This window comes from Homarus americanus, unplaced genomic scaffold, assembly GCF_018991925.1.
Source record: "Homarus americanus isolate GMGI-L3 unplaced genomic scaffold, GMGI_Hamer_2.0 scaffold37032, whole genome shotgun sequence".
NCBI classification, from domain to species: domain Eukaryota; kingdom Metazoa; phylum Arthropoda; class Malacostraca; order Decapoda; family Nephropidae; genus Homarus; species Homarus americanus.
In genome coordinates, this window is record NW_024731852.1 from 3268418 (window position 1) to 3340506 (window position 72089).

Consider the following 72089-nt stretch of genomic DNA (forward strand, 5'->3'; position numbering starts at 1 on the left):
TTTTCAAGATGACCTCCAAATTCACTTATCAAAATAAAATTTTTACATTGGGATTTGGCCACTTGGTGTCGACTTATATATTTTCTAACATGCTCACATTGACTTTACTAGTTTTAACACTCTCAGATACCTCTTTTTTTTATTTCAGACAGCTGAGGTGAAGTTGGCAATGCTGCATGACCTTGTCAATGTCACTTGTAATGTTTAGCACTTGCTAATGCGTGGGGTGTAGGGGTTTAATGGTTTTGTTTCAGCAGTCAACCTCATCCTTTGAAGGGCTTTTGTCACTGGTCTTCATTGCTCACCTCAACTCTCACCTATGGCTCCAGGAAGTTGTCAGTACACGACAACTGGCCATCTATAATGACCATAGACCAAGCCCATAAACAAAACAATGCAGTTATCAAAGGTGACTGGGTGGCAATTTGCTTGACAGAGGACCCGACAGCACTTAAGCGGTGGATGGTGGCTGGTCCTGGAGGGAATCGTCTAGTTGGTGGATAAGACGCAGTGTTAGGTGCAAAAGATGCAGCAGCCATCAGCAGACATCATGAGCTTTGAGTAAACCTTGAGTGCTCAAAAATCTTCCTTTGAGAAAATGTGTATTAGTCCCTGTCTAATAGATACTAATACTTGTATACATGTGGACTATATACAGTATATTATATTTATATAATTGCATCACACAATAATTAAAACTATGAGCAAGTGTGTAATAGTATCACGAAGCCTCAATATCTTTCAAATGACCTCTACACACTAGTGCCCAGCATAGGTCAACAATTTATAACCAGTAGATCAAGGTATCTGACACCATCAAATAGTGTGTATTCAGAAACTCCCATATTAACTTCGAATATTTTCCGAAGTTACACGCTCATTCTGTAGTTACTGTGATATGACACTTTAATTGTTTAGAGAATATATTTTTGTACAATAAACTAGAAAATGCTATTTGGGGTTGCAATTCTACCAAAATATAACTATTTGTGTGCTGCTGTGACTAACCAGCTCTACTGACAGGTAGTAGCGTGTGACCCCTCTAGGCCATTGACTCAAAGTTACACTGGAACAAGTGAAAGACTTTTCACCGTACTACAGATGGGCAGTCCTTTCTTAAAATATTCAGCCGAACCTGCGGGTGTTGGACACAAACGATATTGTCGATCACGCCCTTCCTAAAATGATTGGCACACACCATCAGAGAGGCAAAGAGCAGTTCCAGTTTTTTATGGAAGGGCTTGAGAAGGATGACAAATGCTCATTCTATCAGCCAACCATGAACAAGTCTCCAGTAGTTACAAGGAGAAGGTGTTAACGGATGACTGCCAGCTGTTCTCACGACAACTCATCTCATGCCAGACCAGGCAGTGTTATTTGCAAAGAGTTCTTCAAGTATTATAACTAGTCTGACTCTATCTCCCTTAGTGACAATGGTTGCCTTCATACTTGTCAGAAGTCACAACTAGTTGAAATATTTGGAGTAAAAGTGACTAAGTCAGACAGAACCAAAGGCAGATACTATTGTACAATCATAGATGGGTCAATCCTACTGCGTGGTGTTTGAAGTGTGCTAGAAGCCTGAGTCAAGGGGATCAGAAAAAAAGGTAACATATTGGAGAAGCTTCTTGCGAGAAGACAAAAACAAGAATTAACTGTTCCATTTCCGTGCAGACAAAATATGTAAAGCATGTACGACCAGCAGAATCATTGTAACAAAATGAGAAGGCATCATTAGCAACCAGAAAAGGTTTTTAGTTAATCCTGGCCCGTGCTCCCAAGAAGAGCAAGTGTAGCTCGACTTTGGATAAGGACCCAATACTCGACAGATCAAGGACAAACAACGATTTATCGTGTATATAAAAAAATGGTTATAGGTCTTCCTGCTAACGGTACAAACGTTGTTCATACAAAAATCAGGAGACAGGTGCCTCCTACAAAAAAGTATGCCCATGTGTGCATTATTTTTTGTAAAAGGCACCTGTGTCCTGATTTTCGCATGAACAATCATTTTTTTTATACACGATAAATGACCTTCGAAGTTATATCATGGGCTGTGTCCTGTGATTGATGGGAAAAGCTATTTAATACTGAAGTGTTCTACCACTTGAAAAGAGTCCTAAAGAGTCCTAGGGAGTAGTATAAGGACTGTCACAGGATCGTGCTATACTGTGTGTTTATATATATATATATATATATATATATATATATATATATATATATATATATATATATATATATATATATATATATATATATATATATATATATATATATATATATATGGCGACCTGTGGCATAATAGTGTATCAACTCATGTTAGTCTTTATATAAATGTCAGGGCAATACATTGTTTTTATATAGTCATATCACCCTCTGTAACATTCCATTGGCTATGAGGTGACATGATCATATCACGTGATGGGCAGGTTCATTGAGGTGCGGCTCAGTGACTGTTTAGGTCAGCATTAAAAGGCCGGCGACCTCACACACAAAGATCGGACGTATTTTGAAGGTCTATTTAAATAGCCACCGTCCTTCTCTTAACACTCATAGTTACATTGATAAGTTACGGTGATCTACATTTTGGAACTATATCCTCAATAGTTCCTAAATAAAAGGATAACAGACAATTGGGTTTCGTTACCAAAAACCCTCTATAATATAAATGTTCAAGCCCCATTAACCTAGACAGACTCAGCAGTTAAATGGCCTAGAACATTTAGGTGGCAGCAAGTGGTTACGAATTTAGGCTAAATCAGTACAGACATAACACTTCATCAGTGTTTTACGAAACAAGAAAAACAAAAAACAGTGACGTGTTAAATGAAATATCCAAGTGTAGTGACATCCCGTAGTGAGACTTTATAAGTTGAGTGACCTTTATTTTGTCGTCTAAAGAGGTGTACAGAATTATTTCCAATAACCGATTCTGAGTTATTGTTGACTTTATATCATACGGGAGGTTGGTAATACCCCTGTTTGGCAACGAGAGGTAGCGGTCAGGAATTTGCGTGTTCAGCATTGGGTGTCCTGTGTACCGGCGCTTACAGTGTTGTCACATACCTACGAGGTTTGACATATGGGACCTTCCACAATTGTTTAAGAAGACTGTTTTGGCTGTCGTGACTGAAGATTGTACAATCTCCCAGTGCCCCCAGCGAGTCATATATATAATGGACTTCAGAAGGTTTGGCACACAGAAGGAGCGACATGTCGTCAGTGAGCAGGTGACCAGAGAATTCGATACCAGCAGGCAGCAGTGTTAGTGGATAGTGGACTCCCCATCATGAAGTTGACTCGCCCGTCGTCATCTTTCAGCGACTTTCTTTTGCTACGCAACTGAGGGAGTGGAGGAAACACACACTTGCCCTGACCTTGGGACGACTGAAGCAACCCACCCACCCTACCCCTGCTTGAGACCAGCTGTGCTACGACTGGAAAGGACGAGACCAGCTGTGTCGTTTTCTTTGAAGACGACAAACTACGTACATAGGTATATAGGCATGCATTTTATATATACACACATTTACATGTTCCTGCCATAACTTCACACTGAAAGACATCGTTTGGGTTATATCAGTTTTACAAGTGTCTTGCTTATTCTTTGTATACTGACGTAATATATTTCCCAGTATATAGTTCTCATCAGTTCTGCTAATGATACTTTAATTATTTTAACTGTAATTAATATCAGTTTTCTGTAATTGAGAGACATGAGTAAGGTTATTTGTGTAATTCTTTGTGCGACCCATTAAGCACTTAATGGATAGTTTTCAAAGTCATCATCTTGGGACATTGCAGAATTGACGGAGCGTTATGTTAGCGAGTCATGCGTATAGAGGATAAGGTTAAGGTTTCTACTGCCGAGATTAGTTTAGAAGATGAGCCCAAAACACAGGCGCAAGTGCAGTTCGACATTTCTGTCAAGAGTAGTGAGGATATTATAGACCAATCATTTGACGAGTTAAACCATCGAACCCTACGATCAGGTAAGCAGTATAGTACCTCGCCTGATTATACACAGGTTATTCCTCCTCCTCCTCCAGGTTACAGTGTGTCAGATACATTACCATTACCTCCCCCATTAAAAGATCGTTCAGTTAGGAGTAAGTTTGTTGGCATGGCTGCTTCTAACAACAACATCCTGCGAATGTTGTTCACATGATACCGTGTGGGGATCAGGTTCGTGATTTTACGGGACACGACGATTACAGGATAACGCAATTCTTGAGGGCATGTGAAGATACTATGAGCAATGTCCACATTACTGAAGATTATGATAAGAAAGCGTTCGTTCGTTCTCATATCCCACAGGATAGCATTGCAAGTCTGCATCAAAATGCGAGTGGACTGGTGGACCCTAAATATGATAATTTCAAACGGACTCTCATTGGTATTTTTGAGTCTGGGTCCCACTTAGGCCAGTTACATTGGGTTTTTCGGTGGCTTGATATTTTAGCACCTGTTGTTCATGCAGAATTGCAGATGCAGGCTGTCTCTATTGCTGGTGAGGTCAAAGAGGATATGCTAGCAACTTTCCGAGGATCACCATGGTATGATGACGATGGCAAGATGTCCCAGGGCAATGTGGAAAACTTGATAGAGCTCATTAGTTTTCTGATGGTTGTTCGTGACCCAATATATTGTCGTGCTCAGGAAGTGGAGTATGTACCGTGCGGCTGTGTGGATCATCGCAAGGTGAATGCTGTCACTGAATCAGACGGTTATCCCTTGCCACGCATCAACGACGTGATCAACGATCTTGGACAGGCAAGGTACGTGACCAAGTTGGATCTCCTCCAGGGCTACTACCAGATAAGACTTACTGAATGCTCTAGGGTCATCTCTGCTTTTGTCACTCCTGAGGGGTTGTACCAATTCACAGTCCTTCCGTTTGGTATGTGGAACGCCCTGCAACCTTTCAACGCCTCATGAATTACATCACGTATGGTCTGGAAGGTGTCCACTGTTACCTAGACGACCTCATCGTCTTCAGCAGTTCCTGGGAAGATCACATGAGTCGTCTACAAGCCCTCTTCTCCGTACTGGCTGCAAACAAGCTGACGGTGAACCTAGTCAAAAGTGAGTTCGGCCATGCCCACGTCACTTTCTTGGGGCACGTGGTCTGACAAGGGGAAGTCCAGCCTATAGCAGCCAAAATTGAGGCAATTCAACAGTATCCAGTGCCAGGCGATAAGAAGAGTGTGATGAGGTTGCTGGGTATGGCGGGGTACTACCGCCAGAAACAGTTCACTCTCCATGTCGACGCCAGTGAAACTGGCGCCGGTGCTGTGCTTCTGCAAGAGGGTGAGAGTGATCAAGTGCTTCATCCACTGTGTGATTTTTCTAGAAAATTAACAAATATCAAAAAAACTATGCCACCATTGAAAAGGAGGCTTTATCACTGATCATGGCAGCACTGCTTATCCCGTTCAAGTGTTCACTGATCATAGCCCACTTACTTTTGTTGACAGGATGAAACATACCAACCAAAGCCTTTTGAGGTGGGCTCTATCACTTCACCCCTATAACTTGAACATTTCCCATATCCGCCGAAAAGAGAACGTGTTGGCTGATGCACTTTCTCGAGTCTGATTATCTAGAAACTATGTTTGTGTGTAAATTTTTTCCTTGTTTTATTGTCACTGAGTACCTTGTGTTTATATTATGAATTATTTTGCTTCATATTGATTTAAATTGATTGTGTTACTTATTACTTTCAATTTGTAGCTGTATATCCATTTTTGCTTCCAGTTAGTTGTAAGCTCACTTTTTGGGGGGAGGTGTCACGTACCTGTAACTCTTAGAAGCACGCATGTCGTGTGGTATCTGTTTATGCCTCCACTCCACACAAGCTATTAATAACTTGTTATTTTTACTATTATCTTAATGTTGTTCTTAGTTACTTAGGTTAATTGTATATCTATGTATGTCATTAATATGCATCATTTGTGCTACTCTGTTAAGTCAAACCAAGAGTAGTATTAATTAGTTATAAGACTATTTGGCAACTGTCCTGGGTCACTTGAGCTAAGACGCTCCTCACTCACATGCTGTGTGGCCAGAGACTCTCTCTCTCTCTAGTAAAAACCGTGGTATAGGCAGGACGTGTCCACACCGACTCTAGCCTCGACACTTGCCCAGTACAGATGTGCCTTGTTCAGTCATCCACAATACCCTAGTGGTATCTGGTAATTAGTGGCACATTAACTTAGGCCTAGGAAGGGATCCTGGTGTTAAGGAATCTCCTATTTGGTAGGAAATAACCAGTTGGTTGTGATTGCTGTGTATATATTGTAATGTCTGTGTTTAATATAGTTAATGTTAAGTAGTATTCATTTGAATTAACTCCTTAACGGTATATTTTCACCCTTCCGGCATCACTCTTATTTTAATATAAAATCACTTATTCCCTTAAATACCATGGTTTCTAGACAGCACTCCTTTAAGAACATAAATTGAATTATTTAATTATCTTCCCATTTGTGACTCACTTACTCCAACTTATTCTTATTTATTCAAGTACATTCAGCTGAGTTGGTTTTTGTGGGGATAATTATTGCCGTGTTCCCTGTTTGTTCCTTTATTTGATGATAACTTGGGGTAGGTCTCACTCCCCAGGTATAAAGGATATTGGGATCACGACAGTTACAACAGGGACAACCTGTGAGATGTAGCGACGTGAATCGGCTGGAACCTTATCTAGACACGGACGGTTTGATCAGGGTAGGCGGCTGACTGAAACATGCCTCTCTCCACCCAGACCAAAAGAATCCCATACTGTTACCGAGGGACAACAGAATCACACAACAGAATCACGGGGCTCATCGTGAGAGAGGTACACTTGACTAGAGCTGGACACAATCTTGCCGCAATACTGGATACCTAAGTGCCGCAAATTATTCGACTGCACAATATGGACGTGTGTGACTTGTTGGAGGAGCAACTGGAGGCCTACCCATTAACGCCAAGCCGACCTGCTAGAAGATCGAGTGCGCCCATGAGGCCAGCCGTTCACCTACAGTGGAACTGATTGCTTTGGCCCTTTTGTGGTTAAACAAGGCCGAGCCCGGGCGAAGAGATGGGGATGCTTGTTCACCTGTCTGACCACCAGAGCCATACACCTAGAAGTCCTCACCTCACTAGACACCGACTTGTTCGTCAACACCCTGACAAGATTCACCTGCCACAGGGGACCTCCCAAGCGTATTCGGTCTGACAGGGGAAGAAACATGATTGGAGCAAGCCGAGAGTTACGAGAGGCGGTGAGCGTTAGGAACAACAGTGACAAGGTCGGGAATGCCCTTCTACAGAAAAAAATAGAATGGCAGTTCAATCTCCTGACAGCCTCTCATATGGGCGGAGTGTAGGAGCGACAAATCCGCACTGTAAGGAAGGTCCTCCAGGGAGTGGTGGGTACCCAGACGCTAGACGATGAACGACTCAATACTTTGTTCTGCTCCGTAGAAGAGATCGTCAATGGAAGGCCCATCACCCCAGTGTCTGACGACCCAAAGGATCTAGAGGCACTGACGCCGCTTCAAATACTACGGATGAACCTGGAGACACTGCTCACCGGAGGCGATCAGTCCATGGCAGAAGCATACCGACGAAGTTGAAGCATGCCCAATTCATTGCGGACCAATTTTGGAAGAGGTGGGTAAAGGAGTATCTCCCGACACTACAATAGCGACAGAAATTCTTCAAAACTCGCCGCTAGGGAGAGTACTGGAGGCACTACCGAGCGAAGATGGCCTGGTGCAAAGTGTTAAAGTAAAGACAAAGGACTCGGTATTAATACGCCCAGCGACGAGACTCTGCCTGTTGGAAGGGGTCGGAGCAAGTGAATCTAATGGTAGGCCGTGATTTCGAGCGAAGCCCAACAGGAGGAGTGTTATCGCCACGCACAACTGCTTGCCGGCCACTTTTAACTGAAGAGACTGTTTACAACTCAGAATAGCTTACTAAGCGAGATGAAGCTGGTAGCAGCTGTGTGACCGCCTAAGGTGCAGACTCTCGCCTTCTACTGTAGAGGCAACAATTTGATTCTCGTCAGCCAACATCTTCCTGCAGGAGTGTGATTGTGAACTGTTGAACCTTTTGAGAACTCTAAATAACTTTAATAAGTTTATTTATGTACTGTATATCGATCATATTATTCAAACTGTGTGTCCTAATGTATCAGCAGTTGTTATATGTGAGTTATATTTAGCAGGTTATGTACTATATATTGATCGTATTATTCAAACTATGTGTCTTGATGTATCAGCAGTTGTTATATGTGAAATGTATTCAACGAGTTTTGACCGAATTATACTCATCGCGTCAACGACGAGGGTCATATTGTCTTGCACAACCACAATTGCTCCTACACCCACATGGTAGCTGGTTTTGATTGCATGCGCATCTTCCTGAGATGCATTTTCCAGTCTTACAGTCTTACAGCAAATTGTTGGTACTGGATCAAAATGCATCAGTGTGGGCACGAAAGCGTTGCTCTGACCCACTTCCCACCCAGATTCTTCTGGGTTTGTGATATCTGGCTTGGCAGTTACTGAATTTTTACAGATTACAACTTGGTGTTGACATCGTCTCAAGTGTAGTTCTAAAGAATCAAATGTTGGAAGAAGTTTCTCTGGGTTATTCGCACGATGAAACATTTCAACTCGAAGTTCATTCACTGTAGATGCATGTGAGGTTGGATCATACAGTTTTATCACAAATACAGTAGCTCAGCATCCTTTGTTAATTTTTCAGAATTATCACCAATGGAGGTATTTTATAAGTTGGTTTGAACGAGTTACGAGGTGTACAGGCATGACGGTACCAGTATGCTTTTGTGTATTCTTTCTTCCTTTAGAAACATTATAGACAATGGTCTAGCATTCGCTGGTGTATCTTGATAATAATTCCTGTTTGTTCATATCCAGGTTCATCAGTGAAGCTTTCACAGTCTGTCATGATCCACTTAATCAATAAATAGAGGCTGTCAGGGATGCATCTTGCAGCAGATTCTCTACTCTAATCATCATACCCTGGGTGTCCTGGTGTAGCCTTTAAATCAGCTTTAATCTTGGTTGCCACATGGTGTAGAACATATGGGAACTACTTTCAGGTTGTATATCAACATAGTACTGATCTGTGTCTTTTCCATTTTAATATTTTCAGTTGCTGTTGCCTCCACAGCCTCACCCGGGGACCCTGCTGGAAACAGTATGAGTGATTAATTAATTTTTCTCTGTCGCCTGACTTGTATTTTCGAACCATAGTGCTTTATCAGTTTTTCTTTCAGTTTGTGAGACCTATAGGAAGCTTCTTGTAGTCCAGAGTTTGTTAGCAACATGCAGTATTTTTTCGGTGCATCTTCCATGCTATAAATACAGCCATTATGGAACCATTTGTCGAAAATATCTACAAGTCTTTGAAATGCTGTATTATGTGTTTGTTCTGATAATAGAGTGCATACTATGTCAGTCTTATATCTGCAGGATTTATGGCAGTGTGCTTCATTGGCTATGAGATAATTTTCACCAATTCTACACTTGAGTTTATAGTCCTTCATATCATAATTTTTGACTGAATCAATTACTTCCATTGCTTAAATTTGGTGCAGTGATTCTCTCTTACGTGTTTTACAAGATATACGCTTTTTCTTGTGCACATTCTATACAATCTGTCTGGTTATTGGTGTACTACCATTACTATCATGCCGTTGACCTGATGGACCTGGCTGAGGTCCTTCTGATTTCCTTCTCTCATATCGAATCTTAGCTGTCTTTACAGTGTATTGACTTTTCTGGTAAATGCAGCATAACAGGATCTGTGCCATTTTGGTTTAAGTTCTGCAAGTTTGTGTAGGATTCATCACGATACTGTTTTCTAGTTTCACGGGATTTTTTTATCTTTTCAATGCCCTGTTGGGTACCTTGAGAGATCCCGCTGTCTCTACAAGTTTGGCAGATAATACATAGTTCTCCTCTATTTGGCAGGTAGAAATTGCAACAGGTTCAGTGTCATCATCCATGTTAGTGAGTTTAGATGTTCAAGTTTATTTAATGTTATCTTCTAATCAACTACTTCGACAAGCTATGGGTTGTACATTTTATTTCCACCACCACTACTTGATAGACGTGATTGTACATCTACCACCACTACTTGTTAGACTTAATTGTACATCCACCACCACTACTTGCTAAACTTAATTGTACATCCACCATCACTTTTGTTAAACTTGATTGTACTTCCATCACCGCTACTTGTTAGATTTAATTGTACATCCACCACCGCTACTTCTTAAGCTTGATCACTTAAGCCTGCAATTAAAAAAATTCATATTAGTAACCAGCATTATACACAGACGCAGGCACACTCAAGCCAAATAAGACAAGAATGTAGTGTTCAATGAAACACTGATACTACGGAACATCTTGACTCTGAAAAAGTAGGTCAAAATTAAATCAAGGTCACCCATGTTCGAACTCGCTCAAGACATTTCTAAACTGCACCTACAGTATATACCAAATAAAAAACATCTGCATCAATTAGGTGGCAATATGTGAAGGGCATTAGTTTTTATCTTACTGCGAAAATTCTGCAAAATGAAATCATACAAAACAAAATATTGTGATTGTGAAGGCAGGCACATACTTATTCATACTTAGGGATCTACTGTACAACCGGGCAATAAAAAAAAAAATCACGAGACACCCCTCTAAAAAGAAAATATGGTTGTAGCTTTATGCCTCTCGGGGTGAACCAACTCCAAGAAAAGGCATCCTTTGAATTTAGGGCGCCAGTCTATATCTCTGACGTCAGGTTATTAACTCTACTGGCTGAGCACTACAGTACAATGATACCGAGACCTAATGGATGACTCGCTGTAAGTCGTCTGTCCTCCACCAGTCTACTCCCAGGTTCTGATTAAATCTCTCTCTCTCTCTCTCTCTCTCTCTCTCTCTCTCTCTCTCTCTTTCTCGTCCCCAAAGAGCAAGCAAATATACTGTCCTGATTTTCTTTTCCAATCAAGAATGTCACATTGTTTTAGATAAACTACTTGCGAATTTACTTAATTATTGTGTTTGTTTATTTGCACTTGTTTCCTCGTGTACTGTACAGTACACATTCAAGGAATAATAGGGTTGGAAGGCTATTGTTTGTAGTAGTACTTGTAAACTTTACCTTCTACAGTCTCCATTCCAACCACTAAATCTTCTCTGTATATTTAATGTTTTACAAATATAGATCATGGAGGAACCCAAGGTTATTTTGGCCTATCATGACCATTAATGAATTTATCACATTTAACCAATTTTTGTAATAATCTTAGGGAAGAAAAGTATGTATTTTTACAATAGTTAGAGTGGGTTCTAGTAAGCTGGGTCCTTGTGTTGATAGACGAGTAGGTGACGTCATCGATGACACACCGTGTAAACAACCTACGACGAGGCTGATGGTCGCAAGCATAGATAACGACGCGAGTTACGAAATAACCCTCAACGATTCTCTGAACTTCCTTTATGAAAATATTCTTGATCATGCCGTAATCATTATTTTCCATTATTTAGAATAAAAAAAAGGAAAACACAATCATTTACATCAAAAGAGGTTCTTGCTCTTCAAAGACTATGTTGGTGGACAGCGGTCCGAATTTTTAGTGCGGACGCTAACATCTCCCTCTCTCTCTCCTTCTACCCTTTCCTCCCTCACCGTGAAAAATAATATAAGTTTCCTTTTAAATTGCGTCTGTAATTAGTAGTACTGTCTTAATTCTCTCTTGTTTTCAAATATTTTATTTAAAATAATTTCTCTTTTGGAAGACAGCTGCTTCCTGCTAACTCAGAATCCACTCATCTGCACATAGTAACATTGCATATCCCCACAATGTTTGGCTCCACCTACTGCTCTCCGTCTGCTTTTTCCATTATGAATTTATTGAAGAATAAATACGGCTTCAACCTCACCAATGGACACCATTATTGTCTTAGACAAGTTATCACATTATTTGTACCAAAGTTCAGAGAATGGACGAGTTGTAGGTTGGAATGTTTTCGGAAGATGGCAGGTCAATGGTTAAAGAAAGCACTTAAATTCACTATGGTAATGATATTTTTTAATAAATCGTGCCAAAAAGTAAAAAATAAGGGTTAAATTTGCTTGAAAGTCACGTGACTGCGAAAAGCTCTGTGACTGGTTGTGACGTCACAGACTGGCTCGAGCCGCCGAGAGGGAGCCTGAAGGCAGCCAGCTGTGGTGTATGTGTTGTTACCAGCAGAAATACAGGACTTGAGGCCATATACAGTGTTCAAGGAAAGGACAAAGGGTCGTTGGTGCTTCGTGCCAATGTGCAAGAGTACCTACAAATCCTCACCAGGCAAAATATTCATCACAGTACCGAAAGATAAGAAGATAAGAAAGAGATGGTGGCTTGCTGCTCGACGACAGTTCCTCATATCAGAACCCATCACCTACTGTTGTGAAGATCATTTTGATGTATTACAATAATGGTTGCCCCTCCTGTAACGAGGATGGCCGCCCAAGGGTCACCTAGGCGTGAATTTGTTTAAGGTATAGAAGCTGTCGCCAACACAACAACCACATCCTAAGTTAACGAGTTGCATGACCCTGTGTCCAAGAATAGTCCGAGAAGACCTGACAACTGGCCAACTGCACTGGCTAACCATTCCCCAAGAATACGATCCGCAAATCGATTAACATCCAGGTCCTCAATTAATGCTGGGTAGATAGAGGCAAAAGGCGTAAAGAAACTTGCCCATAGTTTCAACCTGCTTGGGGATCGAACCCAGGTCTGCTTCTAGCGAAGCAAGCATGCTGACCATTACACCACAGGTCGCAAACGTTAGTATTAAGAGGATATACACAGGCATATGTTATTTTTAGGTTAAAATAAATTACTGCTCAAGTATTATCGTGTGTATTTACTTGCTGGGTGCCAAAATGATGCGAAAGACCGATAACTCCAACATGGAAGTTTTTATCACTGTTCTCTATTTCATGTCTGGAAAATATAAGTTTTCGATACTGATGTCTATATTTAATGTTGTGGTAGGACTAGGGGATGGGCTTGATATGATCAGATGACAGATGTGATTTAACGTGCTTCATAGCTGGATGGCGGAATTCTTGATAATACTCTATAATCATAAAGACATCAACTTTTGGTAAGTTTCTTCCAACTACCTTGATGAACCCTGGATGTAGTTGTCCAACCTTCTCGGCTGATCGGCTCTGTAAATAAATATTATTAGATAATTAATTGTGCTTTACTGTGCAACATAGTAATACTATTTTGAAGTATATAAATATTACTAAGCACATTAACTAATTCAATGAATATTAGCTGCCCCTACTACAAATTTCACTGTATAAACATTACAAACAATATTGGTATTATTTTCGTTTTGGTCATCTGGGGAACCTTAAGATTCTAACTATGGGATTAAGTTCTTTAAACAATAAGACACATTATCACTACGGGATTTCTGCAGCCTTTTTTTTCGATCGCATAAGAAAATACAGGTCATATGTTAGGTTAGGTTAGGGTATGATAAGTTATAGTATAAGTTATAAGATTAGCTTAACATACAACGGTAAGGTAGTAACTCAAAACTAGTGATTTCCGATAGAAATGAAGGTCTAAATCGTTCACAATACATCGCAAACCATCAGAAAAACATAATCTGCATGTCTAAGTACAAGGATGACCAAAACTTAAAATTTACCCACTACAGCCTGTCTCGAATCTAAGCAATCAAATACTTATGGTAGTTAAAGTAAAATTTTACCCATTAATTAACATAAATGATGATTATATCCCAGTGGCTCATTAGTGAATCATCAAAACAATAATACCATAATGTTGTCATGTTTAACTAGCACCAGGCATTCTCAAAACAAAGTCCAGACAATGTCATTACTGTACTTTTAAATTGACTCATAGCTCCATCCCTGCGTCGTCTGCAGAGAAGGTGGTGACGTCATTGCAAATGGCAGCCCTGTTTCTAGATAAATAAAATTATCTCGACTATTATAGTAGGACTTTATACTTGTATTACAAATTATATATACCGTATCACCCTACGAACGTGTCAGAGTGTATTTCTTGTGTTTACCCAGAACCGACAACTCGTCCATTGGTAAGAACCCCTAGAATCCACTGGCAGGACAGAAGTGCTCGCCAGTTCCTCCTCCCCATCCCCTACTCACTTCGACATGTTTCCAGAGACCTCAGCTGACGCTTCTACAGGTCACTGTTTGGCAGTGTAGAATATTAATATTGATAGTGATATTGAAACTGTTTATTTCGCCAGAAAAATACAAATACAGAGTGGATAATAAAACAATATAACATGGCTGAATGGCTGAGCCAGTTAAGAGCCTGAACTCTCTTGAAGGCACCTAATATACAGTATACTGTACATTTATTTCAAGGAAGTATTATGTAACATTTAGTATCATCTGGACTAGTACTTGTAACATGCTGGTAGTAAGAACATACAGATCTACACTAGTTTGAGAATTAGGGGGAAGGGAAAATGTGAAGAAGAGTGAAGAGTAGAATCATCAGCGTAAGAATGGTAGAATTAGTCGTAGTGTGAAGCAAATCATTGATAAAAAGAAGGAAGAGAGTAGGTGAAAGAACAAAACCCTGTGGGACACCACTATTGGTAGAGAAAGAGCGAGAGATTGATCATTCGACAAGAACTGCCATGGATCGGTTCTCAAGGAAGCTAGAAATTAGAGAATAAAGTGGGGGAGAGAAACCATAAGAGGGAAGTTTAGAAAACAAAGAGTTAAATGCTTTGGAAATGTCGAGGGCCACGACGAAAGTTTCCCCATAATCCCTAAGAGAGCATGACCAAAGATGGGTGCAGTAGGAGAGCAGATCTCCAGTAGATCTTGCCTGGCGAGAGCCTTACTGATGATCCGACAAAAGAGAAAGGCGTTCAAGGTAACGGAGAAAATGAGAATTTAAGATAGTTTCGAAAATCTTAGAGAGGGATGAAGTTAGGGCAATAGGGCGATAGTTAGAGGGATTGGAATAGTCACCCTTCTTCGGGATGGGCTGAACCAAGGCATGCTTCCAAGAAGAAGGAAAAATTTGGGTTCTGATGAAAACACGAAAGACGCGAGCAAGCACAGGGGCTAGAATTTCAGCACGCTCCCTCAGAACACGACGGGGTATCCCGCACGGTCCAGGCGCCTTACTCACATCCAACCTAGATAACATACCAGCAACCCTACGAGTGGAGATTATAGGAAAGTGCATAGGTTCAGTAGGAGGAGCAGGAGTAAGTAAAATTATCTCTATTAAATTGACTTACAATTTCTCGCTTATAATTAGTCATTATGTGTTTATCAGAGAAAAAATTATAAATAGATCTGAGATAATACAATTACAGTATATTGGAGTTGTTAAAAAATTACATTTAATAAGTAAAGTAATCCTATTACCAAGTTGCGAGAAACAAGAATACGAGAAAAGCTTATACTCTCTCTCTCTCTCTCTCTCTCTATATATATATATATATAAATAATCAACACCTCAACCCTCCAGGATTCGAACCGACGACCCACTAGCCCATGACTGTGACAGGGGAATGCTAACCGCTGGACCACCGGGATACAAAAGCAGTCCTGGACTTTGTTATATTTCACACAAAGCCTGTTCAACGAGCTTATGGCGCCTTTGATACGGGTAGTCCCTATGAGAGGTTCACGGTGCCATAAGCTCGTTGAACAGGCTTTGTGTGAAATTTAGCAAAGTCTAGGACTGCTTTTTGTATCCTGGTGGTCCAGCGGTTAGCGTTCCCCGGTCACAGTCATGGGCTAGTGGGCCGTCGGTTCGAATCCTGGCGGGTTGAGGTGTTGATTGTATGTAGAAGTCCGCCTGCTATTGGGCTAATGAAATATATATGGATCCTCGTGTTTCGAAGCCGGATTTGGTAAAACGTTACTCTGACAACCTACGTGATACGGGCAGTCCCCATTAGAGGTTCACGGCGCCATAAGCTCGTTGAACAGGCTTTGTGTGAAATATAACAAAGTCTAGGACTGCTTTTGTATCCTGGTGGTCCAGCGGTTCTCGTTCCCAGGTCACAGTCATGGGCTAGTGGGCCGTGGGTTCGAATCCTGTCGGGTTGAGGTGTTGATTGTATGTAGAAGTCCGCCTGCTATTGGGCTAATGAAATATATATGGATCCTCGTGTTTCGAAGCCGGATTTGGTAAAACGTTACTCTGACCACCTACGTGATACGGGCAGTCCTCATTAGAGGTTCACGGCGCCATTAGCTCGTTGAACAGGCTTTGTGTGAAATATAACAAAGTCTAGGGTTGCTTTTGTATCCTGGTGGTCCAGCGGTTCTCGTTCCCAGGTCACAGTCATGGGCTAGTGGGCCGTGGGTTCGAATCCTGTGGGGTTGAGGTGTTGATTGTATGTAGAAGTCCGCCTGCTATTGGGCTAATGAAATATATATGGATCCTCGTGTTTCGAAGCCGGTTTTGGTAAAACGTTACTCTGACCACCTACGTGATACGGGCAGTCCCCATTAGAGGTTCACGGCGCCATAAGCTCGTTGAACAGGCTTTGTGTGAAATATAACAAAGTCTAGGGTTGCTTTTGTATCCTGGTGGTCCAGCGGTTAGCGTTCCCCGGTCACAGTCATGGGCTAGTGGGGCGTGGGTTCGAATCCTGGCGGTTGAGGTGTTGATTGTATGTAGAAGTCCGTGTGCTATTGGGCTAATGAAATATATATATATATATATATGTATATATATAGAAATATATATACATATATATATTTTTTTTACGAGAATAACAACATATTTGATGTAAATAACTTTTTTCAAAATATCGAAAGATTGTGAAATGGGATAAAATTTACTGTTTTATTTGATGCAAAAGTTTATAAAAAGCCAAATTAAGGTGAATATCACTTTTAGCCAGACTGAGAGAGTACTTTAACTATTATGTACAGTTATACACTGTATAGTTACGTTTCTAATCAACAATGAAAAATACTGAACGTGAAATAAAGTCTCTATCTATCAAACTGTGCTTAGAATGTAAAAAAATACTTACAAAATTACCTTTCTAATCAATTTCGAAAACAAAAGCTCGATTACACTATACAGGTCTAGTCTTCTTTAGTAAATAACCTGTGACCTTGACTTCTGTAATATGAAATAAATTCTAACCCGACTCTCTCCCTCACTAATTTTCATAAATCATGTTTTATCGATTTTGAAATATTTTGTTTAGACTCACCTTTTTGGTTTTTCCGTGATGTGTGACCTAAATTGTTGCCTTACTTCTCCAGTATTTTAGTAGTTTTTCCTTGGACTACTTTCACCCTATTTGCCAGGATTTTTGAAAATGGGTAAACTCATTTTTTTTTTAGAAATTTTGCTTTATAATATTTCAAAGTTAGAGCTACAAGACCTAATTCTGTGACCTGGTTTTACTTACAGTACAGAGTTACTTTACTGACCAACATCCTACTTCCAGCTGTCATTGAAATCCCTGAATTTGCTTAATCCTAATTACTGCAGTATTGGGTAATCGTATCGGTATAAAGTAGTGAATTTAACCTCCAAATTACTTTATCTTGTTTAGTTGTATCTTGGTCAGTGTAAGACATAGGTGCAAAATTTCACAGAAGCCGATAATCCCCTTCCTTTGCTGGGGGGTGGGGAGAGGTAGGTATGGTGGAGGGTTATAAAATGCTACATGAAACATTGGTGTAATGGTTAAGAAGGTAACCCGCGCACAGGTGGGAATACAGGTGTTGTAAAGATTAATGATTTTTACAGACCTTGTTATACATATCAATGCGGAAACTATGTTCAGTATTATATATCACTATTTTAATATTATAAGTTAATACAGGTGTTTACAATAAAAATTATCAAATTATTCCCTTAACACTCACCAGAATCATGAATTACAATATTATTTTTGTCAAAGAAATATACAGGTAATCAGAAGTTTTCACTCTGAGCGGCTCTGAACTTCTGCTGACGTGTGGGTGATCACCTGGCGAGAGCCGAGTCAGTAGTGCACAGAGTGCTGCTGCCTTAGTGTGGAGTTTACAGTTGAACCCGTAGTGAATCTCTTGTCTGAAACTGCATTCAAAATTTTCTTTTAATTACAAATCAGTATTTTCGTTGCTTACTCCTGAAATCTAACTAAAGCAAAATAAACCTGGTGATGCACCTGTTAGTTTGCTGACTTACAGCAGATTCTTGCTAATATTAGATAGTATGGACAATAATTTTATGATTCATGGTATATTGAGTCAGATTGAAAAATTATCGACGACTATTATTTAAGAATAGAAAAGTAGAATATCAGAAATTCGTGCATCACTCAAAATACAGTATGCCTACGGTGAATTATCGCTATCTGCTCATCATACTGGTATACTCTATAGTAGCAGTGATCTGCATGTTGAGCTTCATTATTAGGGGCGGCGATACAGGTCCTCAGCAGTGGATCAGGAACACAGTCAGGAAGTCGGACGATAAGAAGAGAGACGCTGACATACGCATGGATGTGGATCTTCACAAGGACAATTACATGGACAGGGACCTGATGCTGTTCCCACAAAACAACATAACTAACAGAAACAAAGAACTCTTCGGGATGTATCAAAATGGAAATCCTAATTCTGGATATGAGAAATATGTCAATAAGACCGTCTATAAAACATCGAATGTTCTACAGAATACCAAAAATACATTAATAGATAATTCAGGTAACCGACACTACATAACAAAAAGTAAGTCGATGAACTTCGAAGATGTGGGTAGACGTTTAAGTGAAGAACGAGCCCATGTACAGGCAGCTTGTAGCAAAGTGAGAACAGAATGCTCCCTCGAGAATAGAATTAAGTACAGAAACTTCTTCTTCCATGACTACAACACTACTGTGTGTACCATAGCCAAGGTAGGTGGGGTGAAAGGGAAGGTGACTGGTACAGTATGTGTACAGCTCAACAATGGTCATCCATTCTTATACGTGCAACCACACACAGACACACACACACACAGTGGTACATATGATCACAATAAAATGGATACAATTTCACCTTAAGTAGTATATTGTTTAAGTCCGAAAGATCTGTGCGAACAACGCTGAGGTGATTATAACTAAAATTGCAATGATTGTTTTATATTGAAAAACCGATAATAAAACGTTGCTCTAAAAGTGATCTATCAAAATTATATAATCTCGTTAAAAATTTGACTGAAGACCTTTTGGTTCACCGGTTGTCCCTCTGTGTGAAAGAATAATATTTTTGGCTATGCACATTGCACAGGAAGCTGATAAAATGATAACTTAATTACGAGCTACAGAGATCTTATTGTATAATCTACATTAAAATATTTAAGCTGTGTTGATGTTTAGCTCAACTTAGGGTTACGATTGTTTGACTTTAGGTTCACGTTATGTTAATTTGACATTGATGGTAACTTAACTTTGTTTGACGATACTCGAAAGTTCTGTTGGTGATGCCTCAATGTTGCGTGGACAATATTAATGTTGTCTTGATAATGCCTTGCATTAAGAATATATTGGATTTCCTTAAACAATGTTTTTTTGTTAACAAAATATTCTGTATGTTGACAATATGTCATACGATATCTTAACGTTATATTAAGGATAAATTATTACACCTGTGTCTCAACTGTGTTATAATGAATAAAGGCAGTGAGTAATGAGCTTGTCTGCACCGCCAGTCGGGATCGTCCACCTGGAGGGCTCACCTGCGGAAAGTCAATGGAGGACCTCCACCTCACCTGCCTGTCTCTATTGATGCCCGCAGGGATCAGTTCCTCGCTCGACCCTACGACCTCGTCGTCCGAGACATCAACGCCTCGGTCAAGATCATCACTGTCAGGTAACGACCAAGGTAGAAGGAATATAATCATGGAGCAACACTTCACGTAGAGGCAGTGTGCTATTGATGCCTACTGTGAGCTAGTAGTAGTAATATTACCACTTGTGTAAGGACTTACCTTAATACCCAAGTGACTCAGCACTCCCTCAGCGTAAGCAGTTACCGTCATGTTTGTGGAACCAATAACAGAAAAGACACAAGTCTTCATAAAACTTTTGAACCCTTTTGACAATGATGTGTCTGTTTCTTTCACTTGATAAACTGAAATGTATTAGTCTCTCTCTCAGAAGCCTCTGCTTGGCCGTCTCTTGAGACACTTCATTAATGATTTAAAGTTTCGACTTAGGTTTTTAGTTTATTTCAGTTATTTCGTAATTCACTTCTATAGTTTGTTTCCCCGCAGCTAAAGTGGCATCTTCTTCCACACATACAGTATTTACTACATCTTATATAACGTCATTTAAATTAAAAATCTTAGTTACACAGGATATATCGGAATTTATACCTTCAATGGAATTTTTAACTCCGCCATTCTTGAGCCTTTTTTCAACTACTTTCACCTACTTTTCACCTTGTAAAAATACAAGGCACCCTCTCACTCATCTAGTATCACCCAAAAGGCACCCCCTCACCCATCTAGTGTCATCCATCAGCAACTTCTCACCCGTTAAGTGTAATCCACCAGGTACTGTACCTCTCACCCATCTAGTTGTTATAGTGTCTTTTATATCACAAATTATTGTAGTTAAGTTCTGGAACTCTTAAGTTGCAGGTTTTTGAGGTAAACACTTCAGAAGTAATTTCTGTAGTTTATTCAATTTACATACTAGGAACACTTGATGCAATCTGAAAGGAGATCTAGGAATCCTCTCCAGAGAAGACTCAGAATAACACGTGGAGGCTAACTTAAGTTAAGTGGGGCACTTCCCTGTTTAATGGTTATAACTATAAGCTATCTGTCTCACCTAGGAAGTGTCACTTCGAGAGGAGAGCTGTTAGTCAACCGGTAGTAGGTAGTAGGCAGCTACCAAACAGGGAGGTACTACTGCCTGGGAAGATATTGGAAGCATAATGTGTTGTCAATGGTAGACCCTGCTGCCATATGGCATCATGAAAATTGTGACCAAGTCCCAGGTTGCTGATCTGACTTTCTGCTTCATTTACACACAATTGCAGGGTCTCAATTGTTTCGCTTACCATTGACAACACAACATACATATATCGTTTCTCACTTTTGATCTTTTTTCATTTTTGTATTTATAGTTCTTTATTATTAAAATTATTATTATTATTACAGTTACTGTATTATTATCATCATTATTTTATTATTTTATTTTTGTTTTTGTTTTTCATGAATTTTATTTATTATGAATTATTATGACTATTATTTATTATTATTATTATTATTATTATTATTATTATTATTATCATTATTATTATTATTATTATTATTATTATTATTATTATTATTATTATTATTATTATTATTATTTATTATTATTATTATTATTATTATTATTATTATTATTGTTATTACATTTTCGCCCCCTAGGTCCCTATGTGGGTCAGTGACCTGTGTCCGGGTGGGCTAATCCCCGTTAAAAAAAAAAAAAAAGATACTCTAACCTCGTGAATTATATATAGTACTAGGGTGCTGATACATAGTGTCATCCACCAGGCACCTCTCACCCGTGAAGCGTCATCCACCAAGCACCTCTTACCCGATTAGTGTCATCCACCAGCCACAACTCACCCATTAAGTATCATCCATCAGGCGCCTTTCATTCTTTAAGTGTCATCATCCAGGCACCTCTCACCCTTTCAGTGTCATCCACAAGGCACCTCTCACACTTAAGTATCATCCACCACGCACCTCTCACTTTTAAAGTGTCATCCACCACGCACCTCACCCTTCAAGTGTTATTCACCGGGCATCTCTCACCCATCTAGTGTCATCCATCAGGCACCATCCAACCCTTTAAGTGTCATCCACTAGGTACCTCACTCTTTAAGTGTCATCCACCAGGCAGCCCACCCTTTAAGTTTTATCCATCAGGCAAGTCTCACCCATCTAGTGTCATCCACCAGGCACCCTCTCACCCGTTTGGTTTCCGCCTACCGAGAAAAGTACAAGGGAGGAAGGATAATGCCACCCAACAAGCCTGAGCGGGAGAGACGGTTTCACAAGGTAAGCCTGACACTCCCAAGTTGTACCTGGTATTTTTCTTCTTGTGACACTCAAAAATATTGTTACCCGATTTGAGAATATCGTAGAATTTCCTAAATGTATTACATATTGGTAAATAATAAACACTGCATAAATCAATATATATCAACTGTATATATATATTGTAAATGTAGATGGAAAACCTTCTGTATTGGCCTGCCTTCATGCATGTACTGTATAATCAAGCAGTTAGATCTCAATAGGCTCAAAATTTTAAGTTAGTTTACCCCGGAAGCTGGATCATTTGTAATGGTACAGTCTCATCCAAAAGTTCATTAACTCTCCCAGCCAGCTATTGTTGCACTGCCTGCTTCAGATGTATGAACTTGAGTCTGTTACTTCGAACCTTTAGATTCATTCGTATCGGTTTCATGTTCTGGTTGGTACTGAGACAGTTTCAAACTCCTGAAGCAGGCAGTGCAGCAATAGCTGGTTGGGAAAGTTTACGAACTTTTGGGTTAGACTGCACCATGCATTTCTATGTTCCTTGTTAGCAACCCCCAGGGTGTAATATATGTTATTCCCTAAAGTGGTACAATTTCTAGTTCAGAGGGTTTGTGAAGTGACCCAGATTGAAAATTTGATCACCTATGGCCAAGGCATTTCTGCAGGTTATTTTGTTTACTGTTTAATGAGTAGGAACATCAGCTCATTCAGCTTGGCTATATTACACAAGAAATGTTCACTTATGCCCCTTTTATCTGTTTTTTTTCTTCAATAATTTAAGCCTAAATTTCCTTAAAATATAATAAGACAGTAATGATACACACAGGATGATTAACCAGTTATCTCTCTCTATAAAACAGTATGCTGCTTGAGATTAGGTCAGTATTGTTGGATGTCCAGATTATAAATTTCTACATTATACGGTGAAATATTTATCTTTACCTGGTGCTGATTTCTCACTGGTGAACATATGAAGTGGTATGTGAAACTGCAGTAAAATTAAAATATTAAGCATTATCTAAATGTATGCATAAAATAGGAAAGTATTCACTTGTAACACGTATTTATTAGATTATTGCTGAATTATTGGGTTAATTCATGTTCATAATTTATAATTTTGATAGCTGAAGTTTACTGGGAATACATCTACGTATTCAAGATGACTATTTTTACTGGGAGTTTTAAACCCTTTGTTGTACATTCTGATATCTGTATAAGCAAATATTCAAGCACACTTACCTTTAAATTAACACAATAAATAATTTGCTTAATGTATCAACAAAAAAAGTGAATATATACATTTACCATTAGCAGCACGTCCATCACCACTATCAACACTTCCCATAGGATTTAAAGCATCTGATGGACCTTCTGCTTCTGTTAAGGAACACTGATACTTGAGCAGTGATTGCCCACTATGCATAAAGTTGAATATGCTTAAACTGTGCTTGGATCCCATACTTATACCCAGAGGTAAAAGTCGGGTAAAAAAAAAAAAAAATGTATGAAAACATTACAGCAGCCATTTCCCATGATGAAGAAAACGAGATAAAATAAATACTGTATAGCAATAAAGTTAAGAGAAAGATAACATCAACTAGCCACTTATTGGAAGTGATGTAGAAACAAGGTGACCAGCAGCTGAAGTGGTTGTCACAGACAACATGAGATGTATTTAGTTGATTTAGCGTTTTAGTCTTCAGAAAAGCTATATTGGGGTTTCTCAGCCAAGTTATACATCTGGAATTATGAACTTACACGTAATAGTCATCAATTATCTAAAGAAATTAAGTTGGACATGAGAATGATTATTTTATTATTATTATTATTATTATTATTATTATTATTATTATTATTATTATTATTATTATTATTATTATTGTTATTATTATTATTATTATTATTAATTATATTTTCATCCCAGGCTTTGCTGTGGGTCAGTGACCTGTTTACCCCCCGCCCGGGTGGGTTAATCCCCGTTAAAAAAAAGTTGTGCTGGGATATTTAGACGATATACTTAATAATGCTACAACATTAGTTTTTTTGCCTTTAATCAAAGTTCCAGGTGTAGTATATAGCTAACACCTGACGCAGTATACAGCTAACACCTGATATAGTATATAGCTAACACCTGACGTAGTATACAGCTAGCACCTGAAGGACCTTATTGATTTTGTTAATTTCTGCACAATTGTTTTAATGATGATAATAGAAATGTGTGCCGCCATTAACTGAACCAAACCTTACCTAACGAAAACTAATCCTAACCTAACCTAAACCAGTTTTATTTCCCATTTACAAATACAGTATGAAAATAAACTTGTCAGAAACAAATAGGAAAAATGTTACAGCGATTTTAATTTTGTTCAAGGTCTGTGTTGGGTTTGTTTAATTTTTCACAGGTTGGGTAGGTTAGGTAAGGTTAGGTCAGACTCTAATAAGTTCTGTACATTGCCATAGAGTCCTTCTGGTGCTAACCGTCTCCTATAACATTACCAGATGGTGTACTTTTGAAAATGAGTCTTGGTTCGTGAGTTTTACTCTCATCTTCTCTGCTTGCTTTTCAAAATATGCTTTTCACTTTTGTCACAATTACGAAATATATCTCTTTCTTTTTCTTGCCCGTTATAAAAAGTAATGAAACCTCAGGTCTTTATTGCACTTTTTTTTTATCTGTGCTGCACACAAAACATTGGTTAAGCCCGTTCCTTCTCGCCACATTTGTGTCACCGTCGCGTTAGTCAGCATGCCCAGCGGTCGAGTCAAGACAAACAGCCAACACAACTTTTCCCGCCATTTAATCAGTGTCATCTAGTGACCAGGGGCGCACACTATAGGAATCTACATTAAGTAGCTTTAAGACGCGCTTCCTCCTTTATACTTTCCTTGGTTTAAGTGAGAGGTGTGTGAGCGTTGCTTGCATGACTCGTCACTAATGCCACGTGAGTCACAAAGCAGGTCAGCAGCTGCGGTTGAGGCAGCATCGTGTATGGAGGGAGAGTGTTCCCGCTATATTTGGTCTGGTAACGTTACTAAACAGGTATGTCTCCAGTGTGGTATTTAAGTTGTGGACTTCGTATTATTTGTGTAGGTTATGTATCTAAGCTACTTTGCCGAGTAGCAACCTTATATATAAGCTACTATGCCGAGTAGCATTTCTATATGTAATTACGTGGCATCACTGCACGTGTTATGTGGCAACATTGCCCCGAGGCTGCCATATGGCAATGCAACCTCTGTCTGCTTCTGTGGGTCGTGCAAGGCACACGCTAGTCACTACTTGTATTTTTCCTATTCGTTAATAAATGGACTTCAGTGTTACCCGGTGTTTCCCTACCCACCACTGCCTTCTTCAGGGAACACTTGGAGCCTTCAGTTTGGAATCAAGAGGGCATACTAAGTAGGGTTGACTGGTTTTTGCAGTTAACGAAAGTGCTGGAACAGAGGTGGTTGCCCTGGAGACCGGTGTTGTGGCCTGGCATGGTAGCTGTCTCTTGTTGTGTTGTGTCGCCGGTATACACCCAGTGTCATTCCAAGAATTGGTAATCAATCTGCAGTTACTAATTTCGTTCACGAGTGATAAGAACGGATATAATACGTCAGTCTGTGAACTAAGATTCCTACGTGTGCAAATAGAACAGCTCCAACTATCGAACGAAGCAAGCGGTAGTTTAGGTCTTATTGTCTGGTAAAACTTGCTTGTTTGTTTATATACCAATTTATATTATATACATGTATATTGTTATTGTTGTATAGTAAATTAAGTTTAATTTCTTTGGTTTTTGTTTATCCATACGGTAACACGCCGTATCTGTAGCCTTTATTATTTTATTACACTTCCTTGAAGTATAATGGTCCTATCTAGTGTGTGAGTAAGTCGCACACTGAATAACACCCTCGCAAACTCCAGTCAACTAATTTAAAAACTGGTTTTCGTATTGTACTTCTGGACTTGTCGTCATCCATATTCCAAAAATCACTGTTCTTCAACTTTATTTTAAGTTTGCCCGCCCTAAGTTTTACGTTGATTAACTAAGAATAATACTTATACTTTTCTGGGCATCCATTGGGTGTAAATGATGCGGGAAGGTATGGCCGCAATCTCTCACTCACATATGGTACTGTATTCTTGCCTGACAGAACCATGCAGGGTCTTACTGGGGGGACAGATTCAAGCAGTTCTGGCTACCAGCGCTCTACACTAATGGCCTAATCCCCGCTGACATCCACATCGCTCTTGGCCTCCACCAGCCCATCGACCCAGCTGCCAGGTGACTGAGTCTCACTATCTTGTAACATTTTTTACCTTTAAGTCCCCCACAGTGTTATAGGTGTATTGTGCTGTGTATTAGTCAAAGATCCATTTTTTTATGCTTTTACAATACAAAATACATTACGCTTGTGCTTATACTTAAAGTTTGTTGTTACTGGATTTTGAGCACGGTGTCTGAGTATGAACATTATGTATACTCTGCTCACTTACGGTAAGTATCTGGGACAAACGAAAGGACGTTCACGATTAGCGGACACAACCCATCTAGTGTGGAGACGTAGGAGTCAATTCGTCGACCGCACATCGCTAGTGAAATACTGTCTTAGGCTTGACTATCTTTCTTCACTCTCGTCCTCCTACTCTATTTTAATTCCCTGTGGTTTAAGTCACTTACAGTACGATCAGAATTTACTGGAAATATAATTCAGGTAAAATCATTTCAGTTTATTTACAAACCCAAATTTACAAGGCGAGAGGATGTGAGTGTTTCTTTGTGTGCTTGTGTTAGTGTGGTTCACCCAAGTTTAATCTCAAAACACCTCTGGCCGACGGTTGGTAGGACTTATTTTTTTGTTCTGTTCAATTAACCTGAGGCACAGTACTTGTTCCTTGCCACCACTATGTCATCTGTCTCCATTAAAGTGCCCTACCACTTAATACTTTCTTATATCCAAACCAAAGTCCCCAAACAACTTTCCAATGTCGTCCTCCCACCTTCAAACTTCACTAGATTTTCCTTCACTTTCTCGAGGAGTGCATTTAAGGTCGAGAGCTTCCCTCTGTAGTAGAACGATAGAATTTTTTTTATACCTTCCTTGTCAAAATCGTCCAGCTTACTCAGTAGTGTACATGTACTTCCTTGAGGTTGTGTGCGGGTAATGATATAGGGTGAGGATCGTTTTCTGACGCCTGTCGCTGTACTCTCTGCACCAAGGATGATAGAGGGAGGAAATTTAATTTACCTTATTGAAACCCATTATTTTCTTCATGGCCTCCGATTAACACACCATCTATTGAGGCTGAAACATCATCGAACATTTTTTGATATTACTTGGGTATCTATTTTAAGTGTACGACATCTTAGAAACTCGCGCGGCATAAAGGAATGAGGAGCATTAAATAAAATAATACAATCGATATATTTTCTTCGTTTAATTTATATATTTTTCTTATAATTTATGCTTAATCTTGTATATGATTATTTAAATTCATATCTAATTTGCATTTTCTTTGCTATTCATTGCTCGGGATTAAATCTAAAGTATGTAATGTTAGAAATGTATAATAAGTTGGAATATGTATATAGTATTAAACACTCAGACAGTAGTTTTGAACACCTTTGTCTTCTTTCTTTGATTTCCTGGCAGTCAATTGAGTATTTGTACTTGTGCTTCAACAACGAAGGTCAAAGCGCGTAGTAATGCTAGTAATACAATATTTCAACAACGATAAAATTTTATGAAAGATAAAATTCTGTGTTGAGCACTCATTTAAGGACATCACTGTATTTGATTATACAACTTAATAACCACGAACCACATATTACCTTTGATAAAACAATGGAATTTCAGATGATTATAATTCCTTTTATTTTTGCAACACAAGACAGTCATGGGTACCTGTCGTTAGATTCAGTTTTACACATTTGACAGGTTGAACATGCCGCAGTCTTCTTCTGAAATGTAAACAAACATCCTACAAGCAGCATACATCTCAGTTGGATCAGCGCCATCTACATTTGGTGCGACATACTTCAAGGCATCTACACTGATATGCGTGAGCAATACTGTAGTTCCTTCCACTTGCCGTTTGCATAGCCTCGGCGATTTTCTGGGCGACCTCAGTGCACGAATCGGCTCTTCGTGTCGAGTGAAGTAGCGACAAACATTAATGATGAACATTGTGAGTCTGACTTCGTATTTGTGTCCACCAACTATACGCCTACCAGAGCCAATTTCTCTCGACATGCTGACGTGGATGCCAGTACTCTGAAAACCGTTAAATTCCATACAGTCTTCTGCTGCTTTACACGGCATTTTGTGCAACAGTTGTGAACGTTGGCCGTTTTTGCTTCGGAATGGGGTCATGGAATTTCACCATAACACCCTGCAAGCTTGATGGGATGAAGTCGTTCATTGCTCTTTCCCTGGTTTCCCTTCCAGGAATTCCTTGGTTACATCGGCGGGGACAAGAACACATGAGGGTGTAAAAGTAAACTTCAGAAGACTCCAAAATCCCAAACTTTAAAAAAACCTAAAAAATGTTTTACCCCTTCACATCTGAACAAAAGTAAACAAGTAAATTGTTACTCTCTGTAATGAGCGTGTTGATAAAGCCCTTGAACACGTTCACCATCTGCAGCTTTACCTCCTCTCACTAATGCATCTCGGCTGCCCTCAGGTACTTGCGCTTGGATTCACCCCCTTCTCTCATATCAGCAATGTTAAACACAGTCTGCAAGGATGAATTATACGACTTACCCTTTGAGCAACCGTGTCCACACTCATACGGCATGCCTCCCTACACACGCCGTCAGGTCGGTCATTCCTATGTGCTTCGGTTCTTCATTTCGTAACTCCAGTGTGTGGTGCTTTCCCTCACGGCCAATGGTTGAACAAGAATTTTTACGGTTTGCATTAAAATGCAATATTACAGTATAATAATATAGATTTTCCTCCATGTATTGATACTATGACTCGTTACGAAGATACAGAGCACGAAGAACATAGCATGATAATGATAGTGAAGCCTGGAAGGGTTCATATCATAACTTGTGTGTTCGTGAGTATGTTGCCCCATGAGAGTTACCGTGGGCCTCCATGTGCCCAGGTGGGATGGTCAATGTATTACACTATAAGTGTGTCAAATGAGGAGTGACTGATCCACATGTAATTTAAGGTTTTGAAATATGTGGTTTAATTATACACGATTTTTCATATAGTTACGCGAATGATGGGAAAATAAAAGATATAGATGGGGTGTGGTGGAAGCATCGTGGTCTGGCACACACACACACAAGCGCTGTAAACTTTGTGTAGAATTACTGGGTGGTTTGGAAGTGTTTATTTCCATTCATACTTTCGTAACTACAACCTATGGTAAGTTTTCTTCCTGTTCATGTATAATGAAGATAATGCACAGTATAAAATGCCATATACAATACTTATACATAATGTCATCTATACAACCGTACTATGACTGTGTGTTCGTGAGTATGTTGCCTCGTGATAGTTAGAGTGGCCCCCGTCCAGAAAGGAAGCTGTACTAACCTCCAGCACCGACCCAGGTGGACTAGAGATTATGGTTTCCGAGTGTACTTATGACTGTAAATAATTTTCTATACTAAGTATTAAAATATTATGTAGTATGTAATCTTATAACCCTAGTTATTTCAATGAGAAAATCAAGTAAATTCGTAAAGTGTATTTGTTTAAATACTGGAGACAATTTTATTAATGAATCGGCAACTCAACTACAATCAAAGCTGCCACAAGAGTCTCACATCAAATTTTCTTCATTATTTAAGCATATATACGAACATTTGGAAACTTCTCATGATCTGAATTAATGATGATTAGCTTATTATATTAAAAATGCTACCTTTTGCATGTTTAATATTTATCCTGACAGTGATACAGCCGAAAATAGATCCACCAATCACAATCACTATTACCAAGTATTGCCAGGTAAAATTGCCAGTACGAGACCCAGGGTGGGGTCTGTACACCAGTGTTGCCAACTTGGCGGAAAATCCGCTCAATCTAGCGGATTGTCCTTTTAAAACTCGGATGGGTTAGACCTTTTGCGGATAGCAGATTTTCTGGTGCATTTTCACTGGATTTGGCGGAAGTTGTAGCGGATTTCGTGTATATGATGATTATTAGTAATTAAAACCTTTTCTGTCCTCCCTCTGAAATTATATATATATATATTTTTTAAGTAAATTGAATACAGAGTAATCAGCAACCCAACCTCGTCCCTCTGCTGACCATGTCCATTACACGTTCGAATTTCGAACTTCGTACAGGTACAGTACAGGACCTGTCCGCCTTGTAGAAAAACGATAAAACTAAGGCATATTGCTTGTTCTGTAAATGCAAGATTAATGAAAAACTTTGTGATCTGAGAAGGCATGCAGTTTGAGTAAAACATGTCAAATCATCAAATCCATTTTATAGTGCAAGAAAAATCAAAGCTACCTTTCTCTAAATTTGGTGACATTCAACAACAAGGCACAAGGGACTGCTATCGACGGTAATTGCTGAACATTCTGCATTTTTAACTGTGGATCATGTGTCGGAAGCTAGCAAAAAGGCGTTCAGTGCCAGTAATGCAGTGACGAATATGAAATTGCATAGAACCAAGTGCAAAAAAATTATCGTAAATGTGTTGGCACCACACTTTAATGAGAGTCTACGAAATGATATTGGTGATGCACAGTACAGCATTTTGATTGATGAGTCAACTGACATAGCTCTCTCTTGAAGTTCCTTTGTGTTATTGTACGTTATTTCGGTTAAAGAAAATTGTGTCAACGTATCTTGGACTTATTGAACTAGAAGATGGAACAGCGCAATCTATAGTAAATGCCATCAAGAACCTTTTACAGGATATACAGCTGGACCCACAGAAGTTACGAGGAGTTGGAATTGATAATGCGAATGTCAATACAAAATATTGTTAAATCAAAGCTCAGAAATCGGTTGAATACAAGTTCAGTCTGTGCGATTATTGCAGTGAAAAATGGACTCAGAAGAGTTGGAAAATGTTGTCATTCGTATGAACTGTCAAAACAAGTGGTAAAGCAAATAGGTACAGTGGTAGTATACAGTTCATCGACATCAAAAGCACCAGAAGCTCGTCCCAGCTCTTCTTCAGTAACCATGTCTATAGAGACTGTAGAGGAAGAAGAGGACGGCATAATCTTTTCGCTGAACTAAGTGATGAGTATTTAGCATTTGTATATTTACTTAACATATGCACATTGTTTAGAATACACGTGTAATGTTGTGCTTAGGGGATTTCTAGTGGATTCTACAGGTCAATCTAGCCGATTTTCACCAACCACATTTGGCAACACTGCTGTACACTGGTAGTGTGCTGACTGCATATTTTCGAAGTGAAAAGTCCAGCTGTAAAAACATACCCTGTGGACAGTTTGTGTGAAGACCTGGTGATTATTACAGCAAACTACAGTTCACATGTGTGTTTCTGTGGCCTGTTGTTTTGTCTGTACACTGATACTGATCGTCGGGAAATTACCAGAGACTGGCGGGACACCTAATGTTAATTCGACGCCTCTTGTGATATACAGTATCTACTGCTTCTATATATACGACCTAGCCGCTGGTAACCAGCTGTGGCCTCTGGATAAGCAGCGGAAAGGATGGTCTGAACAAAACCTGTACATCAGACGCAGTGACTGGTCAGTCATAAGGTGAAATTTTATAATCCTTTTGTTTAACACTTATATCCAGAATATTCGCAGTGCACAGACTATTCCATTTAATTTTGACTGAAGAGTAATTTTAAAATAATTCGTTCCGCTATTTTTTTTATTTATTTAGTTTTATTTTTTAGTTTAAGTTGGGGAAAGGGTGGAAGGCATGCTGGGGCTCAAGGCACAGCCAGACATGAAGTATAGAGAGGTCACGACAGATATTCGTGGGAAAAAGGTTGGAAAAGAAGTTTAATGAGTTAAACAGAGGGGGACGACACCCCTTGTTTTACATATTGCAGAGTTTGTTGGCTGAGTTAACCTAGGATTTAGGATGAGGTTGCACAATGGTTACTTTGGTGGACAATGACTAGTTTGATTTTACAATTACATGTTGTATTACGTTATGGACTCACTAGATTGTGACTTGTTAAATGTGAACTTATATCATCTAAATTTTAATATAAGGTGGATCACTGTGGCGGACATAGATTGGTCGAGGGTTGGGTTGTTGTAGTGCGGGCAGACTCCGTGGCCACCAGGCGTGGGGTCGCCCTCCGTGGATGTCTTCCCCACGTAGGTGCTCTGGGCTGTGAGGGTCGTCCAGGAGCTTGTCCCAAACCTTCTTCCCTAGGCGATGGAACCTGACGTTGAGGGCCTCTGTTTTATTTCTCAGGTGGATGGTTTCCACTGTCTCCTGGTAGGGTGGCGATTGGCCACTGGCTGACCTCAGACACTTGTTTAGGAAGCTCTGTAGTTGTTGTAGTCTGGTCTTACCGAGAGTGACGAATGGTATATGTGGGTACTCCAACACAGCCCTCACCAGCGCCTTGTACAGGTGGACTTGTATCTTCTCAGGCATCAGTTTAAAACGTGTTAATTTGTTGCGGCGACTTTGGTTTTCTTTAGTGTGTCCTTCATGTGGGAAATGATGTCTGTCCGAGAGATAATGAGGCCGAACAACCTGTCTTGTTTGGAGTACTCAATCTCTTCTTCGTCGATCATCAATGGCGCCGGCTTGATTTTGGCGATGGGTAGTGCCTCGAATTTCGTTTTGTTTGTTTTTATTTTCCATTTATTTTCATACTTCGAGATATCCTCTATTGCTCGAGCAGTGAGTCGCGCCATCCTTGCCTTGGACCTTCCTGGGCAGGTGACGATCTGTGTTACATCGTAGGCATACATGACGTACTCGCTGCCGACGATTGGGAGTGGCAGGTCAGTCGTGTAGAGCGTGTAAAGGGTTGGTGAGAGACAAGAGCCTTGAGACACGCCGCTCGAGAGTGAGAATTCTTCTCCACAATGTTCTTGCATCTTGATTTTGGCTCTGCGGTCCGTAATGAGGGTGCACAGTCGGCGCGTCAGGTTTTCGGGTAGCCCCAGTTGTATGATCTTATACTGCAGCCCCGCGTGCCAAACTTTGCCCAACAACTAGCTGACGTCCCTCAGTATTACGTTGCACTGCAAGCGGCCAATCATGGCGTTGGCGATCTGCTCCTAGGCCTGGGCTATGGCGGTGGATATGCCTCGGTACTGGCGGAAGCCTCTAGTAATTAATAGCGTAGTCAAGTTATTCATTCATTTGCTACTACGGAGTAGGGTCTCGTATTTTCACGCACTAAGTGTTACCACGGGACTAACAATTCTACCACCAATGTGAATGCATAAATCACTATTCCAAATTCCTGACATAGTTTGTTTAGGATTACTTAAGCATTTTACGTTTCTCTTTAGTTTTATATTAATTGTACTGTATATACTGTATATATATATTTTTTGCTGAGAATTGGTGAATAATGTTTATAATGGTAAAATAATAAAATTTAAATATATGAACGCGTGATATCAGAAATTTTGTAAATTTTAAGCAAATTATAGTTACCAACGTGTAATGTAAATTGCAAGAAATGGCTTACACAGACACTATATAATATGAAATGATGTGTAGTTAAGTTTGATTCAGTTTAAGGTATTAGACATCATACCATATTCCACAACGTATTCAGGTTTAGGTACAGTATAAGCATATGATCTCCTAGAGTGAGCCAATCAGAGGGAGGGGAATCAAGAGAAAGACAAGTTAAGGTAGCAACGTAGGTGAGAATAACAAAGGAAACAACGAACTGAGAGTGAAGGACGCTGATCACAGTAAAACATGGGAGAAAACGATTTCAGGAAACAACCTTTGTGAATGACAGAAGGAAGAAGGAAAAATGAAGCCAAAATTATAAAAGTGAAGAAAAAGAAAGCAGAAAGAAATAGATTAAGACAAAAGAAAGAAATTATAAAGAGTGAAATAAAAGGAAATAGAAGAATAAAACAAGAAAACAAGAAAACAAGAACAATAATAAAATAATGCAACAACAGTTACAACAACAATGACAAAAATAACAACAACAACAACAACAACAAAGGCGGCTCCAAAAAAGAAAACAAATACTGTATAGACGTTTGAAATAGGATCACTTGAAGATTATTAGCATTCTGATTACTTCACGTTAAGATTGAACAACCTAACCTATTGTAACTCTTAATAATCAGGTGAAACTAACTAATTCTAATATAGAGTATATTTTGATGGTGATAGTTTGTGAATCTTCAGGATTGTTTGCAAATTTATAGACAAAGGTACACAGCTTCAAGGACGAGATCAGATCCAAAGAAAGTTGCTAGAATAAAGGTATAGAAGTTTTCGATGGTAACATAATCCTTAACTTAGATATACTAACACCCTTAATAATTAACTTTAGTCATTTACTAATTGTAAAAAAGAATTACTGTATTTACGTTACTGTATAATCATTTCTAATGCCATTTCTAGCCACCACATTCTCGATCTCGCACAGTACTTTTATTAGTGTTCCCAAAATATAAGAGTGATAAGAAGTTCACCATCCACCCTCAACAGATACGAGACGAAGGTGTACGAGCAGCTGCACAACCTATTAAAGCCTCGCCTGACCTTCCTGCAGTTCCTCCGCCACGTAGTCTACACCTTCAACAACAGCCAGGAAGACGCCCATTGGTAAGCCAACTCTCTCTCTCTCTCTCTCCCCTCCAGTACTCCGGCAAACTCATATGATATCCTTAACCCTACAGTCTTATTCATTTAAGTGAGGTTAATAGTAATAATCAATCTATTAACGTCTTCATCAACTAATTCATAAACCAAAAAATAAAATAGAAAATGAAGTCAAATGAAATAAAATAAAATTGCATATATATATTTTTGAGGGAATAATTTCTGTTTGTTTTTTATTGTTTTTATTTTTTTTTTGTCTGAGTCAAGCATTTTTGATTTGCTGTTTTTGTCCGAGTTAAGCATTTCTGTTTTTCTCTTGTTGCTTTTAATTTACGGGTTTCTGTTTTTTTTTTTCGAAGTTAAAAGTTTATGAACGCGTGCATCAGGTGCGTGTTAAAGAACTTCAAAGGGTTGTACAAGTTGTGTGAAATACAGTCGAGGAATGACTGTGTTAAAAGTGTGAAGAGATAAGCAGTTTTATATTGACAGAGAGGATGAGGCGTGTGTATGTGTGTGTGTGTGTGTGTGTACGCGCAGGGTGGCGACCTGCGGTGTAATGGTCAGCATGCTCGATTTGCAAGCGAGCGGACCCGGGTTCGATTCCGGGCAGGGTAAAACTATGGGCAACTTTCTTTACGCCATTTGCCTGTGTCTACCCAGCAGTAATTGGGAACCTGGATGTTAATCGATTTGGGGATCGTATTCCGGAGTAATGGTTAGCAGCTCGTTAACTCAGGGTGTGGGTGTTGTGTTGGCGACAGCTTCTACTCCTTAAACAAATTCACGCCTAGGTAGCCCTTGGGCCAGCCATCCTCGTTACACTAGAGGCAGCCATCATTATTATTATATAATGCATCTAGTGTGGCACCATTATGTTAGTGATAAGGTGCAGGCACTGCTTTCTTCCTCTAGCTTTCAGATACCGTTGCTGGCTAGCCCTTTTGGTGAACAGGGAAGCAGCCTTGCATAAGTCTTCCCCTGCCAGTATATAGCCTCTTCACCACCAAGATTCCTGCTCTGCCTCCTCATGGCATCACCCTTCTCACCAATAAGATTGATGAGGCACTGCTTGTTTTGTGAGTTGGCTAGAAATGCCTTCTTGGTAATGGTGACCTCCATTTCTGGCAAGAAATCCAAGTCGGCACAGACCTCTCTGCCACCTCTCCTCTGGTGCTGCTCATCCTTGGTAGTAGGGCCATGATAACCGTCGAACACCACCAAAGGATCTCTGTAGTTTTCCTGGACGAACACAACATCCTTCTTTATGAAGGAGCTATATGTAATATGCTTAGCCATGGTAGTTTTTGGAGAAGGCTTCCACCATCCATAACACATACCGCATCCAACTCAAGGCATCAAGGGGCAATGCATGACGGCACTTTCTTGACGCGCACATGAGTAATTTGGTGGTGAACAAAACTGGGGGATATGATCACAGGTCGTATTGAAACAGAGAGGGAAGGTCACCTTTGCTGACCCCTGCAACTATCAAGCGCTAGTATAGACACTGAAGGTCAATCTCTATCTTCTCTGATCCAATGCTTACATACACTGCAGAGGCAAGTGACTTAACCTGATTTTTCTGTGAGAATTTGAACTATTCCACCGATTTTCCAACCATGGATTCTATGGTGGCCTTACCCACATTCTCAGCATCGTCAGGACTGACTCTCCTCTCTGCTAGAAGACCTGAGGACAGACTGCGGAGTTCAAGTGAAGATGAGAATAGTGTTCTCTCGTGGAAGAATGCTATTAACTTTTGGATGTCAGCCAGGGTCACGAGTGATTTAATCATTAGAGAGATCATCGGGCTCAAATTGAGCACTCGAGTGTGTGGCAAGGTTGGTTAATCACATAACAGCCTTGCTGACTTCACCACACATTGGAATTGAAAGGAGAAAGAAAAGACGGGTGATATCGGCAAACCCACGGCCATGTTAGGGCCTTTGACGCTAAGCACCATGATATTGCTGAACTGATACCCGTACTCCTTGGGATACCTTTGAGAGTTCTTCTTATCTACATAGCAGCCACACAGGAAACCATCAGAATTGAGGGAAAATTTTGGTGTTTCTGAAAGCAATTGTTTTTGTGAACAAGACTCATGAGTTTCAGATTTCCGCTTTCTCTGTGCGATGCGGCGATAATTTACATGATGTTTTCTACATTTAACAGGTACATACTGTGAGGTCTCCGGAGTGTAAACTATCAGACGAGGATTATTTGGATATATATCTATACTGGCATTATTTATTCCGTCGATGCCCTTTTTTTATCAGAGTTGAATAATTATACCATTTGAGACAAGCTGATATCAGCATCACAAAGTTCACATTTCCCGGTTTATTCCATTTTTGATTACTTGATGATTATAAAAAAACCTGAAACAATAGAGTAAAAAACAAGCAAATTTCATTCTGATAATGTTGTAAGTCACAAATGTAAGAGAAACAGGGCAATATGTGTATTGGCTTAATTATCAAGCCTGGTATTTTAATACTGAACATAAGGAAAGCTAGGGTAGCATAACTGCACAACCAAAGTATGCTATTGAAATACATTAATTAAAAAAAGTTGTTTGTTTTGATATGCACTCAGCCTTCAGATAATGAGTTTGGTAATGGAAAATTACTAAATAAAAAAATTTCTTTATAAAAAGATGCTTAGACCTTGGCACTTTCTGTGACCTTGATCTCTAATCATCTCGAAACCATTTACAATGGACCGGACACCCTCAAATTATCCAAAAAAGCCCCCATTTGTCTATCTAAGTCAATTGTGTAAAAAGTTATGTTACTTTAACTTTTGCATGGAGCTGCACTTCAGCCATCTCGGATTTGGCCGAAATGGAGCAGTTGCCATGGGTGGAATCGGGTGGGATTTGACTAGTGGTCATAAGAGGTGGCAAACAACCAATTCCAGGTGAAAAACCTTTAATTGTTATTTTGTCCAACCTTCACTAATGAAAATTTTCTTAATTTACCCGACTAATAGGCTAACTGAAATGCCTGCTGGAGTCAACGAGCGCCTCGTGACGCTCCGAGACCCACTGAATCACTCACATCATTAGTGCATACGCCCCAATCCTGAATGCAGAGTGCTTACCTCTATCTCCAGAGAAGATAAGGTGTAGTGCTCCGAGGTGACTTTAATGCCAGAGATCGCAGAGATGCTGACTTATGGCAGGGAATTATAGGAAGAAACATAGTGGGCAAGTGTAATCTCATCAGCCTACTACTCCTCAACAAATGTGCTGAACACAGCCTCCCACTATCACCAACACCTTGTTTGGGAAGGCAGTCAAGTTCAAGAGTTCTTGGCAACATCCACGATCCAAACATTGGCATCTCATTGACTACTTTATTTCCAGAGAGAGAGATCATTAAATTCTCCTCATCACCCGAGCCAAGTGTAGCTTATTCCACTGTGACACAGATCAACGGCTCGTCAGAGTCAAACTCTCCCTTCACGTCGCTAGCACATGCTTTCAGAGAGAAGCTGGAGGATGGGCTGATAAGCAACCCAGCAACAAACAATCCAAAACCCAGTGTCGAATGTGGTATTCTCGACGCTGTCATGACAAAAATCTGCAGAGAGACCATTGGCCAAATCGAAAGAAAGAACAACAACAGATTTGATGATAATCACCCAGATAACAATGTCCTCACCATTGGTAAACTAACTGGTAAAACAACACTCAGTCTCGGACCACAGCTGATACCTTCCACAAGAAGAAAGCAGTGGCCCAGCGAAAAATTCGAAATCTAATGAACGAAACGAATGGTGGAAAAATAAAGTGTGTGAAATGCAAAAATTTGTAGATCAACACAAGATGCGCGAATTTTTCAGTTCCCCCAAAACATCGTATGGTCCAGTTACTCATGGTGCGGCCCCCCTCCGCTCATTGGACGGGAACTCCCAAATTTAAGACGAAGAAGGCATCCGTCTGTGCTGGAAAAAGCACTACCATTCGCTGTGCATCCGAAGCGCCAATGTGGATGCCCTGACTACCCAGCAGGTCCCTTAGCACCCACGGCTGACCCACCTCAGCGATTTTCCATACCTGGATGAGGTAGCTACTGCCATCAAGCAGATGAAAAATAACGACACAGGACCCGATGGCATCTCAGCTAAAGTATGTAATGCAGGAGGACTTCTGCTTACCAGCCATCTCCACTCTTTCCTGGAGAATATATGAGAGAAAGAGGAAATCCTCCAATATTTATAAGAACAGAGGAGATTGGTCAGACTGTGACAACTACCTTGGGATTTCGCTGCTGTCTGTAACTGGAAAAATTATCGCCCGAGTTTTCCTAAACAGGCTTCTTCCTGAGGCGGAAAATATCCTACCAAAATCTCAATGTGGCTGTAGACCATCATGTGGCACCACTGACATGATCTTTGCTGCCCGTCAGATGCAGGAAATGTACAGAGAACATCATGGTGACTTGTATGTGGCCTGTATCAATTTTTCTAAGGCCTTTAACTAGGTCAATATGGAAGCTCTCTGGTGGACCCTCAGTTATTTTGGCTGCCCGACAATATTCATCGTCATTGTTAGGCAACTCCACGATGTCATGAACGGCAGTGTCCTGCACAATGGCACCCAGTCTCAGTTCTTCTCCAACCAAATGGGGGTAAAAGGAGGATGTGTCCTGGCACCAAATCTCTTTTCCATTTTCTTGTCTGCCTTCCATACTCGTGCCAGTGCCAATTTTGCCGGCTAGGTGGACATCCATTACCGGAAGAAGGGACGTTTCAACATAAAACGACTACAAGTGGGAGACTCCGTACCCGTGTTTTCAGTCCTAGGGAGCTGAAATTATCTACAAATTGCAGTGGTCCTCCCCACCCTGCTATATGGCAACGAGACATGGGTCACATACAGGAGGCACCTCAAGGCATTTGAAAACTTCACCCACGTAGTCTAACTTTCCATCCTCCGAGTTCGCTGGGAAGACAAGAGAACAAATGCTAGTATTCTCGCTGACACTAACTGTAGGAACATCGAGGCTACCATTATCCATGAACAACTACATTGGACAGGTTACGTTACCTGCATGGACGAGAGCAGACTACCAAAGCAGATACTACTTTACAGTCACCTAACGAATGGTAAACGTAATGCTGGCAGGCAACGGCAAAGGATTTTTTTTTTTTACGGGAATTAGCCCACCCAGGCACAGGTCACTGACCCACATTGGGGCCTGGGCGGCGAAAATTTAATAATGATAATAATAATAATAATAATAATAATAATAATAATAATAATTATAATAATAATAAAAATAATAATAATCATAATAATAATAATAATAAAGAACCACAAATAAATACAAAATGAAAAAAAAATCAAAAGTGAGGACCAATACAGTATATGTATGTTGTGTTGTCAATAATAAGAGAAACAATTGAGACCCTGCAATTGTGTGTAAATGAGGCAGAAAGTCAGATCAGCAACCTGGGACTTGATCACAATTTTAGTGATCCAATGTGGCAGCAAGATCTGCCATAGACAACACATTATGCTTCTAATATCTTCCCAGGCGGTAGTACCTCCCTGTTTGGTAGCTTAAGACACACCTGAAAAAGTGCCAAATCGACCCTTAACCTGGGAGCTGGGAGATGATCGCTCCACACCGTAACGCTTGGAGGAACACCACAAGAAGGTGTCAATACTTTCGTGTTAGCCAGACTGTATACCGAGGCAGACAAGTGCCAGCGCCAGAAAGATGCTGCAGCCGCCTCTCCTCCACGTAGAACATCTGTGGACGGCCCTGCCTGTCCCGTATCGGCCTCTCGATTCACCCCAGAGCTCATCAACGGAGGTGACGGCCTTCGTAACACATCATTGTACAGTCCCATAACTGGATGATCGCCATACTCGATTCCGAGTGACATTAAAGTTAGTAGTGTGTGTGTGTGTGTGTGTGTGTGTGTGTGTATAGGAAGGACGAACGGACGCACACTTCAGAGGGGAATCTTGCTGGCTTAAGGATATCACCCACCCAAATGCACCAGTAGATACACTGACATGGTTACAGAAAGACAGGCAGACAGACAGACAAAATTACTTGGTTCAGACTTTTAAAAAGTATGGAACACAGCCAGCTTATCACAACAATCACATGTCATAATAACAATTTACAATAAATACATGGACATTGTCAAAACATGATTATTATTACAGTATTAGAGTAATTCCTCATATTCGTTTGTATGAACTAAAGTATCTCGTTTTCTACCTAAACACTTACATTACAAACTTCGTAAAAACATCCAGCTTACAGATGGTTCTTACATCAATCTGTTGCATTAATTTAGCAAATTTCAAGCGACTTGGATCACTTCGATAAAATCTTTTCCTTGACAGCTTGATTTTTGCACTATTGTATAACTTGATACTCATCTCCAATAACATTATAACCAGATTTAATAAAAATTCTCTCTTCTCTTACAATATTTTAATATCTACCAGTTACAATGGGTAATCTTGTACTGTTAGCTCTAAATTTACACAAGATAGATCTGAGATTTTTTTATAACCGTATTAAATATTCTTCTAACTTGAAAATAGTTTTATAAGTGACACAGCTACTACAGAATGATGTACTATTCAGGTTAACATACCATTGAGTAATCCACTGATCTTTAAATTTTCTTTCAACAGCCTTTTATAGCCATATTGAATCATATTGGTTGATTCAGCCATGGTAAAATGAATCTACCCTCATCTTTTTCTTCCAAAGGCACTGATACATAATATAGATCAGTTTGTTCTTTTTCCCATTTATCAACCTTTTCCAGTATCCCACCATCCTGCAGTTTATAATATGTAGTATATCAATAAGCCATCTACCCAATTACCATATATTATAGCATTAAATGTATTTTTATTAACATTAAGAGCATGTTTTAAGAATCTTAGCTGAAGAGTTTATAGTTCCTTATAAATATTATATCCCCACACCTCACACCCTTTGGTCATAATTGTTAATACCATTGCATCAAAAAATTGAAGCTGCAAGTTAAAGGGCAGATAAAATTTTCTGCATTTCTCTGTTAAACTATACATGACTTGTACTTTGTGTAGGGTTGTTATATGATCCTGTACAGTGGTCACCGAAACTACTACCTGTTACTAGCTTGAGTTAATCACAAAAGTACACAAATAGTTGTTTGAGGGTAAAGTTTCAAACCCAAGTTGTTTTTCTCTTTTTATTGTAAAAAATAGGTCTATCCACAATTAAATTGTGATATCACTATAACTACATCACACGAAGTGTTAACGCTCATAGGAGCTTTATTGGTTTGTTGTTGGAGAAATAAACCCTCAACGTTGACGCTTACCATATAATTCAGTCAAAACCTGTTAAAGAACAATTCACATATAACAAATGCTGTTATCTCAGGACACATAGTATGAATAATACAATCAATATACAGTACATAGCCTGTTAACATCTTAGGTATAACTCACATGTTACATCTGTTGATACATCAGGAGACAAGTTGTATAATATGATCAAATTACAGTACATAAATAAACTTATTAAAGTTATTTCGAGTTTATATTTACGTTTTAGGGTCTTGGGGGTCTTGGGTTCGACCAGCGTGTTGTTTCTCCTGCAAGAATTGGTAGACTACTGTGAGCAATCGCCACCCAATCGCAGCCCTAAGCAAGGGCCATCCGTTTTATATTAGACACGACCAACAAACACGTTGTCAGCACTGCCCCGCCTTCTCACCCTCTCTCTCTCTCTCTCTCTCTCATGTTTATCTTACTGTGGCGGTAACACTCCCCCTCTCGGGCTTCGCACGAAATCACGGCATTTTATCAGATTCACTCTCCGACCCCTTCCAACAGGCAGAGTCTCGTCACTGGGCGTATTAGCACTGAGTCCTTTGTCTTCACTTTAACACTTCGCACCAGGTCATCTTTGCTCGGTAGAGCCTCTTGTACTCTCCCTAGCATCCACTGACTCCTGGGAAGGGGTTGTCCAGAGATGATCACGATATCCACAGCGTGGAGATTACTGCGAGTTTTGAAGAACCTTTGTCGCTGGCGTAATGTTGGGAGATATTCTTTTACCCACCTTTCCAAAATTGGTCTGCAATGAATTGGTTAATGGTTATACTTCCATCTTCGTCGGTACCCTTCTGTCATGGACCGATCGCCTCCGGTGGACAGTGTCTCCGGGTTCATCCGTAGTATGTGAAGCGGCGTTAATGCTTCTAGATCCTTTGGGTAGTCAGACAGTGGGGTGATGGGCCTTCCGTTGATAATCTCTTCTACGGCGCAGAACACAGTGCTGAGGCGTTCATCATCTAGTGCCTGGGTGCCCACCACTCCCTGGAGGACCTTCCTTACAGTGCGGATTTGCTGCTCCCACACTCCTCCCATGTGAGAGGCTGTCGGGGAGTTGAACTGCCATTCTATTTGTTTCTGTAGAAGGGCATTCCCGACCTTGTCACTGTTGTTCCAGCCGTTCACCGCCTCTCGTTACTCTCGGCTAGTTCCAATCACGTTGGTTCCACTGTCAGACCGAAAACCCTTGGGAGGTCCCCTGCGGCAGGTGCATCTTGTCAGGGCATTGGGAAACGAGTCGGTGTCTAGTGAGGCGAGGATTTATAGATGTATGGCTCTGGTGGTCATGTAGATGAATAAGCATCCTCATCTCTTCGCCCGGGCTCGTCCTTGTTTAACCCCCAAAAAAGGGCTGAAGCAATCAATGCCAGTGTAGGTGAACGGCTGGCCTCCTGGGCGCACTCGATTTTTTGTCAGGTCGGCTTGGCGTTGATGGGTAGGCCTCCAGTTGCTTCTTCGGCAAGTCACACACGTCCGTATTGTGCGGTCGAGTAATTTGTGGCATTTAGGTATCCAGTACGTCTCACGTATTATGGCAAGAGTGTGTTCTTGTCCTGAGTGTCCAGCTCTACAGGTAGTTGAGTATACCTCTTTCACGATGAGCCCCGTGATCCTGTTGTCCCTTGGCAATAGTATGGGATTCTCCTGGTCTGGGTGGAGAGTGGCGTGTTTCAGTCGGCCACCTACCCTGGTCAGACCGTCCGTGTCTAGATAAGGTTCCAACTGCCTTGCGTCGCTATCTCTCACGGGTTGTCCCTGTTGTAACATTCCTAGTTCTCGAGGGAATCCTTTCCTTTGCATCAATCTTAAGACGGCAAATTTCGCCTCTTCCAATTTGGTGACCTGGGGCCGATTTTCTCGGTGATGTTTGTTCTTTCGCTTTCCAAGCCGCCATTCTATAAACCTTCTAATCCACGCTACACTCTTCAGAAGTCGATGCCACGATGAGTACCTGGCCCATAGCTAATCGAGGGTACCCTCCCCCTGGTCAACGTTCGTCGTCAGCACCATGGTTTCCTTCGTCACCTGTGGGTCTCCGTCTCTGAGGTCTGGAATCCTCATGGACTCATTGGCCAGCTGTCTTCTTCCAACAAGAGGAAAGCAGGTCCTCGAATCCACCTACCCTCTTCATTGAGCTCTGCTCTATGTAATCCACGACTAGCGTCGTCGGCCGGGTTCAGTGCCGACGTCACGTGGCGCCATTGTTCTACCTTGGAGTCCTCGTGTATCGTTGCCACTCGATTGGTCACGAAGGAATGGAAGGGTCTTTCGGTGTTTCGTATGTATTGAAGGATTGCCGTACTGTCTGTCCGGAACACTGTTCTGTCTATTTGTAATTCAAGTTCTCGTCGTAATCGTTTGCTTGCCTTGGCAGCCAGTACTGTCGCGCAGAGTTCGAGTCGAGGTATGGTCTGCTGTTTCAGAGGGGCTAGCTTGACCTTACCACACACGAAGGAGATTCGTTATTCAACCCAATACCTCGTCTACACTCATCTTGGGATATATATATAGTTTGGCTCTTGTGACGCTCGGAGCGATGAGTCCCAGTGGGTCATATATGGGGCTGACCATATTCAGGAGGTTTCGTTTCGTCTCTGGTTTCTTAGGGCCCTGGACCCGGACCTCTAGTTCGTCCTTTTTCAGGTCCCACAAGATTCCCAGCGCTCGTTCAGTGGGGAGCCTGTCGTCTTTCAAATGACTTCCTTTATTCCCACGGCTTTCTCTGTCTGTGGAATTGCTTTGAGGACTTCCCTGTGATTACAGACTCCCTTCTTAAGTCCGAATCCGCCCTTCCTTTTCAGCTGTCTCAGTCAATGGGTAATTATCGTTGCCTTCCCCGGCGAATCTACTGAGAGAAGCAGATCGTCAATGTAGAAGTTACAATTCGCTTTCTTGATGTTGTCATGGAGACTTTCCCTGCAATCTTGGAATGTTCGTTGTAGCGCATATCCGGAACATGAAGGGCTACACATACCTTCAAAGAGATGTACTGTCGTATAGTAAGTGGCGGGGCCCCTGACGGCTGGTCGTCCGTCCACCATAAGACTCGTAAGGCGTCTCGATGTTTGGTACTACTCGCACTTAATGGAACATTACCTCGATATCAGCTGGGAGTGCCACCTTTCCTTGTCTGAATCTGATGAGAACTCCCATCAAATTTGCTGTTAAGGTCTGGCCCTTGCATCACCTGGCTGTTCAATGACATCAACTCACATTTGGCTGTACAATCAAAACTATTTTCACCTTTTCTGGCTTGTTGGGATTCAACACGGGGTGGTGTGAGAGATACCAGGTCTTCCCGGGTGTAACACTGAGTTTTTGATGTGGGACTCGCTCAGCATGTTCCTCGTCGACTAGACGTCTCATCTCTTCTTGATACTTCTGAGAGAGCCTTGGGTTCTTTAGGAGGCATTTACGGACCCGCCAATCGCTGTTCGGCAAGCTTCTTATTGTCTGAGAGTTCCGGTTCTTCCTGGTGAAACAATAATGACCTTGGGGATAGTGATGGATCGGCTCTTTCTTTCTCCTACGCTAACCACTTTTACACTGGTCTCTTCGGCGTTTACACTACTGTACTTCTTTATTTCATGATTGTACCAATGGAGAGGGAAAACTGGCATTCCCTCTGCTTGCAGCCTTGGTACTGCTCGTCAGAAACTCCCGTGAAGTGTAGAAGCCTCGAGTGTACTCCAGAGCAGCCATCTATACCACACACCATCTTCTGGCTACACTCCGTTATCCGGTGATTACGACCCAGGCTGGCGAAGTAGCGACATTCTTCCCTTACGAGGGAAGTTCTCTTCCCTGTGGACATGCTGAGGAATGTCCGACACATCTGAAGGTGATCTCTGTGGCATAACGAGTAGCGTTCATCGTCCGTTTCTCTGGTTGTCTTCATTCTTGATGTCACCAGACCCACAAGTTTCTTCCTCGACTAGGATTGGCATGAGGTTGAGTCTGCATATATTCAGCTTGGTTCCTCCGGTCCTTGTCAACCATATCCATAGTGAATTCCAACATCCACTCGATCCCAGGAGGCTTCCCTTGCTTCCCTTTGTATTTATGCACCTTATTCACATAGTCGTCACTTATGGTCCTTCATCAACGTTAGTGGTTTCGGCGAGCGAGTTTGATGCTCGGAAGTACCTTTTGATGCTCGGAAGTACTTCCACGCTCCCCGTAGTGAAATATTCCCGGCTCCGCGGTTAAGGTGAGCGTCGAGAGTCCCCTTGAAGTACATAGCGTTTCTTTGTCAGTTTCGGTTTCAGGAAGGTCGTGTCTCTGGTAGTGATAACACCTTTCCGCGATCCTCTGATGTTATTGAGATTGTCGGACTGTAGTCCGACACGGGCCTTTTCCTGTAGGCGGCCCGTTTGGTGGTTCAGGGTGGAGCTCTTGGAGCAGCCAGGCCGGATTTGGGATTGGGGATGGAGGTTATCCTACCTGCAGGTATGAAAGGATACTGCAGGTTTGCAAGTGTAAGCGGACCCCGATCAGTGAACGCTTACCACCAACCCCCACTCTTGGGCGTGGTCAGTTTCGGAGTGGCGCGCCCCCTTAACTGGGGTCCACACTTGCTGGGGAGAATACTTCCTAAACTATCTGGGTGATGGGTATCGTGTGATGACCCGGAGAAGGTGATGCGTGGTTTGTTTGGGTCTTTGAGATTGCTACTAACTCTGTTTATAGCGTGGAGCAGTCATTAGAAGTTTCCAGCTGAGGGTCTGACCATGGGTGTAGAAGGCCACTCCGGATCTATGATATTTTGGTCCACCGAGCCGTCTGTGAGGTATGATGCTGCATCGGCCGGTGTTCAGTGGCTATGGGTTCCTGATTGTCAATACTTTCGGAAAGTGGGTATGACGGGTGGAAACACGTTCCCTCTCCCTCCAATGGGATGTTCCCATCCCTGAAGCGCTGAGTGTTGGTAACTCTCCTTGGGTGGGTGTCGAGGTGCAGCAGCTAGACCAGGGGTGTCAAACATGCGGCCCGACACACTCTTGCATGCGGCCCGCGGCCCATTTGCTGCTCCAGCCTTACCTTGAGGAGCTAAAACTAAATAGTGAGTGTATCCCTCAGTTGAATAAAATAGTCCACTGTTTCCTAGAACAATATACTCAATCAACATCACCAATGAGCTCCAGTGTGATTCTGTGTTGCGAAACAAGTTTTCGAGTGTTGATGTTGGTACATTTTATCAATATTTTGGACCAAATTATCCCGGGATTAAATGTTTTGCCTCAAAGATTATGCCAATGTTCGAAAGTACATATGTCTGTGAACAACTCTTTTCTGTGATAAACTGGAACAAGTCTCGGCTTCGGTCTCACCTTACTGATGAGCACCTTAATTCAATACTGAAGGTTGCTACAGCTCAGTCGTTAGTGCCAAACTTTGATTCACTGGTTCATACCAAGAAGTGTCAATTATCAGCAAGCAGCAGTAGCAAACAATATGATGGATCAAGGTAAGTAAACACTTGATTTGTTTTTTTTAAGGGTTTCGCACGAGCTCAGACTAAATCCAACTTTCTTATTTTGTCGTACTACTCACCTAAGAGGTAATTGCGAAGTGCTCATAATTATGTTACTTGGCCCGCATACTGTGTACTCATATTAAATCTGGCCCGCCTTGGCAAATGAGTTTGACACCCCTGAGCTAGACACCCCTGATTCCGGCGGTTGACAACGTGTGTCTCGCGCATACCTCGTTGTGGCTGTCATCCCTTCACTCGTTTCCAGAAACGGTTTTCCTCATGGTAATGACAGCATCTCACCAAAGTCCTCCGTATCGCCTGAAGTCTGAAGTTGCTCCATATGATCTTTGATATTCTGCATCATTGCCGTCAATTGGGTGAGTGTCAGCTGTTAATCCCCTGATTACCCTGGCTGTGTGAGTGACCGGTTAGCATTTCCGTCGTTCAGGGCCTCCAGGTCTTCTATGCTGGTTAGGCTGGTCTCCTCTGCTTTGTTTCCTTCCATGACTGGTGACACAGTGAACTCGATTTGGCTCTTTCGGTGGACAGCTATAGAGACGTTCGGTTAAGCGGGAACGCTCTTCAACTGACACGTCTGCTTGTTAATAAATATGTCATATAACTGAGGTTATACAAATGATGTCATACAACTGAAGTCACATAAGCGATGTCATACAACTGAAGTAATATAAGTGATGCCATACAAACACGACCACAGTGGTGACACACAAGCGACGTCCCTCAAACGCGTGACGTGTACTACGCACGAGTGATGTCACACAAACACAACCACAGTTATGTCATACACGAGCGACGATGTCACACTAACGCGCCCACAGTGATGCCACACACGAACGACGTCCTTGCTTGAATACTGAAATAGATGCATTCCATTGAATGTATTCTATTTCGTATTCTCAACCTGTAATACAACTGAAGTAATATAAGCGATGTCATACAATCACGACCTCAGTGGTGACACACAAGCGACGTCCCTCAGAGACGTGACGTGCAATACACACAAGTGATGTCACACAAACACGACTACAGTGAGACTCGAGTTGATGTCACACAGACACGAGTTGATGTCACACACGCGTGCCATGCGCACGCGTGATGTCACACACGAGCTAGGATGTCACACTAACACAACCACAGAGACCCACAATCAATGTAGGGATTCGTTACACAACTGATGTCACAAAGACTACTGCGGCGCCCTTACTTGTACAACGTTACGGCTTGTCACAACCTTCGTTGTTATTTCTTAATTACACACACACATACACATATATACACATATACATATATGTGCATATAACTTGAATGTTGTACACACACTTAACCCACAAATCCTTTTCATTTATGTATTTCTTCATGGTTCCTTATCATCATTGTTTGACTTAAATCTAAATGTAACACCAACGTCTTATATAATTACCGTGAAATATACTAAGACTTATATACGTTCACTTAAGATAAAGAGAAAGTAAAAGTTAATGAATCTTATCAGAATAATGTATCTGTTAAGCAAACCTTTGTGATTATTTTCTGAAGTTAATTTTGCGATATTTGATATACTATGGTGTCACTGGTATAGGAAGATCAGCTGTTAGTTATAATCACTTGCGTGCGTGTCCGAGGGAACGCTAACTACCAGTCCGCCCAGACCAAACATTACGACACTGTCCGGGTGTTCTGAAACCTTATCTCACTGGGTGCGCGGCCCCCCTGTTCGGAAGGAACGCTCACAGCCCCGTACGCGCAGACGGAAGCTTTACGACACTGTCCAGGTATTTAAGACACTTCACTCAAACACGCAGCACTCGCTATCACTGTCTCCCTGCTGACGACGCACTTGATCCACCCACTGTGGGTGGGTGGGCGATCGACGAGCCTATGCTCTCCCAAGCTGAACTCCGGCATTGGTCCTTCGACAGTCCTCCAGTACACGTTTTGACTGTTAAAGCGTACCATATAATTCGGTCAAAACCTGTTTAAGAACAATTCACATAAAACAACTGCTGTTATCTCAGGACACATAGTATGAATAATACAAACAATATACAGTACATAGCCTGTTAACATCTGAAGTATAACTCACATGTTACATCTGTTGATACATCAGGAGACAAGTTGTATAATATGATCAAATTACAGTACATAAATATACTTATTAAAGTTATTTAGAGTTTATATTTACGTTTTAGGGTCTTGGGGGTCTTGGGTTCGACCAGCGTGTTGTTTCTCCTGCAAGAATTGGTAGACTACTGTGAGCAATCGCCACCCAATCGCAGCCCTAAGCAAGGGCCATCCGTTTTATATTAGACACGACCAACAAACACGTTGTCAGCACTGCCCCCTCTTTCTCACCCTCTCTCTCTCTCTCTCTCATGTTTATCTTACTCTGGAGGTAACATCAAGAGCAGATAGCTTAGGAGAATATTGCAGGGAAACAATTAGCCGGAGCTTCAGTACACACTAGTGATTCTTTGTCAGGTACAGTACCTTGGTTAACTGAGTGTAACCGGCTAGTCATTTGAAAGACATTGAGGCTACGTGACATAGACGTCACTTGCATCACTCATCACTATTACTTGACACTTGCTCATAGTTTAATTACTGTGGGTGATGTAATTATATAAAATTAATATATCTAACACATATGTATATAAATATTACTGTCTATGAAACAGGTGCTAATACAGGCTATGTTTGCTTATGTACATAAACCACGTTGACTTTTTTTTAAATACACCATAAAAATTCAACAAGAAACCTACTGTAGATATTTATATTCATGAATGATTTCAATTAGTTTTCCTTTAAGCCTGAAATCATATCTTTCAGCTGCATATTTCTTTTCTCCAGACACTATTACCTTTGTTTTATTACTGTTCATATCTTACTTCCATGACTCACACTATTCCTCCATATCCTTTAGAACATTCACAATACCTTTCTCACTATTGGCCAGGATAACAGAGTCATCTGCATACATTAATACCAGAAATTCGAACATTATATCTATCCATTCTTCATTAAAACTTAAATATTCTTATTTCTATCGAGCAAGAACTCTTCAAAATCATTAACATACAGTGAAAATAGAATGGACGAAAGATTTTCTCCTTGCCTAACTCCCCTACAACGCATAAAATACTTAGAAATATCATGATTATGCAAAATACAAGATTTAATATTTCTATACATACCAGTTAAGACATTTATAAATTTACCATTACTTACCATTATTGACCGTTTCTATCAGTTAATACCATAAGCCATCCCTCCACACTAAGTCAAAAGCCTTTCTATAGTTAATATACAGACAAAATAAGTTTTTATTTTTATATTGAAAAAAGGCTAATACATTTTATAATGCATATACATGATAAATATCCTCGCAAAAAACTGGCCTGTAATTCTCTAATAACATTATTAGTCTCACAGAATTGTGTTAATCTGTCATTTAACAAGGATGTAAATAATTTTCCAATACAACTTTCCTCACATCCCCTTTATTTTTATATATGGAAACAATGTGTCTTTGTGACCTCTAAGCCACTGCTCCTGCATCTCTCCAGCATCAAAACTTTGTTAAATACAGGAAGCTTTATGTAAAGTGGACACAACAGCTGTTTAGTACTCTTTATATATTCTTTAATTATTTAGTCAATACCCGGGGATTTATTGTTTTTGAGTGCCTATGCTTTTCATTATTTCATATTCTGTAATGTTAGCAATTAATATATTATCCACACTCACATTTGTGACAATATCCAACCTGGATTCATCTTCATAATCTCCTTCCTCAGTCAACCCTTTGAAATGAGCCAAGAATTCGTTTATCATTATTGGAATATCCTTTTTTAACACCCTGTAGAGTTTGCCAATACACTCTCAGGTGTTTAGATTTAAGTTCTTTCAACCTTTTAATAATATTGCATTTTTCTTTCGCTTTAACTCTTTGAAGTTCACCCTTACATATCTGTCTTGTTTCTACAATTTGTATTCAAGTTATGTCTATGATTTGTTTTGTGATATTCCTTTCTACTCACCCAACATTGCTTGTCATAACCTGATATACTTTCACTGCTACTCGTTTTGAAAAAAAATCTTGTCTTTTCTTCTGGAAAATGTCCTCATTGCTGATTCCATAATTTTCTTTAATTCGTCATATACTTCGTCCACAGACACATAATCAACATATCCACTTTCAATTTGATTACTTACTAGTACATTTACCTTATCTTCTTGCAATGGCATCTCGAAAGTTAATTCTGCACGAATACCACAATGAACATCTGAAAATAAGGGATCAAAGTGTAAAATTCTAAATAAAGGTGGTACACCAACAACATAATCAACAACAGTTCTGTGAAAAATGGTTTCTTTTCCTATGAGTCAGACACTATATAAAAGCTCCGGACACTACTTACCAACAATCATGTATCTTGTTTCCTGTAATACAAACATGGCTCTCCACTGCATGACAGAATACATCTAGGAGCAATATCCCAATTATCTTGATGATCTTTATATATCCAGGGCAAAATATACCAAAGAGTGTTGTCCATGCCACTGGGATTACCAGTACGTAACCAAGGTGGAGACGATGACTGAGGACCTGAAATACGTCTTTCAGAAGTTGGGGATCCATACAAACTTCTCACTCGCCAAGAACAAGAGTCATAACACCAAAGCCGACCCTTACAGTAAATACTTTAGGTAAGTTGTATCCTTTCAGCTCAGTGAACTTTATGATGACTTTATATATGATGACCTGACCGATGCCTCAGTGCCCTCTTTGTTAACTGTATTTGGCCCGAGATTATCCCTCAGTAACAGTTATAGAAGAGGACGATATTCTGAGTTATAACACTTCTAGGACGATATCTGAGTTATAACCCTTCCACGGCGATATTCTAATATATAACTCTTCCAGGACGATATATTTTAAGTTATAACTCTTCAAGGACGATGGTTTAAGATTACAACCTCAAAGGGTTAATGTACAGTCCCCCTCACTAGTGCGTTTACAGGGGCTCGTCAGGTTTTGTGTAGTGTGCCAGTGTGGAATCAAAGTAAAATAAAATATTAAAACAAATATATAAGTGAAAAGATTTGTGGAATGTTTATATGTTTAATAAGAAATGCCCCCCTCCCACCCTACATTCTCTTTACGTCACTTCACCTCGCTATACCACAGTCCACTAAGCAAAAGATACGATCTAATAACTGTTTATTCTTTTATTGTTTATTTTTTTATGGGGATTAACCCACCCTGGCACAGGTCACTGACCCACATCGGGGCCTGGGGTCCGAAAATGTAATAATAATAATAATAATAATAATAATAAAATAATAATAATAAAATAATAATAATAATAATAATAATAATAATAATAATAATAATAATAATAATAACAATAATAATAATAATAATAATAATAATAATAATAATAATAATAATAATAATAATAAATCAGATAAGTCGCATATATAATAAAAAATACACAAATAAAAATAATAAAATAGTAATGATAACAACAATAATAATAATAACAACATTGCAATAATAATAATAATAATAATAATAATAATAATAATAATAATAATAATAATAATAATAAAGAACCATGAAGAAATGCAAAAATTAAAAAAAATATCAAGAGTTAGAAACGATATATGTATGTTGTGTTGTCAATAGTAAGAGAAACAATTGAGTCCCTGCAATTGTGTGTAAATGAGGCAGAAAGTCAGAACAGCAACTTGTGACTTGGTCACAATTTCCGTGATGCCATATTGCAGCAGGGTCTAATGCATTTCTTATTAAACATATAAACATTCCACAAATCTTTACACTTATATATTTGTTTTAATATTTTTTTTTGGCTTTGAGTTCATAGTATGTTTACTATTGTGAGTTTCCTATAACCAAATACAGCCCTGCCACACTGAACAACAAAACATGACGACCCCTATAAACGCACTAGTGAGGGGGACTGTATATATAGTAATACGATATCAACTAAACTCCGCTAATAAAATCTTTCATAATTTTTTATTATCTATGACTTTTCACAACGAAAACCTTAGGCGCGTCCATCCCCCACTAACACAAACACACTCCCCTTCTCTTCATATATGTTGCAGCACTCATACCTGCATAAAAAACATTAAATATAAGTAAACATTGTGATTATGATTATTGAGTTTCAGAATTTATATGTTTAAACAATCGATATTTGCCACAAGATATCATAACATAAAACAAAATGAAAATATTGCATACAGGAGTTAATTCCCCCATGGTTCGAAGATGTGAACGTCTTTTCATCTGTGAATATGGTTTCCTCCCAAAACCCTATATCCATCCTAACATACTGTTGGGCGAAGGTGAGACTAGCAATCCGATGTGCGTCAGTGAGGTGCTCCTTTTTGGCAGGAATTATATGGTGGATCCCTGTTTCGTGCAGTATGAATGTTACCTGCATAATATAGCACACGAGCAAAATAATAGATATAAACTTCAGCACACATTCTCTTTACGTCACTTCACCTCGCTATACCACCGTCCACTAGGCAAAAGATACGATCTAATAACTGTTTATTTAATGCATTTCTTATTAATCATATAAACATTCCACTAATCTTTACAGACATATTTTTGTTTTAATATACAGTATATACTGTATATATATTTTTACTTTAATTTCATAGTATGTTTACTATTGCGAGTTTCCTGTAACCAAATACAGCTCTGCCACACTGCACAAAACCTGACGATTTTATTTAAGATTATTAAAGCTGTTCAGAGCTCTTTTTGGCCACGTATAGCAAGATGAATGTCTCACCTTCCTGTAGATACCTGGATTTTATCGGAGCGCTTGTTGGCATTTATCTATTTATCACAAGTTTTCTTATCTCTGGGATATCTGTAATACGTCTTGATGTGCTCTCTGCTTGGGATTTGAGTTGATGAGATTTGTACAATAGTTTAGACCGCCAGACACCCCGAAGTAAGAATTTCTAATGCAACTAGATAATACAAGGACAATGACTGTTCCTTTTTTTCGATCAATAGTTATAAGAAATAATTGAATGCCACCAGTCATAATACGATGCACTAACTTCCTCGTTATAGAGATGTTTTTTACCAAAGTTTCTGAGGAATAAAACTGAAGTAGTGTAACAGCACCTGGGAGTCAAACAAACAGGAAGACAACCCCTGCCCTCCGTACTTTACGAGTACCATCTGCACCATCAAAACTTAAAAAACAAATCGAGTTTACCATTCCAAGCAGCAACACAGTGGTCGACCTCCCATTTTATGCCTTGTTCGTATAAAGACATAACAACATGGTAGGGAAAGTTTCTCACCCTTAGCCTTGTGACCATACATCATGACTTGAACATCAACATAATAATTTGGGCCCTTATCAGTTGACATGATTGAAGTCATGTTGAAGGCTGTTTTGTTTTTGTATAACAATTACAGTATTATACGAGGTACTCCAGCAAAATTTTATAAATTGATTTTGGTTTTGTTGACAAGTTTAGATTATCGGGATATAACAATGATTCCTCACCCTTAGGTACCATTTACTGATATCCTTACGAGAAGAACTGTTGAAAATTCTTTAAATTATTAGCATAGAAACTTCACTGTATTTTAAAACAGTTGCGCATCGTTTTACCGCTACTGAATTTACCCAGACCACAGATGTCCTAGGAAATATACACTATTCAACTACCTAAGGTAAAATTCGGCAATTCAATTTTTTCTTTATTTGCATAAGCTTTTCGTGATAAATTATATGCTACTTTTAAACCCAGGCAGGTTAAGTTAGGTCCTTCCTCTCCACTACATATCCTGTAATGAAATTATATATATATTTCAATTAGACGCATTCTGTACTGTACCCAAAGAATGAATTCACTTAATGTAGCAGATTAAGAGCTGGTCCTCTGTCTCTACCTGCAGCATCCACTTACTTTAGTTGAAGTTAATTGTAATTTGAGATGAAAACTGAAAACTTTTTTCCTACATATGACAGAGATGATTAAAAAAACTATTCAAAGCTTGAAATTTAAGCATAAATTTATGAATAAATAACAGATGTGGCGGATCCGTAGAAATTCTAATTTGCATATCAGAGTATTAAAAATATGTTTTTATTTTCCAGGTATTACGAATTGATTCCTGTTGACGTGAGACGGCAGATTTATGAGATCTTCAGAAAGGACTTTGAAATTTTTAATTACCAGCTACCAGAAGGTTTCCTAGATAAATGATGAAACGCTACTGTGTGTGTGTGTGTGTGTGTGTGTGTGTGTGTGTGTGTGTGTGTGTGTTTGTGTGTTGTGTAATAATAATAAAATAATAATTAACGGTTTATTGAAAAAAGTTCTGCAGCCTGAAGGCTGAAAATATACATTGGACATAAATGACTTATTACATACATTGGTGGTTTAACAAAAGCCTTCATTAGAGAAAGGTAAAGGAACATACAGTGAATATACAGATTAATGTTTACAGTGGAGGTCACGTAGATCTTGTGCGCTAAGGTGTTATGAGGGGCATCACGTGGTGTAGTAATTCCCTCACAGGTGGTGTTAAGAGGGGCATCACGTGGTGTAGTAATTCTCTCACAGATGATGTTATGATGTGTGTGTGTGTGTGTGTGTTAATTTGAATAGACCAAACAATATTGTTAACTTCTAAGTAGTATCTTTTTGCTGTATCTATATTGGAAACTGCTCTTGCGGAAGTATTACCAACTGACAAAATTCTACTTTTAGGGGATTTCAATGCTAGAGTTGGCTCAAACTATGACAATTGGGACAAAGTTCTAGGCAAGTATGGAGTAGGGAAGATGAACAACAACGGACTCCGACTCCTTGCACTTTGTGTTGGTCACACACACAAATATATATATATATATATATATATAAATTTCATTAACCCAATAGCACGCGGACTTCTATATACAATCAACACCTCAACCCGCCAGGACTCGAACCCACTGCCCACTAGCCCATGACTGTGACTGGGGAACGCTAACCACTGGACCACCAGGATACAAAAGCAGTCCTAGACTTTGTTATATTTCACACAAAGCCTGTTCAACGAGCTTATGGCGCCGTGAACCTCTAATGGGGACTACCCGTATCACGTAGGTGGTCAGAGTAACGTTTTACCAAATCCGGCTTCGAATCCTGGCGAGTTGAGGTGTTGATTGTATGTAGAAGTCCTCGTGCTATTGGGCTAATGAAATATATATGGATCCTCGTGTTTCGAAGCCGGATTTGGTAAAACGTTACTCTGACCACCTACGTAATACGGGTAGTCCCCATTAGAGGTTCATGGCACCATAAGCTCGTTGAACAGGCTTTATCTGAAATATAACAAAGTCTAGGACTGCTTTTGTATACCGGTGGTCCAGCGGTTAGCGTTCCCCGGTCACAGTCATGGGCTAGTGGGCCGTGGGTTTGAATCCTGGCGGGTTGAGGTGTTGATTATATATATACTGTATATACACACATATATATATATATATATATATATATATATATATATATATATATATATATGTATATATATATATATATATATATATATATAGATATATATATTAGTTTTGGAATTAATAAGTGGCAGGACTGAAGTAAACACTTTGTTGGTTTTTCTTTATTATAGAAAATATAGTTCCACAGGTCCTTAGTTCAGTTGAGAATATATTATACTTTCTCGACTTGGGGAAATGTCTTAGTGTACGTACACAGGAGAACACTTAAGTGAGGTGTTCTCCGGGTAACAAAAAATATGAGTTTGATCTCTCTGAGGAAGAAAGAGAGGGAGGAGCAGGACTCGGGATTGTGAGAAAGGAAACACGTCATTTATCTTGTTGTGCTAATATACGCTGACCTCAGCCTGCCCTCGCTCCCCGAAAGAACTGCAACCTCAGCCATTCATAATGTCAACAGCTGAGGCACAGCTAAATAACTTGGTGAATAATTTGGTACTATACATTTGGGTAACTATTTATATAATACAAATGGTGCTGTTACACCGCTTGGCTACCTCCAACCAAGACCCCACGGTTTAAATCCTAGTATACCTAACCTTGTTACAAAAAGGTGTGCTTTAGCTAAACTTTTTCTTCATGCACATGCTTTTGCAATTCCTCCCGAAAAGTCTTCTTAGAAACTATTGTGTACCTAGAAGAAATCTTCCTGAAACAAATTATCATAACAATCAAGGAACTGATAAATATGATGGTAGGTATAATAAAACCAGGCAGGATTATACCGGAAGATAAATATAAAGGAAGAGAATCCTGTAAGTCAGGAAACTGTGTCTCATTAATATAAGACAGGAGGTTAAGCTTATCAGAAACAATATGAAGATTAGTGAAACTTATATTTAGGGGAAATGCTATGGGAACCAGTTCAGAAGTAATATTTGTGACTAATGCAAGATGATGGCGAGTAGGCAAGGTTGTGATTGCATTACTGCTTATTTCACAATAGTCTGGTGCTATATGATAACCTTCTACCACTAAATGTTTGCCTACATCGTGAAATATTAGTATCACACTGGTTTGATTTGGGAAAAAGAAATATTGCACATTATTGACATGTGCGTGAAACACTAACTTATGCGGAATTGGAGTATATACACGTTGTAGAGCTGTAGAGTTATTATTTTGTAATTTAGCTAATTCATATGTAGCCTCAGCTGCCCAAGTGAATGCGAAAGTATACGCCGGCCAAACATACAAATGCAAATATGTTGATTTACAATGATTTAGGACTTCATGGTTAGTCACAACAACTAATGAAAAATCCTCTGATACTACTATTAGTTCAGTTTGCTTGTTCAGAATTGATAGTCCCTCATTCGCTTTCAGTGGAACTGGTTCCAAATGCCATGCTTCATTTTTTTTGTGATTTTAGAGGAATGTGTATTAGTATTTCCCTGTGTGTTAATGTTGCTTCTAATAAAGGGTAATAATATTCCACTTCATGCTCCTGAAAGATAGGAGTTAGGCGATATTTAGTTTCAGATATATGCAAAGCGACAATTATTTGTCCAACTGGCAACAACTGTGCATCAACATGACCTAACCCTGCATTTACAAGATCAGCAATGAGCCTATTATTGGTTTCTATGAAAGCTTGTACAGAGGCCTCAGCAGTATGCATGTATTCAGTGAAGCAGAGTAGCCATTCCAGTGTAGATTCTGACCGTGTGAATCCCTGGACAATTTGTGTTAGTTGATTAGTTTCTTCAACAATAGCATTCACATGAGAGGTCAGAGTTTGTACTGCCTTCTAGGACTGCTCAATGGCCCTATTTTGTTTCTTAACCGCTTCTGAAACTGCACTAATTTTATTCCCTAGTTTAGCTACATCTTCGGCGGTTGCCGTACCAAACAATGTGTTACATATTAACCTTACAAAATTAAACAGACCACGTTTTAGACGCCGCTGAGAATGTACATTTTTCCCGATGTCTTCAGGAGATATAGGGAGCTTTCACTCGAAGTGCTTTACTCGCTTGAGTTGACTATTCATACGGTAGTGACGGTCGTGTTGAAGAGAGATGGTCTGACCGATTGTTGCAGAGATTGTAGATTGCTGTTTGAGATCTTGTAGAGTTTTCATAGCTGTTTCAATGTGGGCAGCTATCGACCTCAGATTCACTGGCATGCCCATTAAGTCATGGAGCTCGTATCTCACAGTTACAACGTCTTGTACTACCGTAGTTTGCCTAGTGGGGCAACTAAAGCTCCGGGTTTGACGAAGTCTGCTGGGGATGTGGCTGTTGTCATCGCGCTCCAGACCAACAGTAGAAGTGATATCCAAGCCATGTCTTAAAGAGGCGAGGATAATTAACGATTTGTGTTTGCTGATCGTAGTTTTTGACGATATGTATTGTTTATCGTCATATTTTGTTGAACAACTGTTGTAGTAGAAGTAGGATGTACTTGACTGACAAAAGAGTCCCAACTGAGTCTTTGCTGACTTTTTTCATTCTATCTACATGTACTATATCTGTGACATTTGACGTTGGCTGAACTACTTGGAATTTGTTTCCATGTTCTTTCGCTCTAATCACGTAAGGACCTGTGAATTTAGGCGAGAGTTTTGGTATGCGTTCCTTCGCTTTTATCATTACTTTGTCTCCTATTTCAAATTTTATAGGCTTAGCTTTTTTATGTTGCTTGCAGATCATTTTAGCACGTGAGACTGCTAAGTGTTTTCGTACTTTGCCATGGATGCTTGTGAAAACATTGATTTGCTTCTTGGCATAGTCATCCATATTGTACACAGGTTGTGGGGTTCCTGCTAGTAGATCATATGGTAAGCATTTATCGGTACCGTAAATTATGTAGTATGGCGATTTGCCTGAAAAGCTATTTATTGATCCATTGATGGACACTGCAATCTGTGGAAGCCAGTCCTCCCACGAACTATACATTGGATTCACCACATGTCGGAGAATCTCAAGAATTTTTCTCTTTGCACGCTCGACCAACCCATTTGAAGATGGATGGTAGGCGGTTGTGAAGGTTTGTGTAATATCATATTTTTGACATATTGCAGCTAAAAGTTGATTCTTAAATTCTGCCCCGTTATCCGAGAGTATCACTCTAGGTGTAGAAAAAGGACAGATTAGATGAGTGACTAATGCATGAGCCACTAATTGGGCAAATTTACATCAATTCCCGATTCTAAGGCATATATAACTTTGGACCATAGTGGATCCTGTAACTGTTCCACCCTTAACTGTGTCAGGGTGAACATAGGGAGTGGCGTGACAGGAACTATGTGTCTAGATTGCGAATCAGCTACCACGTTTGCACGGCCCGGCAAATACTTGAAGTCGTGTGCAAACTCCTGTATGGCTAGATACCAGCGCGCTAAACGCCCTGATAAGTTCTTCCCATTAAATAGTTCTCTCACGGCTACATGATCTGTGTGGACTGTGATAGGATATCCCACGCTACAGCTAATGTTTCTAAATGGTTAGCTGAATAGCGTGTTTCTGCATCGTTAAGGGTGCGACTGACGTACGGTAATACCCGCCATTTTCCTCGATGATCAGTTTGCATGAGCACCGCCCCTAAACCTATCCCCGAAGCATCAGTGCATATGGTAAATGGTTTTGCGCAGTCCGGAAACGCTAACACTGGAGCTTTCGTTAAAGCGCTCTTGAGGGCATTGAAACTGTCCTCTTGTTCTTTATTCCATGTAAACCCCACATCCTTTTTGAGGAGTTTTGTGAGTGGTGATGCTAACTTGCATAACCTTAAATGGAAGAACGGTAGTATCCTGACAATCCTAGGAAACTACGAAATTAATCTACTTTCTTGAAACAAGGGAATTGCTTCACCGCCTTTACCTTGCAATCTATTGTGTGCCATCTACTTCGTGTCCAAGAAATTGGATTTTGGATTTGAGAAATTCACATTTGGAAAATTTCACTTTCAATCCAGCTAGTTGTAGCTTTGTGAAAACTTCTCATAGCTTCTTTAGATGGTTTTGCAAATCTTTGCTTTTATGATAAAATCATCTAGATAGGCATAGACTGTGTTACCTATCATTCCAGCAAACAAGGTGGTTATCATTCTTTGGAATGTTAGCGGTGCATTTCTTAGGCCGAATGGCATTTTTAAGAATTCGAAATGTCCCATAGGCGTACTGAACGCAGTTCTCTCGCGGGAATCCTCATGTAAGAGAATTTGCCAGTACCCACTAAGTAAATCTAAGTTGCTGAAGACTTCGTTGTATTTCCCTAGTCACCGTAGTAAGTCAGTTAGGACAGGGATTGGGAACCTGTCTGGTACAGTTACCTGGTTTACTTGTCGAAAATCTATGACTGGTCTCCATCCTCCATCTTTCTTGGGAACTAAAAATAAAGGTGAGTTCCATGGTGATGAGGAAGGTTGGATTACCTCTTCTGCTGGGATGTTGATTGGGTTAATTTCCGGTTCGAGTGGAATATGATGATTTGTCAACGTTGTTTTACCCAGGGGTTCTCCAGGTAATGCTATGATTTACTTGAACTTGGCTAGTAATTCTAAAAGATCACTTTTGCCTCGAGGATGATCGACTACTTTCACGTGTGGTGCTATTAACGCTACATTATTTACATTATGTGATTTTTCGTTCGATTTACCTTGTGTTACACTACCTATTGATAATTCTAATGGCTTTTCGACAACGGCTTTGTCATAAACAAGGAAATTACCTAAACAACATCCCTTTCTTAAGGTTATGGGTCCCTCCAGTTTTATTGAGAACGAGGACATCTGTGAGACTACCTATTCTAACAGTTCTTAAGGTAGACTCAAGTGGCAAACCTTTCACTCGTGAACTTTCACTCAGACACACAACATCTGTTCCTTCACTCACATTTGGCAAACGTACTGTGACTCTAATAGTTAGTTCCTAGCTATGTAACTGTTGTACACCAGTTAATACAGCAGGCGTTAGAGTTCAGTTCTGGCCGCTTTCATCAGAAATGTCCTTTGAGCTACTAGTTGGAGTTTCAAAGAGCGACTCCATAACTAATTGCTGCTGTGCCAAAGACTCCCCCGCGCCTGCCGAGACAATTATTACACGGACACCTGAAGTAAGCAATGGATGTGAAGTTTGCATTGCGTGATATGTTTTACAATTATGCTTGATTGTTTGATCTCGTGGCTGAACGTTAATGTTGTTCTGCCTTAGAGTGGTCAGACGAAGTAACCCGTCCGCTGGCAAAGAAAATGCCTTAACTACGTAAAAATTCGCGCAAAACACTTAACTAGACCTAGAAAAACGGATTGGTAGTGTTATTACCCCAGCTATGTCTAATTCGATTCCCGACACTACGGACAGAGGAATGTCTGCAGGTCTTATTGGCCATTTATTTGGAGGATATCGCCGCTGGAGTTCATTGAACGACTTTAATGAAATAACATTGGCACTGGCCCCCGTATCTATATATAGGGATAACTGATTGTTACCTATCCTCTCTGGTACAGTCAACACCTCCACTTTGTTTAACGCGGCGATTAATCAGCCGGTGATGGAAGCGTTGTTTTCTTGAACCGTTGACGCTATCCTAGATCGTGTTGCTGGACGCGCTCCTCATACCCCGAAAGCTGCATACTTGTCTCCCGTCGATTTTCCATTTCTTGCCTCATACGCTGTATATTTCTACAATCTTCTGTGTTGTGGTATGGAGACTGGTGTACTATACACCATTTATTCAGAGTGCCTTTAGTGTTTGGAGACATTTTATTTCGTGTGTAATGTCCCTTTGGAGTTTTTGGTTTAGCAGGACTATGTGAAACTTCTTGAAGTTCACTTGTGTTTGTGTAGTTTATAAAATAATGATTGTTTGTGATCTACCTGAGTGGAGAGTCCGTATAGCTTCGCACTGGCTATGACGTAAGGAGTCGATGACGTCCTTCTCAGGGAGGGATGGCGTCACGTCTTAAGGCTATTCACCTAGGGGGCTGACCTGGATCTTGCGGCGTTCAGCTCGGGGCTGATCTGAGGTTGACCTCTGGGTTGGTGCGATCAGCCTGGGGGCTGTCCTATGTGTTGATCCGATCATCCTGGGGGCTGACCTGGGGCTGTCCTCCGTTGCCCACCGACGAGTCTTGATTGTTTAATCAAAAGATTGTTTGATTGTCTGGAACCACTTTGACAACCTTCCTAAACTCCGGTGATGCAGTGTTAGCTGGTAGTAATCTCAGGCCACACTTGGGTAGGCTCGGCTACTCTCGGCTCCGGTCGGGGTAACCTTCAGTAGGATGTGTCACTGAGGGTTTGACTGCTAATTTGGCAATCTTTTATAATGTTTTTGTTACCACTGTGTCTCTATGTATACGTTCTGCAATTGTTTATAGCCACTGTCCACTTAATTTTCTTGTAATTGCTTGTTTGTTGATGATTCACTTAAAGTGCCACTTAAGTCATTGGAATCACTTGAAGATGTTTGTTTCTGAGTGTCTGACCGATTCTTTTTCTGATTCGTCTCACCGCTTGCAACCATTGTGTTGGGCACACAGACTAAGGAGAAGTACAAAACAAGGTATATATATACAGAGGAGGGTGAGATCAAGTCCACAATGGTCAGGTTTTAGGTAATGACCCTACTAATCTTCAAAAAGTACCTCACCACCTTAAGAATCTCTTAGTATTACCATTTCACAAAAAAAATAAATTCTCTCAAATTCCTTTACAATTAAAAACCTGGAACGTCAATGTGGCATTTAAAAACTCATGCACTGTTAAACAAATGTTAATCAAGAACTCCCCCCAACAATACAGGTGGCTGCATTTATAAGGTTCCTTGCAAGGAATGTACCTGTAATATGTTTTACTTAGGCCAGACAGGCAAATATCTAGTAACTAGACTTAAACAACATAAATATAGTGTTAGGACAGGCCAGGAATCCAATGCTCTGTTTGTTCATTGGAGGGATAATAAGCCTCCTCAATATTACCTTGTAATTCAATTGACAGTAGGAACATTATAGAATCTAGTCTCATTAAACATACCGAATCCGTCAACATGAATTTGAGTAATGGTATGTACAAACTGGATAATTTCGTAATTAAGAAGATTTGTAACCAGGTGAGAAGGTTGGGTCAGCTTACCCTCTGACCTGACTACCGACCGCTGCGGTGCTTTTTGAAGATTAGTAGGGTCATTACCTAATACCTGACCATTGTGTACTTGATCTCACCCTCCTCTGTATATATATACCTTGTTTTGTACTTCTCTTTAGTCTGTACTCACCCCTGAAGATGTGAATACACGAAAGCGCTTGGGAACTTCGTGTTTTCTTCTTTCCTTGTGGTTATCAGCATATACCTGGATCACGCGCACCCACAGTGATTTACTTGGATAATGGATTCCACGCGCCACTTCTTCTACTGCTCTACAAACTGTCCTGGACTGTCTCATTTCGTTACTGAATACTCCTCTTCGATGATCGAGGCCCACAAATTGAAAATACGCTTGAAATTTCCCCAGACATGCCTTAGTGAAAAAGTTATGCCTAGATCAATCCTCCCACAACGTGTCCTGAAGATGTCTGACCGCCCCTTTGATGATTTCCAAGAAATCATCCTAAAGAAACATTTTGAAATAAAGAAAATTGAAGTGGATGAAGCTTTCCATATTGTAATATGACCGTTTTTAATATGACCATACCGAGTTATTGGAAAAAGTTCATGTTGGATAACTGTTTTGATAACCTGAGACATGAGCGTTCTGATCTTCAAGCTAAGAGAGACCACAAATTGGCACTCCTTATTAGAAATAGTGATTGGACTAAGGATGCCAATCACAACTGTGTAGTGAATCTCTCCTCTAAACAACTAGACAATGATACCTTGTGTGCCCTCGGCTATGGTTTAAGTTTTGATGGCTCTAACAAGGGAGTCGACAGTGTTGACATAGCCAGAGCATTTTGCAATTTGGAGAAATTCGGTAATTTGACAAGTGAAGAAGTGAACATGTATAAAGGTGTTGTGTATGTATCTATGTCTAAGCCTTGTGTTCCAAACTGTCCAGAAAGATTCACCAAAGCAATCCAAGCCCTTAAGAAAAATTAGGATCTACATGTCACTAAAGCAGATAAAGCCAACACAGCCAACGTAGTGATTTTAAACAAAGATGATTATATTTCTAAAATGAATGACCTTTTATGTGATGCTGCAACATATTCTAAGCTCATAAATAATCCTTTCAACACAGTTAACACCCAGCTCAACAAAAAACTGAAGTCTCTATTGAGAGGCAAAGCTACTCTCATTAAACATCTTACTTCAACCTCCACTGCCATACATGTACGGTGTAATCAAGACCCACAAGCCTACAAACCCAACAAGACCCATCATCAGCTCAGTTGGGTCAATCTCTTATAAATTATCTAAATGGTTAGTTTCTTTCCTAAATCCCCTAGTTGGCAACATTTCTAACTCTAATATTAAGAATAATATGGATCTGGTTGATAAACTCAATAACCTACACATTAATTATGATTTTAAACTGGTCAGTTTTGATGTAGCATCACTGTTTACAAAGCTCCCAGTTGATGAGTTAATGGAGTTCCTCATAGATTCCCTGGATAATATTTCATTGCCCGTCTGGAAAGAAGACTTCATCGAACTCACCAAACTATGTATTAAGGATTGTAAATTTGTATTCAATGGAGAATATTATGGTCAAAAATTTGGTATGGCAATGGGTAATCCACTCTCACCTGTATTAAGCAATCTATATATGGAATTCTTTGAAAAGAAACTATTAAGTAATATTTTACCAACTTCAGCAGTCTGGTTTAGATATGTTGATGATGTATTATGTCTCTGGCCATGTAATGTGGACCTAAAAGCTTTCCTGCCACAACTTAATAACTTAGCCACCTCGATCAAATTCATTGTGCAATTAGAGCATGACTGTAAATTGCCTTTCGTAGACTGTCTGATCCACAGAATAGGAAACACCTTCAAGTTCAGTATTTTTGGAAACCAACTAATGTGTGTTCATACATTCATGATTATTCTGCCCACCATAATAGAGTCAAACAGTCAGTATTTTCATCAATGTTTTTATGTGCTTTGAGAATTTGCAGCCCGGAATTCAATGATGAGGAATATAAATATATCTATAATATTGGCTTGAACCTTAAGTACCCTATATCTTTCACAGACAAATGCCTTAACATTACTAAGAAATCTTTCTATAGAACCGATCCCAAGCCCACCCATGACCATAAGAATCTCTTAGTATTACCATTTCACAAAAATTTCTCTCAAATTCCTTTACAACTAAATACCTGGAACGTCACTGTGGCATTTAAAAACTCATGCACTGTTAAAGAAATGTTAATCAAGAACTCCCCCAACAATACAGGTGGCTGCATTTATAAGGTTCCTTGTAAGGAATGCACCTGTAATATGTTTTACTTAGGCCAGACAGGCAAAGATCTTGTAACTAGACTTAAACAACATAAATATAGTGTTAGGACAGGCCAGGAATCCAATGCTCTGTTTGTTCATTTGAGGGATAATAAGCATTGCATTGACTGGGATAATACCTCCTCAATATTACCTTGTAATTCAATTGACAGTAGGAACATTATAGAATCTAGTCTCATTAAACATACCGAATCCGTCAACATGAATTTGAGTAATAGTATGAACAAACTGGATAATTTCGTAATTAAGAACATTTGTAACCATGTGAGAAGGTTGGGTCAGCCTACCCTCTGATCTGACTACCGACTGCTGCGGTGCTTTTTGAAGATTAGTAGGGCCATTACCTAATACCTGACCATTGTGGACTTGATCTCACCTTCCTCTGTATATATATATATATACCTTGTTTTGCACTTCTCTTTAGTCTGTACTCACCCCTGAAGATGTGAATTACACGAAAGCGCTTGGGAACTTCGTGTTTTCTTCTTTCCTTGTGGTTATCAGCATATATATATATATATATATATATATATATATATATATATTAGCTCTGGAATTAATTAGTGGCAGGGCTGAAGTAAACACTTTGATGGTTTTCTTTATTGTAGAAAATATAGTTTCACAGGTCCTTAGGTCCTTAGTTCAGTTGAGAATATAATATCTCTTCTCCACTCTGGGAAATGTCTTAGCGTATGTACACAGGAAAACACTTAAGTGAGGTGTTCTCTGGACAACAAAAAATATGAGTCTGATCTATCTGACCAAGAGAGAGAGAGAGGAACAGGCCTCGGGAGTGTGAGAAAGGAAATACGTCAGATATCTTGTTGTGCTAACCTGCGCTGACCTGAGCCTGCCCTCGCTCGTTCCCCTAAAGAACTGCAACCTCAGCCATGCATAACGTCAACAGCTGAGACACAGTTAAATAACTTGGTGAATAATTTGGTATTATACATTTGGGTAAATGTTTATATAATACAAATGGTGCTGTTACATCTGTGCTCAGAAAACAATCTAACTATCACTATCACGTGGTTCCAGATAAAAACCAAATACAAGACCTCATGGAAACATCCTCGATCAAACCATTGGCACCTCCTTGACGATGTTATTAGTCGCCAAGATGACCTAAAGGAGGTGAAAATCACAAGACTGTGGCACAGACCATAGGCTAATAAGATCTATGATTCGCATGATAATTCGACCCCAACACCTGAGGCAAGACCCCAGTCGTAAACTTAACATCAAAACCCTCAGTAATCCTGAAACCTCTAACTCATTAAAAAACAAGATCACAGAAAAACTCCCAGCCCATGAAATTATGGAACCGGGCGCTGTGGAAGATGGCCGGGAAGAGTTGAAGACTGCAATGAGTGAAGCTGCATTGGAAACACTTGGCTTTTCTAAAAAGCGACATCCGGACTGGTTTGATGAAAACTCACCTACCATCCATGATCTTCTCAAAACCAAAAAAAAATTAGCCTACGATGTAGTGCTATCAAATCCTCAATCACAAACACTGAGGGCAGTTAAGTCCAATTTTGGCCCACAAAGAAGAAATGTCACACCAGTAAGATCTTTAGATGGCACCACACTCTACAAAAGCAATCAAATGATTACAGTAAGATGGGCTGAGCACTTCAGCAGACTTCTAAATAAAATTAATCCAATGACACCTACAGCACTGGATAACATCCCACCCATGCTGACCCTGCACCTCTTGGATGAAGCCCCCACTCCTGCAAGAAGTGGAAACTGCAATACGAGGGCTCAGCAACAGCAAGAGCGCTGAACTGACGGCATTCCTGCTGAAATCTAGAAACATGGAGGTCCCCATCTGACTGAGCGCCTCCGAAGCCTATTACTTACCATATGGGCCAGACACCATCCCACAGGATTGGAAAGATGCAAATATCATAACAATCTATAAGAATAAAGGTGACAAAGCAATCTGTTGTAGTAGCAGGGGCATCTCCTGCCTTGTAGTTGCTGGCAAGATCCTGTCAAAAATCATATTATCAAGTATTATCTAATACACTATAGGACTATCCGTCTGTCTGTCTGACTGTGCAGCAGAAACGGCACAATAGCTTTTCATCAAACTTGGTGGAAAAATCGCAACAAAATTCGTAGAGTGGAACAAACCTGGTCCCGTGTCGATGGTTTCTTTAGGAAGGCATTAGTTAACAATTATATTTACGATGGAAAACGATGCAAGTCTACGGACTTGGCGCACCCTAATTCGCTGTACGCTGTCAGCCCACGATTGCAGTTATCGTACGGCTCCCTCCTCCTCCCCCCACTTTTTTCTTAGCCTACTATTTTTTTTAATGTTGTTTGGATTAGTAAAGGACGGAAGATGAGTAAATAGAAGAATAAAGAAGGGAAAATAGAAAGTAGTTAGAGATAACAGGTGGGGGGAGCTGAGTTTCATCATGCGTCTGGATGCGCAGTTTCAACGTTATCACACGACCTTACAGCTACAGTGTATACTTATTCCTGTGGCTGACTGTACATGGAAATGAGATAATAACAGGAATGCATGGAGAAGATGACTACAATAGACACAGGGTGAATATAGACAGTGAAACAGACTGGAGGTTGACAAAAATAGACAGTTTCATACATGCACAAATAGACAATGTGGCAACTAACATGACAGACAGACAGCTGACTTACTGGTTCGCATTACACAAACAGGAAGACACACGCCAACAATGGATAAGATAGACAGATTTGACGACACAAAGATTACAGACGGGCTTACATTCAAACACCACGCAGACGAACAGACAGTTGGGATGGCAATAGACAGGACGGATAGACTTGAGACACATTAGAAGGCATTTATAAACAAGAATAACACCAAATTGACCATAGCTGCGTCAGTGAGGGTAGGAGGTCTTACATCCACCAGCGTAAATAATAAGACGCATTGAAAACTAACACCCTCGCGCGGAAAAAACATGGATGGTCTGTCAGTCATGTGAGATGGGCCTAAAACTGACTAACTTAGATGATAAGTATAATGACTTAACACAGGTGATGACTTAAGCAGATGGTGACTAATATAACCAGAATCAAGGTCACTTCTCTCCATAACATAATTTATCTCGGAATTATCATCGGTGATTCATAATAATTTTTTTTTTATGATTTTAACCTCTCCTTATGGCAAATATTTCTTTAATTAATTATTCTAACGTTTATTCTATTCCTTCTTATAGTATATTAGATACGGTAAGTATCACGACCACAACCATGATTATAACAACCACGACTATGATAATAACAACCACGACCATGATTATAACACCCACGACCATGATTATAACAACCACGACTATGATTATAACACTCACGACCATGATTATAACACCCACGACCATGATTATAACAACCACGACTATGATTATAACACTCACGACCATGATTATATCACCCACGACCATGATTATAACAACCACGTCCATGATTATCTCATATACTATAGGAATAGCCATGTGTCTCAGTGTGTGTCTGTTCTGGGCAGCCGAAACGACACAATCGTTTTTCATCAAACTTGGTGAAAAAATCGCTAAAAATTCGTAGAGTGAAACAAACCTGGTCCCATGTTGAAATTTTTTTTAGGAAGGCATTAATTAGCCATTTTATTTACGCTGGAAAACGAGGTCGCTGTACGCTTCCAGCCTTCCGGCGGTTGCGCGCTAGCCAAACACGAGCGTTCGAACTTTCACGCTTTGGTAAACTGTACCACCGGACTCGCCACCGGGCACGAAGTGCCCACGATCACATGTCCAACACCTAATGGATAACACTCTTCCTGAATCCCAATGTGGATTCAGGCAGGATCGCAGAACAATAGACATGATCTTCGCAGCTAGGCAAATTCAAGAAAAGAGTCGAGAGCAAAATATAGACCATTATGCCGCCTTCATTGACCTCTCCAAAGCTTTCGAAAGAGTAAACATAAAACTTTTGTGGACTATGTTGGAGAGGATCGGTGTACCACCAAGATTTTTAAACATCCTCAGTCAGATGCATGGTGGAATGCAAGCCCGGGTACTTGTGGGTGGTGTGCAGTCAGACCATTTAGTGTCCAAAAGGACGTAAAACAGGGCACACAGCCCTGGCATCTGTCTTGTTTAACATCTTTTTGCTGGCTGTAGCACAACTCTCACACAATGCCCCTGTGCCTGATGCAAGTGTGGGCATACGGTACCGTCTTGACGGTAGCCTTTTTAATATTTGACGTCTGGCCTACACAAAGGCCTTAACAACGCAGGTCATAGGACCAATTGCAAGAACTGCCGTGGTGTACACCACGCTGTGGTATCGCTGTGGTATCATAAAAATTTTGTGATTTTTCAAGATGGGCCATGGTGCGATCCGGCCGTCGTTTGTTGTTACTAAGTCATCGTAGTGTAGTCAAAAGGTTGTCAGTGGAACGAAACGTTTACTCTTGCTACACGATTTACGAACATGAAAACTCGAATCCCAAGCTAAGGTACACCTTATTTTCCTATTTTTTTGGATTATAAGCCAATTCTGGGAATGAAATACGATCACTTACAGTGAATATCGGTAAATAAATCCTGTGACAACCATAAAAACGTAGGAATAGTGTAATGTCTGTTCCTTTCTTCGTTATCCTCATTAAATCAAACAATAAAATAATAAATTTGTCACGGACTTGGGGTTGGGTGAGTGTAAATAAAGAGAACTATGGCCTGTTCTGTGGATGAAGTCGGTAGAATATAACAAAGTACAGCATTAGGTATTATAATTTTGTTATGACAGTGATGAACTCACTGTACAGACGAATTGGGATAAATGCTTGAAAAAATATCACCATTACTGTTAGTTTTCTATCAAACAGAAAATTATCTTTGTACCAAAAATTTTTACTTTCATATTGTACAAGTATAAAGGCCAGTTATCTACAAGATATGAAACCTTGAGATAATGTTTCCTACTCGTCTCCACCTGATCATAGTAATGCAATAAATACCCTAAAAAAGATAGCAAGACATGAACACTTTCCCAATGTCAGGAGTAAAAATGTATACAATATGTAAATGACATGGACTAAACCAGCAGTTGGAGGAAAGTATCTGCGGCTTAAATGGTCTTTTATTTGGAAAAATATTCTATGTAAATACTGTATATGGACCCTCACCAGAGAGGCTTCATATAGTTAGTGTGCAGACATTTGTTACTCACAATAATAATGGAAAGGAAGACATGTTAGGTTAGGTTAGATTAGGTTCATCTTGTGAGCAAATGTCATGGAACACATATACAGTAGGTATATACATGAAATTCTTCCAAATAATCAGAGACTAAAAATTTTAAACATAATACAAGATGATAATTAAATGGCTTGAAAGTATCCATAATACAGTCTGCAATGTTAA

General features: G+C 40.0%; 1 protein-coding gene across 1 annotated transcript; it reads left to right on the plus strand.

Annotated features, from left to right (window-relative positions):
* Positions 1–18101: 18101 nt before the first annotated feature.
* LOC121867889 (carbohydrate sulfotransferase 10-like) lies at positions 18102–56046 on the plus strand. Its single transcript, XM_042368010.1, has 7 exons — positions 18102–18968; positions 19763–19923; positions 22012–22111; positions 26237–26367; positions 34715–34831; positions 52225–52404; positions 55866–56046. The coding sequence occupies exons 1-7, from the start codon at positions 18402–18404 to the stop codon at positions 55972–55974; spliced, it is 1365 nt and encodes a 454-aa protein (XP_042223944.1). The 5' UTR covers positions 18102–18401; the 3' UTR covers positions 55975–56046.
* Positions 56047–72089: the final 16043 nt, after the last annotated feature.

Coding starts and splice junctions, on each gene's coding strand:
- LOC121867889 (XM_042368010.1), top strand. CDS start 18,402: ATGCCTACGGTGAATTATCGCTATCTGCTCATCATACTGGTATACTCT. Junction 22,112..26,236: donor GGGAGAGACGGTTTCACAAG/GTAAGCCTGACA, acceptor CTTGCCTGACAG/AACCATGCAGGGTCTTACTG. Junction 52,405..55,865: donor CCTTACAGTAAATACTTTAG/GTAAGTTGTATC, acceptor TTTATTTTCCAG/GTATTACGAATTGATTCCTG.